Source organism: Diadema antillarum, unplaced genomic scaffold (assembly GCF_040938485.1).
Source record: "Diadema antillarum isolate AM-2024a unplaced genomic scaffold, OU_Dant_1.0 seq00001250_RagTag, whole genome shotgun sequence".
Lineage (NCBI taxonomy): Eukaryota > Metazoa > Echinodermata > Echinoidea > Diadematoida > Diadematidae > Diadema > Diadema antillarum.
The window spans coordinates 367,282-439,370 of record NW_027272036.1 but is presented as its reverse complement, the minus strand read 5'-3'; the positions used below and the strand labels follow the sequence as shown (position 1 = coordinate 439,370).

General features: G+C 37.9%; 2 protein-coding genes across 2 annotated transcripts; both read right to left on the bottom strand.

Moving 5' to 3' along the window:
• Positions 1–32,157: 32,157 nt before the first annotated feature.
• Positions 32,158–33,243, bottom strand: LOC139745297 (somatostatin receptor type 5-like). The gene has a single exon (XM_071655695.1). The coding sequence runs from the start codon at positions 33,241–33,243 to the stop codon at positions 32,158–32,160; it is 1,086 nt and encodes a 361-aa protein (XP_071511796.1).
• A 3,304-nt stretch (positions 33,244–36,547) lies between these two features.
• LOC139745296 (alpha-1A adrenergic receptor-like) lies at positions 36,548–37,633 on the bottom strand. The gene has a single exon (XM_071655694.1). It carries the CDS (start codon positions 37,631–37,633, stop codon positions 36,548–36,550), a length of 1,086 nt encoding a protein of 361 aa, XP_071511795.1.
• Between the last annotated feature and the right edge of the window lie 34,456 nt (positions 37,634–72,089).

Here is a 72,089-nt window from a genome sequence, read left to right as displayed (position 1 = left end):
TCACAAAGGAGCCCACTCGAAAAGTCCATGATCATAGCATCCTCCGTCACTGGTGAGCCAGTAGACAACATTGGAATAGTGGTAGCATCAGTATATTTAGGGAACAAGGCAACTCAACACCAATTCTTTGTTGCGAGGAACATCGCGCATCCAGTCATCCTCGGATGGGATTTCATCACCAAACAGAATGCATCCATTTCTTCTGCATCATTCAACATGCCTGGTTCCACCATCCCTTTATCGCCCGGCAGCAGTACCAAGCCCCACTGAAGTGTAACGTTTCTCTTGTGGGACAATCTCATATTCCGCCTATGTGTGAAATCCATGTCCAGGGAAAATTGGCTTCTCCGAAGTTTGACATCATACCTAGAGACTATGAGGGCTACTTTGAACCGGCTACACAAGATCACATTCCTGTCATTGGTGCCAGATCTTTGTTTAAGCCTCAGGATGGTCTTATTCTGGTACGTCTTATTAACCCCTCTAATGAAGCAGTGGATTTGCCTGCGGATACATGCCTTGGACAGTTTTTCTCCGTGACAGGTAACACAGAAGAAGAGTATGAGATCATGAATGTAGCTGCTGATGGAGAAACACAACCGAGTGACAAATCACTAGCACCCAGTGTTCTCCCTTTTGCTGCACTCTCTAAGTCAGAGTACAAGAAAGCAGAGCACCTACTCCAAGCCTATAGTGACATTTTTAGTGCAACTCCCCATGACATAGGCCAGACTGATCTCCTTCATCACCAAATTAACACGTCCACCGAAATTCCAATACGACAGAGAGCCTACAGAACTTCCACAGCCATAAGAGTAGAAATTCAGAAGCAAGTCGACGATCTCCTTCAAAGAGGCATCATTGAAGAAAGCTACAGCCCGTGGGCTAGCCCGATAGTAATGGCGAGAAAGAAAGACAATACTTACCGATTTTGCATTGATTATCGGAAGCTTAATGCAGTGACGGTCAGGGATTCACATCCTATCCCACGGCAAGATGACACGATTGACTCTCTTTCATCATCAACATACTTCAGTGTCATGGACCTGTCAAGTGGATATTGGCAGGTTAAAGGGATCGCACAGTTCTGGTTGAGACATAATTTCAGGTTTCTAACATTTTTTGGTGAGATAATGAGAAACCTCTTATAAAATATGAAAGAGCATGTAATTCTATGAGGAATTCAACGTTTATTTGATGACAATTGGTTTTGGAATGGCTGAGATATCCAAAAAAGAGCGATTCTAATAAAGTGTGGGACCCACACTTTATTACGATCGCTTTTTTTACTTTGTTTTTGGATGTTTCAGTTATTCCAAACCCGATTTTCATCAAATAAACTTTGAATTCTTCTTAAACTGGTATGCTCTGTTATTAATAAGTGTTTTCTTGGTATCTTGCAAAAAGTTAAAAGCCCAATTCTCATCTCCACCGATACTGTACTCTCCCTTTAAGCTCCACCCAGAAGACAAGGAAAAGACTGCTTTCACCACAGGCACAGGACTCTATCAATTCACGGTAATGCCATTCGGATTGGTCTATGCACCGATGACGTTCCAGCGTCTTATGGAAGTTGTCTTCCACGGCCTGCACTGGTCCAGATGTCTGGTATATCTCGACGACTGTATAGTAGCCTAATGGGCAAGAACTTTCAAACCATCAAAGTGCAGCCTGTTCAGGAAAGAGGTCACATACCTTGGTTATTTAATCACCTCCAATGGAGTTAGACCAGATCCAAACAACATTGACAAAGTCAAGTCCTGGCCCCAGCCAAGAACTCCAACACAGGTACTCTCTTTCCTTGGTCTAGCGTCATTCTACCAACGATTCATTCCAGGTTTTTCCAAGGTTGCATCCCCCCTGACGACCCTAACACACAAACGTCAACGGTTTGTCTGGACAGCAGAGTGTGAAACAGCCTTTCTTCATCTGAAAGAGGCACTAACCAATCCACCACTACTCGCTTACCCAGATTTTGACAAGGATACACATACACGTTGAACGATGTAATCGCATCATCAAAGATCAATTGGCGAAGTATATTTCCGACCAGGGAGGAGAATGGGACACCCACATCAACCAGCTCCAGTTATCATACAATACAATCCCCCATTCTTCAACAGGTCTGACCCCCTACTTCATAATGCACGGAAGGGAAGCCCGCATTCCAGCTAGCATCACCTGCTCAGCTCCCCCTCCACTGATGGGAAGCTCCATGCTGGAATACACGGCCAACCTGACCGATAGACTCAGGGAAGCATGGGAGTTCACAAGAGAGAAAACCAAACAGCAGCAACAACAACAAGAACAGCATTATGACAAAAGAACTCGCACATCTAGGTATGACATCGGTGACCTTGTCTGGTTAGACGACCCGACCAACAGCAGAAAAAAAGCTGGAACCAAACTGGAAAGGTCCTTTCATGGTAATTTCCTCATCTGAAGATGGATTGAATTATACATGTACCATCGTCAACAACCAGGATGAAAAGACCAAGCGAACAGTACATCATAATCGCCTGAAAATGTATCGACTTCGAGCCTCACATGAGACTTCACCATCCCACCGCTGCCACCTGTTGTAAGATAGCTACAGGGTTAGGGACACAGACTGTAAACATGAGGCATGCACGCTTCAAGTCCTGAGGAGCACACTGCTTTATTATCAGGCTGACCTGCCATCAGCAAAACTCAACATCATGAACATGATCTGCATAAACTGTATTTACATATTTACATATTTAAATGAACTAAGAGGACCAATAGGAATAACAGGAATGGTAGGGACCAACTTAAATGAAAGAACCCTATTCATGAAGACAACCAATGAAAACACACCGGATGACGGTGGCTACAAGCTGGGGTGAGAACTGCAGACATGGAATGATAAACAAAAGGATCAGATGTGACAACAAGCAAGGGTAATAACTGTAAACATGAATGGGGAAGGAATAACATGGATGGGAAAGGAATGAGAATGGTGGGACAGAAATAGAATACAGGTTAATGAGATGTGGGACTGTCTAAAAACCTAGCCAAACTGAGATACATGTACATAACAAACTTATACTGGAAAGAAGAAGATAGGCTTTGCTGTCTCACACTATGTTTTGATTTTCGTTGATTGGAAAGAAACTATGATTGAATTGAATTGAAATTGAATTGATCTGTTATTTCAAGGTAAAACTACCGAAATTGTATTCCAAATAGTGATGATAAAATTGCATTCATCACATACCACTCTTAACGTGATTTCTTTAAAGTTTTGATAATGTGCTTGATGGGTGGGATTACGTAGAAGTATATAGTAAGGTACGATATTAGGGTAATGGTGTGTGAATTTTGAAGGTGAAGCAGGAATATGGTTTGCTTTGACAATACCATGTGGTTATTCTGTTTTGTACAGGGAGGTGGGAAGAGAACGGCTCACTGATTTTGTATTACAAAATCAGAAATGGGGGGAGGGGCGGGGTAGGGTGATAAAAAATGATGAATTTCATTAGGTTCATTTCAGTAAGAGTTTTTGTTTACTGCAGATTTTTGAGAAATTTTGTATTTTCAAGGGAGCGGTTATGTAATGAAGTAGATATTCATTAATTTGATTAAGTTAGTCAATATAATTATATATATATATATATATATATATTATATATAATTTTTATATATGTATGTATATATATATATTTATGTATATATACATATTATATACATATATATATATATATATATATATATATATATATACAGTACTCTCCGCATAATCGGGTAGGCTCAGGCAGAGTGTTTCTTACCCGATTAAGCGGAGTACCCGATTAACAGAAGAACACGTCTCATTCACAATTATTGACACACACAACGCGTATGTACATGCATTTTACACTGCACCAAACACCTACACTGTATGCTTAGCAAGCGTGCTTGCACGGCAAATATACCTTCCAATATAACACTTGCTCAGTCACGAGCAATGATTTAGAGTCTTTTATGAACAAATACGTCTTCAGAAAACTTTGTCATTTGACTATAGACTCCTCGATAACACGCAGGCGTTTCCCGAAATGAACACATCTTTTTGCGTGCAATTACAGTCACATAGAACGTCGGGTTACTTTTCGAGAAGTGACTGCATGGGGAATAGCAAAATTATGAAGCTGGTGCATGGCCTGATTTTCGTTGCAAACTTCAAGGGAGAAGCGCAAGTGTGTTCAACTTCTGTCTGTCTATGCAGTTGTGAGTGCCAGCCACATGTGTAATGTTCGTTTATACGTGTGGCAAGTCGGTACACTGTCCTGGTACATCTGTTTTCATGTTAAATCACTCCCCAACTGATCGGTCTTGTTTGCAAATTAAGTAGAGAATGCGATTAGCCGAAGAAATTTGACATTTATGATATCTTAAAGTGTTTATCTGCGATAGAATATGGGTAAAAATTAGATAAGAAGACAATTATTTACCCATTTATGCGGAGAGGCAACCCGATTATCAGGTAATTTTAATGTGCATTGGAACTGATTTTGAAATTACTACCCATTTAAACGGAGTACCCGTTTAAGCGATACCCGATTACGCGGAGAGTACTGTATTATATTTGAGCTGAACTTTATATAATTTTTGTATAGTACGTTATGCTCCGCAAAAAACAAAAAGGTTTGAAAACACACACACACATGGTTAACCAGTAAAAGTGTCTGGGTAAATAAAGCGGATATTGACTAGCTTGTTTAAGTTAATTAAGTTTCTCCGATTCATGTATAATTTCATATCATTTTTTGTAAAAATGGTGCGATTTGCAAAAAAAAAAGAGGGAAAAATATCTATATTGTAATATAAGTTCCAGATATGTTATTTACCAGCACTAGAGAGAAGAGTTCAGCTTCTTATAAACGTTCATTTTAATTTCATTGGGAACATGAGCCTGATATCAAATGATATAAAAAAAAAATAGTACAAAAAAGGGTGTGTGTTTGTGTTAGTCCATGTAAATGGTTAATATCCCCATCCGCCGAAATGTCGAAGTTATCCGCAAAATGAGTGAAATTTCCAGTATCCTTCTGAGCCCCATCCGGTCCACAGCCCGATGTCGTTGACCGGGAGAGGGTCCGGGTCTGTCCAGTCAATGATGGGGACTTGGTTACCATGGTAACCGATCCTGAGATGACCCTCAGCAAAGGTCAACCAAAAATGATCGTACGTCGGAATACCTGATAGCAGGTTGCCGGGAATGTACTTGTTTACGACATTGTTGCAATCGACCGTAGCGTAACTTGTCGGACATTCCCGCTGAACCAGCACTCTCGTGTTCCCGTGTGATCCTAGAACTGGTTACATGCAGGTGAAAGTACAAGTAGACAATTTTTTATATAACCAGGCGTCAGTACAATATCGCAAAACTTATGTATGGTCCTTGATATGTGACTATTAGTGCACTGACTGCTAATACTGGCAATGTTATGCATGTATTGTCATTTGAAGTCTGTTGAAGAAAACGAAACGACAAAATTTACATTTTCAGACCAAAAAAAAAATGGTGTTTAACGTGTCATACTGAACAAAAAGAAACTAAAGTGAAATAAAAATGAAATAAAAGGAAATGAAAGTGGCCGTGGAAGTAAAGACTTCACTTACTGTATGATTTGACCAACCTACAAATAAAAAGAAAAACGTACTTTAGAAAGAAGAACAAGGAGATTCAGTTTTACCAATGCGGTACATCTTGGTCAGAGATGTATTTTTAGGGGACAAAGCAATCTGAGCGTCTCCATCTGCGCTGACCTCAAAGCTGACGACTAGCGTACTTTCGATCACTCCGAAATCGGGAAAGAGGAACCGCCTCGTTGCTCCTCCCCCGTCCACAGTGTGAATCACCCGACATGCTAAAATGTTCAAACAATTGAGATATATTAGATAGATAAATTGAGTATATGAAGATAAGAACGACCCAAATCCATGGAAGACCATTTCGAGTTAACTAAAAAAACTTCATATCTTTTTTATTTGTCCAGTAATATTCTATTTAACTGTGATTGGAAGGCAACATTTTATATACAAATTAGAAATATGTGACCCTGCACCTCAAAACAAACAAAAAATCGCCAGACAGGAATTTTTAGTTAAGATCATATTCTGAAAGAGCAGACTTAAAGCTTTAAAATGATGTATAACTCAAATCGAATGGACTCTCCTAACCTATCTAAATATCGGAAAGAAAGCACAAACTCAGGAAAAGTGTAAACTGAGAAAAGAGGCTCTGAAGTATCACAGCGTCTATTCAAGCGCTTATTCTTTACCAAACCGTGCTGGCTGTGCGATGAATGGGACAAAAACAGGAAGTAAACCACCAGAGTAACAACAATGAAGGGATTATCAGATTAAACAGAAATTAAGCATGCCTCATTAACATATTCTGTCCATAATTTATGCCAACTTTCAAAGCAGTAGCAATTTTTTTTTCAAACGTTATTAGAGTTGAAAGTGCAAAGAGTGTGGACAAGGTTTTTCAGAAATTAAAAAGGGATTCTGAAGACACACCTTATCACACTATTCTATCAAAAATGTTCGAGATAAACTGCTACAAAAACACACTTTTCTGCCCGTTTTATGATACCAAATTTTAGCATAATGTAAAAGAAGATCCGCTCTTTCAGAAAATATGAAAAAGTCAAGTTCGGCTAGCTTGACCCATTTTACTTATTTTCAGTCCACACGCAAATTCAGTGTGTGCGACTTTATGTTCGTTTTGAGGTGCACGGTCACGTATATTATTGTGATAATTAACATTTACATTAATTGTAGAGAGGCCATTTTATGTGGTGGACTTGGGTCGTTCTTTGATTCATATGGACTTGGGTCGTTCTTTGATTCATATACATGATAGTCTGCTATAGAGATGAGAGGAGGATGAGAGAGGGCGCTATTATATGAATGTAAGAATGACCCAAGTCCTTCATTCTTACATTATAAGATTTAACTCATTCATTTCCCGCACTTCCGGGGGTAATTAGGATTTATCATTTATACACAAGATGAGTCCATGCATAAGCTACAACTTCCCATTTCAAACTGAATTTGGCCAAAAATTGGACTTGGGTCGTTCTTATTTATATTCAGGTCTTCAATTGTATTTCATTGAGATATTCACGTCTCTCAGTCGTAGGACTGCATTGCACGTAGAATTACATTGTAAAAGAGACAACAAGGAACATACAGAAGAAACAAGTAAAAATACAGGCATTATAAAACGAGAGAAAACGAGGCCTTTCGACAGGACATGACAGCTTGTAGACATATGAAGAGCCTGCAATCAAAGGCGCTAAATCCATTGAAAAATCATAGATTTAGCGCCTTTTGGAAGCAAGCTCTTCATATACAGACTGCGAAAGCCGTAAACATAACATCATAATATAAGCACAACTGACCAGGGTTTGGTATTCATACTCTCTAAATACGTCTCTCGCACTCCCTTTCGCTCTTTGTCACTTTATCACTCGCTCCTTTAATGTTAGGATATTGTTAGGAGCATGCAGCACTGTATAATTATTCAGGTAATGTTATAACTGAACCAAAATAGACAGAATAGATAGATAAATAGATAGATAGATAGATAGATAGATAGATAGATAGATAGAGGTTTATTTCATCAAAGCCATATTGGTATTTAGCAGCCAAGAGGCTGAAAAGTGTTCCGTTAAATGTACAAACGAAACAAGACAAAATAAGTAAATAAAGAAATGCTATATTAGTGAGATCTACACAAATCATTTATATTCATATACACGTATACATGTATCTGTTTTACTTTTGTTGATGGTATAATTCATCACTCTTCATACGCTTTCGAATGTTAAAGATGCGATAGCATATTATTTCTTATGCATGCATTTCATGACCATCTGCTTGATGGTGTTCCCCATAGGAAGTCACCAACATAGCCCGGTTTAAGGAAAGGAAGAATATGGCTGCTCAGAAATGAGTTTAATTGGGAGAGACTTGTGTGAATTTACATACCGCATTGTAGTCCAAAGTAATCATCCGTACACGAACACCCGTATCCTGTTTGAGTTTCGTAACACGTTCCGCCGTTTTGACACGGAACAGAGGCACAAGCTAAACGGATGAAGCCGTAAAACAAGAAAGAAAAATAAGCAAACCTGAAAAAAAGCATCAGAATTACATGCGCATAAAGCTCAATCTCCTATCGATCAGTCGTTTTGTCTTACACCCTGAAAGTCTTCCATCGTGTCAAAGTCATCGACAGCTTCGCTCAGAGAGCACCGACCATAAACACGTTGCCCTTAGTGGGGTTTATGCAGTTATTTGAACAAACAACATAAATAAACTTCAATGATTTACAACCAAATAAAGGGATTATGAGATAGCAGCTGAAATTGTTAACGCTGTGAAAGCGCATTCCTTTCATGACTACTTATACCAACTTTCAACAGAGTAGGAACAATAATTTAAAATATTACTAGACAATGGACAGTGAAGAGATCTTAAAGAAATTACATAGGCCTTTCTAAAACTCAGGTTGTCACGATGCTCTGCAAAAAAAAGAAAGATAAATACACACTATCCGGTTGGTTTTACTGCCCCAAACTAAGGAAAAATGCAGAAGAATCGTTCTTTTCAGAGTATGTTATAAACTCATGATTGTTTAGTTTTATGGCCCAAAACCCAAGAATAATGCAGAAGAATCGTTATTTTCAGAATATCAAACTCATGATAGTTTGGCTTTATGACCCCAAAGTCAAGAATAATGCAGAAGAGTCGTTATTTTCAGAATATGTTATACTGCAAAAAGTCCGGTGTTAAATAGTGAACACCGAGCTGGCGTTAAATTTTCGGTGCTCATTTATGGTGTTAAATTAACACCTCTGGGTGTCATTTCCAAATTTTGAACTGTTTTTTGAAGAGTTTCTTAGTAACTGCACTTCTTGTTGATTTTTAATTTAAACAAGACGATCAAGAATTTTACATTAAAATACTAGATTTTTGAAAAAAATGTGATAAGAAATTTACACCAAAGTAACACCAGCTGGTGCGGTCTCTTATTGAAGCTGGACGGGTGTTAAACCATTGATATTAACACCAACAAATATCAAATCAACACCATGTGGTGTCATTTTTTAATTAACACCAGTACGGTGTCAAAATAACACCAGGTACAGTGTCAAATTAACACCACGAAGTGTCAGGTGAACACTTTTCAACACCATCACAGTGCATTTTTAACACCTGTGGGTGTGGTCCTTTATTGAAGTTTGATCGGTGTTAGATTTAACACCCATGGTGTTAAATCTAACAGCGATGTTTTTACAGTGTATAAAGTCATGATAGCCTTCCTTGACCCATATCGCCTAATTCTAGACCCCCCCCCCAAAAAAAAAACCAAAACAAAACAAAACAAAACAAAACAAAAACAGTCAGGGCATGCGAACTTTTCGTTGGCTTTGTGATGCACGAGGTCAATGACAATCAATTTGATAACCCTATCAACTTTGACGGTTAAAATTTTCGCTGATTTATAATCCTACGCTGACAAAGCTGTTTGAAATAATTATAACTTCAAGTTTAGGGAGAATTGTGATGCTGAGCGGAACTCGTCTTACGTGGGATACGACATATGTAGCGCTTTCTTCCATTCAGCATGGGATGGTTCCTCGTCATGGCTATCTCTTCATCACTCATCAATCTGGGAACCATGGTTACCGTCTCCCCGCTAGGGAGAGTATGCGTTCCACAGCTGATGACAGTCACCGGGCAAAATTCACTTTGTTCATTACTCGACAGGACTCCAGGAGCTTTCAATGACAATTTAAGAAAGAAAAACAGGACTGAGGCTTATAAAAGGGTCGTAACGGGGAAAACAGAAAACAATGTAAATCAATATGATCAGAAAAAAACAATGCCAAACAAACATTAACCAAACGGTTAAAGTCTGAATGCAATCAGCCGGGATGGTCTTTTCAGAATATCGGATTCGGATTTTTGTTTTGTTTTATTCTTCTTTATTTTGTTTTGTTTGGAAGATTGAAGCTCCATACAATGTATATTTCGTCCTTGTTACTAGGCAGCTTTCTGATTACTATGTGACAGTGCATCACAAAACCAAGAGTACATTTGTTCTGGGACTCAATGTGCTTAAATGCATGTTGCGAAGAACTGTGATTTTTTTTTTCGCCAAACATTAGAAGGTGGCAAGCCGGAATAAGTTACTGTATCTACGATGACAGAGGAAAAGTAGGTCAAGAGAGAGAGAGAGAGAGAGAGAGAGAGAGAATGTGTGTGTGTGTGTGTGTGTGTATGTGTGTATGTGTGTGTGTGTGTGCGTTTTTATTTTATTTTATTTAATGTTATTTCTTTGCAATTATGAGACAAAAAAAAAATCACTTAAGGCACCATCGTTTTATTTAGAAATGTTAGCTGCCTGGGAAGATTTATATAACTGCAGAAGTTTTGAAGAAGGGAAAATTAATCCAATTATATTTAATAATAAAGATTTTTTATTGGGAGGGAAAATGACATTTAATGCAGATTTATCCGAGCGGAATGTTTATCATTTAGAACAATTATTTGATAAACAATCCATAAGACCAATTAGTTATTTTCAAAGTTTAGGTTTACAAAGTGAAAATATTGCTTATGTATGGAGTCTTTGTGAGTCCATTTTGAAAAGTGGGAAATATGATGGAATTTTATGCAATTGGTATGAAGTAGATGTCAGTGATTTTAATATACCTTTAAAGTTTTTTGGACAAATTACAGATTTTAAAAAAAGATACAATCCAGGAAGATTTATTCACATTTCGTGTCTCTTTTAACGGTTTAGAAATTAGAGATGGACACCAAAAATTTGTTTTCGCTGATAAAAGTATGAGAGATATTTTTATAAGGCCCAGAAGTTCAACTCTAATTGGAGATTTAAGAGAATTTCAATATAAGTTATTACACGGGGCGATTTATACTAAGGAACAGCTCCTAAAATTTGGTTTTGTGGCTGATTATTTATGTTCCTTTTGTGGAAAAAGCTCTGAAACTTACTCGCATGTATTTTGGAACTGTGAAAAAGTTAAATCTTTATGGCATGATTTCATTGAGTACTTTCAGTTAGAAGAGTTTCGTAATTTAGCTTGGCGGGATATACATATTGGTTTAGAAGGAACTTCTCACAGAATCAAATTGTACAACACTCTTATTTTTATAGTTAAACATATGTTATATAAAGCGAGGTCACAGTTAATAACACCGACATTGGCAGAATTAAAAAAGGCATTAATGATATGTCGAAAGGAAGAGAATGATATTGCCATTAGAAGAAATAAACCGGGTTTGCATTTGCTGAAATGGGAATGTTTAGATAATTTGTAAAGGATTAGTTTATTTATGCACCCGTACTTCTCACCTTTTGTGTGTGTTTGATTACTGACTTTTTTTTTTCTTTAGATATTTTTGAGTTCAGAGATAAGTATTGTGTATATAAAATATATATGCAGGTATGTGGATATGAACATTGTGTGTATAATATGTGTATGTGCATGCATGTATTGTGTGTTTGCAGCATATATCCTAAGCATAATTAGCATAATTATTTATGTTCTGAATGCGAGCAGAAATAATTGTGTGTTGTGTTGAGTGAATGTGTGTGAAGGGCGTGTGCAGGGGGTGTGGATGTGTGTTTAAGTGGATGTGTGTCTGTGTGTGTGTGTGTGTGTGTGTGTTAAGTGGATGTGTGTGCAGGGTGGGTGTGTGAATGGTTGGGTGGATGAAAGGTGGATGAGATGAGAGGTGGATGACAGGGAGTGTGTCTGTCTCGGGTAAGGAGGTGGATGTGGTGTAGAGGGTGGGGAGGTGGTTTAGATATGAGAAGGACGGTTTTTTTTTTTTTGGGGGGGGGGGGTTAAAGTTTAAAGTTATGAGTAGTTGAGGGTTGGGTATGGTGGAAAGGTGGAAATGAGGGTGGTTTGTGTTGTTGTTGTTGTCATTGTTCTTTTGATATAATAGAAATTTCATTTCCTGTTTTTTTAGTGTTTGGCTAAATTGCCTTCAATTGCATATGAATTTTTCTTGTTTGTTTTGTAGTTAAAAAGGAATGATCGAATAATTCATTCTATTTTCTTTCTTCTGTTTGATTTCTGCCTTAAAATGAATTGAATGATTATTCTTGTTTTATGGATTATGGATTATGTCTCATAACTGTAGGAATATTTACATGATTTATGACAGATGTTATGTAGAATGTGTGTATTTTTTTTTGAATAGTTGTATTCTCAAAGGAAATGGAATTAATAAAAAGATCACTGAAAAAAAAAGTGCGTGTATGTGTGTGTGTGTGTGTGTGTGTGTAAAACAATTTTTGTTCACTCTGTTTCCAATACATTATCTCGCATCTAATCATAGGTCTAATTCTTATCCGTGATGTCGAGCATGAAAACTTAATGCTGCATATACACTAGTATGGTCCCGGCGCCTCAGGCCATGGTGGACAATACGGGATGTACCTGTGACAACGTGGTGAGGCGGGATAGGCAAAAGTGGTAGGCGGTGTCTGATTACGAAACTGTCCACAAAAAAAAAAAATAAAAATGCCTCGACAGTCCAAGTGGTAATGAGGAGGCTGTCCTGGTGGGACACGACGTACAATCTTGAAGGCAAGCTTGGTCAGTGTCTGATTGCCACATGTCCACCGAGGCCAAGGACTGGAACAAATAAAGCGACAATACGAAAACGGAAAACAAAGGAGTGACTCATGTACATTACAAGGCAGTTTCGGGCGTACGGCCGGGGGCTACCGTGGCCTCCGACAACAATGTGTTAACGCAGCATAAACTATTTTTTGTTTCCTTTTTTCATGGACATGCCGGAATTTGAATGATCATGCCGGATGATTGCAAGGTGTCAACATGCCGGAAACAGTACGGATGATGCGGAACGACGATCCGTGATGATCCGTGATCCAATGAAAGTGTAAAAGGGGCTTTACAGACGTCCGGAACAATTATGAAAACGACCTAATGAGAATGAACATAACGTATTTGCGTGTTACGCGGATTTTTCATATTATGCCCTCTTCAGGTACGGTTTTGACTTGAAGACACCAGGAAGTGGTGCATTTTTTGGCTCTGTATAGTTCGGTACAGCACATTTTCATTTCTCTGAAGTGGGTACGGTAAGGCTCGGTACAATTCAAAACAGCACTCGAAAGCACCCTTTCGCGCCTTTTCTAGCATGGGCGCCAAGTGTGCATGGGGTCTTTCGTTTCGAAATGACTGCGTTTTGTTACGAAAATGTTCATTTCGTTATACAAATTTCGCAACGAAATGAATATTTTGTTTGACAAAACGAAACATTTTTTTTTTTTTTTTACGAAATCCCTAACTGCAACTAATTTAGTATCTGATCTAACAAAGCGCGATACTAATCGCGATGTATCGGGTGAGCTTTCGTTTGTACACAAAGCATACAAGGCAAGATCGCTGCATCCGCAGCACGTCTAAGTGGTCCTCGACCAAGGGACAGTCCGACCCCAGACAGCTCGCTCAGAATCCTGGACAGCTTGACCATGCGTGTTGTCCAGGATCGGTTACGAGAATGTGATTGGACAATTCGACCGATCCAATGTAATTTGTTACAGATTTGTGTTGAATGAAACAAATTGTTGTCATATATAAACGGCGTAAACTAGTTAAGTGATGTAAGAAAAAAAAAGTTTCGACAAATTTCAAAAGTAATTCCTTTCTATTCTTGATATTATCACGGTACTTCCCTGGTGTGCATGCGTTTGTGTGTGCGTGAGTTGTACGACAGCCTGTAAAACGATGAAATTTGTTTGGTCACTTCTGTGAAATGAAAAAAAAAAACGAACAGCAAAGGATTATTATTTAGACAGTTAAATATATTGCCTTTCGTTTTACGCTTCGTGAGTAAGTCCTAGATGGGATCTAGGGCAATTACCCCGTGCCCTGGGCAAATACCCCGGACCCTTCCCCTGGGCAAATACCCCGGACCCTTCCCCTGGCCCTATTCCCAATTCTGAACCTAATCCTAACCCTAACCCAAACTCCTAACCCCTAAAAATAATCATAACCCTGATCTTTACTCTAACCTTACCACTAAACAGTATTTAGCCGCTGGCGGGGGGGGGGGGGGGGGGGGGAGGGGGTAATTGCCCTCTGTGGGTAATTGTCTGGATACTCCTAGATGTCAAGAGTTTGTTTGCAAAAACCGATAAGTCCATATTTGCCAAATAGAGATATTTGCGATTAAAGGTCAACAAAAATAAAGAGAATAATAAGAAAATCTTTGCTTCTTTTGACCATAACTTCAAAAATATACCCTTATACGTAGTGACCAATATATCATTTAAAAGATATTATTTTGTACTTTATGACAAAGACCGTATTTCAAAATCTTCAAAAATGGACTTATCGGGTTTTGCGAACAAACTCTTCATGTGAGGAATTCGTGGGACTTGCCCAAATCGCGGGAATTTGTTTGCGGTGTTACGGAACCGATGCATGGCGACGGCGCACTGTTACCGCGATGTCTCAGCGACGCGAGGCGGAGTTAAATAGAGCAGTTAAACTTGCGCCGAATGTAATAATCGAACAGTCGCACTAATGATAAAGTATTGAATATTTGTTTTATACAACACACGATAAGGCCTGGTCTAGACCAAAGTAGATCTAACGTTTAGCCTATGTAGGAGGAAGACTTACAGCTTAACGATACACAAGTTCGGTGTGTCCTTCAGTCCTAGGCTATATTGCGCTGCTGGCTCGCTTGACTTACCGTTCAATAAACGTCTATTGGGCTGCCATTAATAAAGAGTGAACGTGGAATAGCTGATTTTTAACAATGTCATGTTTTCCGCATTCATCCAATCAGGTGATATATCTATACGTGTGTTGTATAATGTCTGGTATTCAGATTCATAATATGACTTCTTTTGTAATATGAGAATGTTTTCATGTGGATTCAGTTCCTCTTAATGATTCCATCTGCTGAGATAGTTCAATCAAAATGGCTCTATCAGTCCATAAAAGATAATTACTTGTGAAAATTTGTAGCCGAATTCATTTTTTTTTCAAAGTGCCATGGCCTAAGGTCACTGCTGTTGCCGAGCCATGCAATCACACACCCACACACACACATACACGCATATATATATATATATATATATATGAAGAGTTTGTTCGCAAGAACCGATAAGTCCATATTTGCCAAATGAAGATATTTGCGATTAAAGGTCGAGAAAAATAAAGGGAATAATGGGATTTGTTTTTGCTTCTTTTGATCATAACTTCAAAAATGTACCTTTATATGTATTGACCTACATATAATTTAAAAGGTATCATTTCGTCGGCGACCATCCGAACCGTCGTATCTGTCAGCGGTGTGCGAGAACACGTTTTCGAGAAAAACGCGTTTGAAGTTTGGGGGTCCTTTGAAGTCTAGTGTAAAGAAATTTCTTGCTTTTATTCCCGATCTTTTTATATGAAAAGAAAGGCAAATTCCAGACGATTCGTATAATATATGTATTTAAAATCATGTATGAATAAAACTAATGCTACGTTCACAAAAAGAAAGGCCTCCGCACAGGAAGAGTCGAAAAACAGGTATACGACGGTTCGGAGATCGCACTCTCAGTACGCGCGGTCATCCGAACTGACGTATCGGGGTGATACGTCAGTTTGCTGAACGCGCGTACCGAAAGTGCGATCTCCGAACCGACGTATCCTATTCTTATAACACGCGCGTCTATGCGATATGCATGATTACTTGGTATTTATCTGTAAAACGAGTGATTTCGTGCATATTTTTGTGTGAATGCAACTATTTTGTGTCGTAATTTCATAAGATGTAGCCTAGTACAAATACGTCCAAGGTCTAGTTTTGGCATGCATGATGAAACACTGGTATAGGGGAGGGGGAGGTTCCTCTGCAGATTTTTTGTTTGTTTGTTTTGTTTTGTCTTGTTTTGGTTTTTTTGACATGAATTACGCTTCAGGCATCAGACCAGAGTTCCTTTGATGTAAAAAAACAAACAAACAAACAGACAGACAAACAAGCAAACAATCAAAAAACCCACTTCATGTTAAGGACACATGTAGGTATCTTTGATCAGTTTGTATCTAATTTGTATCACGCAAAAAGTGGTTATACATGTACATGTATTGTTAAAGAGGTGGGGCCTATGAAATCATTGCTTTTTCATTGCAGCCTGCCTCTTCTTTTTCCTCTCATTTCCCTCTCATTTCATATTCTCATTGCTCTTCTCCACCTCTTCTCTTTCCCTTGCAAAGTTTTAACCCTCTCTCCCACTAAACAAAAACCAAAATCACAAATCCAAGCCTTGCTATTCTTTGTGATAATTCATGCCGCAATCATGACTGTAATGACCTATAACTTTCATTCTTTCAAAGCTGCCATGATGAATACTGTACATTTTAACCCATGAATAAAGATTTTCTTTTACAGCTCACATGCATGGCAGACATAGTTCATGATCATTCAGTTCGGTAAAACTCAATTATCAGCTTGCTCATCAGAAATAACAAGCAAAAAAATTTACTTAGCCACACGTCTGTCTCACATTATTGTTTTTTTTATACATGTATATATATACGTTCAGGACTCTGAAACAGATGCAAATTAATTTTCTACGCAGAAACATCCACACACACAAACATGGATTGTACTTGTTCACACAAATAATAAAAGGTGTATTGTCCTACAGACCCCTACAGACTTAAATGTTATTCAAGTAGTACTATGAATATCATTTAACTTCCAATTATATATGCTGACATTTTAGTATGCATAATATTATGATTTCCTCACGATATGAGATCACAGTACATAGAAGAGAAAAACAAAACAAAACAAAGAAAGTGAGTCTTGAGACAAGGCTGCATTAAAATGCAGCAATATTTATTTCAAAATCAATCCATATCTCACATCCAAAAAGAAAAGAAAAGGAATGAACATGTCCTTTATACAATGGTAAAATTTCATTAAAATTTTTTGAATTTACAGAATGATCAAGATGTCTGTGGTAAAATAAATATTAATTTAAATTCATTGATAATGAACATGTCCTTTAATACAATGGTTACATTTCCTTGAACATTTTTAAATGTACAAATCAAAATGTCTTTGGTTAAATAGATATTGATCTAAATTAATTGTTAAACCGATTTTAACATGAGAAAATTGTACACAATACAGTTTATATTGAAAAACATTCTGAAACATTCATCAGATGGAAATGGCTTAAAGCAGAAGGCCAACTTGCTCCTAATACAACTGTATTAGTGAATCTCTAATAACTCAGGTCTTACGGCTAAAAAAAAGAAGTATGATTTGAGTTGTTATTATGTGCATGTTTGTGATTGTACTTTCATTTCGATATAACAGTAATATCTACGCAATGGTCCTACAGAAATCAAATCACATTTGGAAGGAGGAATAAAGCTGTTACATGTACATTTTTCACATGAAAACATATGACAATTATTGTTAAAGAAATATCAAAGCTTATTATGATATCATAGAATATTTAATAGCTATAGACAAAAAGAAAAATCATAACATGGCGAATTGTGGTGGGGAGATAGTGCGAAGTGATAAATCATCAAAAATTTGAATACATAGACTAAATTGCTTTTGCATGCACAAACAACTGTAGGCACCATAGGCAAGCAATAATTAGTGAGAAGTTGGTCAGAGCTGACATTTTGCTGGGATGGATGTCATGGTGCTTCATTGTTCAATTCTGGTACAAAGTGTGTATTGGTATCTCTTGAATGCGGTCCATGTTCCTGGTGATGCCAACTGGAAATGAAGAAAACAAAAAGGAAAACAAGATACACATGATGCATAAATATTACATTTGTTTTATCATATTTATTAAAAGACTGAATTTATCATTTCTTTGAAAGGACAAGATGTCATCCAGCTTACAACTCATGGTGGATCCATGCGTGGACATATGGGGTGTAAGATGCCCTTATTGTTTTTGTTTTTTTGAACAAAAAATCAACAGAAAAAAAACTGGAGGAAGTGCGTGTGGTCCCCCCTCCCACACACACACACACACTTTACAGAATTCCTGGACCCACCACTGACAACTGCCAAAAAAAAAAAAAAAAAACATTAGTACATATTAGCCAGGATGCTACATTCTATGCTTGTGTATAGCTGATATCATCCTTTTTATTTGTCATTATATGACAGCAATAGCATCATTTATTCCGGATTACTAATGGTTATTCCAATAAGATTGAGTCAGCAATATCTTGTTGGGTTTCCCGATTAGATTAAGTGCTTTACAAACACTCACCAGTGAGAAGTTGGTCAGAGATGACATTCTGCGGGATGGATCTGACGGTGCTTCATTGTTCAATACTAGCATCGGTATCTCTTAAATGCAGTCCATGTCCTTGGTGATGCCAACTGGAAATGAAGAAACAAAAAGAAAAACAAATACACATGGTGCACAAACATTTCATTTGTTTCCATCATATTTATTGAAAGATTGACTTTATAATTTCTTTTACTAAGATTAAACTTAGCACAATTTTCAGGTAGCCCTTTGTAAATGTCCACAAACAAGAGTTTTTTTTTTTTTTGCCCAGCAGAGATCGGACAGATTGGTGATCTGCATCAATGCAAAAGCAGTCAAACGGTACATGCATCCTCATTTGAAAATTGCTCAATGATTATCACTCTGCTTGGAAGGTCCAGGTACAATTGGCAGACAAGCTACATTCTCCAGTTGTGTGTTAGCCATTTGCTACAATATGACAAGAAGGATAACATGTCATCCAGATTGCAACCAGTGGTTGATTCATGTGGGGCACATCAGGTGTAAGATACCCTTTATTTTTTTTTAACAAAAGAAATGAACAGAAAAACTGGAGGACATGCATGTGGTTCCCCCCCCCCCAACTTCACAGAATTCCTGGACCCACCCCTGACAACTGCAAAAAACACACTGGTACATCGTAGCCAGGATAATACATTCTTTGCTTGTGTGTAGTTTATGTCATCCTTTCTAATTGCTATTAAAGTGTATAAGACAGCAAAAGCATCATTTCATCTTAGTTACTAATGGATTTTCTAACAAGATTAATGCAGCAATATCTGGTTGGGTTTCCCAACAAGATTAAGGCTTTACAAATACTCACTAGTGAGAAGTTGGTCAGACACATTTTGCTGGGATGGATCTGATGGTGCTTCGTTGTTCAATTCTGGTATTGCTATCTTGTGAATGCAGTCCATGTCCTTGGTGATGCCAACTGGAAATGAAGAAAACAAAAAGAAAAAGAAAATACACATGGTGCATAAATATTACATTTTTTTTAAAATCACATTTATTGAAAGATTGACTATATCATTTCTTTGTCATCCAGATTACAACCCATGGTGGATCCGCACAGGGACACATGGGGTTTAAGATGCCCTTTTTTAAAACAAAAACTGAACAGAGAAAAACTGGAGGATGTGCATGTGGTCACCCCCCCCCCGTTCCCCCCCCCCCCAAATCTAAAGAATTCCTTGACCCACCCCTGACAACTGCAAGAAATACTGGTACGTGGTAGCTAGGATGCTACATTCTATGCTTGTGTATAGTTGATATCATTCTTTTTATTTGCTATTAAATGAGAGCAATAGCATAATTTAATCCGGATTACTAATTGATATTCCAACAAGATTGATTCAACCATATCTGGTTGGGTTTCTGAACAAGATTAAGGCTTTACAAACACTCACCATTGAGAAGTTGGTCAGAGCTGACATTCTGCTGGGATGGAATTAACGGTGCTCCTTCACTGTTCAATACTAGCATTGGTATCTCTGGAATGCAGCTGATGTCCTTTTCTTTGCCAACTGTAAATGAGGAAAACAAAATATACATAGTGCATATATTTTTCACTGTTACTATATTTTTTTTAAAGTTGAATTTTTTTTTATTATTAAGATTAACCTTTTAATACCACATTTTTCAGACAGCCCTATGTAAATGTCCACAAACAAGAGTTTTTATTTTTGCCCATCAGCAGAGATCGAACAGACTGGTGATCTGCATTAAATGCAAAAGCAGTCAAGCGGTACATGCATCCTCTTTCCACAGTCAATTGCATGTGCTTATGAAGAATACAAAAACATCATTGGAAGTGAGGTACAAAAATAGCATTTGCTGATAGGCTTACAAACTCTTTTGTTACGTATAGGGCATCCGAATGGGGTCAGCAAGTCAAATTTTTTTAAACTCAGCCTTGCTGGCTACACACATAGATCTTCAGTTTTGAGCAAAACAAGGGCATTATGAAATTGGAAAAAGTAACTAACACAAAATACAAGCAGATGTGACACAGAAAAAGAAAAGATACTGATAGAAGGTCTGATCTGTTCATCAATTTTTTTTTGTAGGCATAACACAAATAAACATGAATTAAGGCTACACAAGTACACGCTCATGTCTTTATTTTGAAAACATGGTATACCAGGTTGTGCTGTATATGAGTTGACACCATGAAAACCTAATATAGCAGGCACTACTTAAATGCATTCATACAGTATGGAGTAAGCTACTTCTAACATTGCAGCACAGTTATGAAGTTATTAGAGGCATTGAATAAACACACACACTGTATACTGTCCATACTTTTTACTACAAGTATGTATTCATTTGTGTGCGCACAATCTTACCTAATTTCGCCAGGTAAATGTTGTCATCATCGTCATAATCAGAAGTATCATCTTCGTCACTGCTGTCTGCGGTGCTTGTGTTTCCATCATCGCTACTGCTTTCAGAATTCTCTCCCCCATACACAGCAGTAACTGTGCCTTTCCACAGTTTCCTGTGCCATCGCATTGACACACGAACTCCAAGTCGTGGGAAGCATGCCCTTCCTGAATTTCAGCTGGTCAACAGCTACGGTATTCCTTGTACCATCTTTGTCCCAAAGGACTTCAACATCTGTTGGTTTCCCTGAGGACAAAGACCTGTAACAAACAAAAACAAAAACATTCACTACAAGTGAAGTGTATCAAAAAAAATATTTTTGATTTTAGCAGAAATGTTTTACCTCAAGCCTATCTAGTGGTCTATTTTTACATTGATCATAAAAATGCAAAAGCACAATTCAACTCAAATTATAAACGGATAGAGGGCAAAGATTCCCTGTGCTTATGGTACTGCAAAACTACTCTCTAGAATGTGTGGGCACCTATAGCCTAGCTAGGCTAGATCTGACAATTGGAACATTGCATTTAGACCTCAATTTATATATTTTAATTGTAGTGGAACATCAGCGTATTACTATTAGATACAATACAATACAATACAATATTAGTATTTCTATAGCGCTCTTACAAATAGTACAAATGTATCACAGCGCTTCACAAATCCATCTTTCACTCGGGAGGTAGGAGAAAAGAAAGATAGGAAAAAAAATACAACAAACAAGGAGAGAAAGAAAATAAAGTACATAATGAATCAATCAGTTATTGAAAAGGAAAGTCTTCAACGACTTCTGGAAAACTGACAGAGATGGTGATTCCCTGATACTTTGAGGGAGCTGATTCCATAGGCGTGGGGCAGCTGCTGAGAAGGATCTGTCTCCTGTCCGAGTAAGAGTCATAGGGATAGACAGCCGGGTTGGGTCTTGGCCTGACCGCATTCCTTGTCTTTTAGATTGGTGACGTGAAAGTAGACTCATGAGGTAAGATGGAGCACAATTCTGAAGACATTTGTACGTGATTGACAGGATTTTGTAGATGATTCGCTTTTGCACAGGGAGCCAGTGTAATTGCTGAAGAAGAGGAGAGGCATGGTCACGCTTCTTGGCTAGAAAAACCAGCTTTGCAGCACGGTTTTGAGCACGTTGAAGGCGCTGGACATTACTTGAAGAAGTACCTGACAGCATGGAGTTTGCATAGTCTATTCTTGAGGTAACGAGAGCTCTCACAGCATGCTCACAAGCTTTCTTATCGAGGAAAGGCCTGATACGTGCAATATTTGAGAGATGAAAATGAAGCGAACTGCTAAGAGAAGAAACGTGGTGATTCAGCTTCATGGAGGAGTCAATTTCGACACCCAGGCTTCTGACTGAACTTGATGGATGAATGACGACATTACCAACAGTCAGGGTGACATCAGATATCAAGGGATGGAACCGCGGATTAGCGACAGCAAGGAATTCAGTTTTGTCACAGTTCAGTTTCAACAGATTACCCTCCATCCACAGCTGTAGGTCCCTGACACATGCAGATAATGTGGTGAGAGCAAGTTCAATTGCCTGACTGTCCTTCGGGTCTGCAGAGGTGTAGAGTTGCACGTCGTCAGCATAGCTATGATGCTGTATGCCCTCATGGTGATTGATGATGTCAGCCATGGGTTGAGTATATAGACTGAAAAGTTGCGGGCCTAGTACGGAACCTTGAGGAACTCCGAAAGCAAGAGACATTGGTTCCGAAAGCTCACCTGTAACCTTCAACCTGAAGCTGCGGTCGGAGAGGTAAGAGGTGAACCAAGCTTTCACACTCCCGGAGATGCCAAAGTGGCTCGTTAAGCGAGCCAGCATAATATCATGGTCAACACAGTCAAATGCGGCAGACAGGTCTAAGAAGACGATGAAGGTAACGAGCTTGTTGTCCAGTGCTCTGAGGATGTCGTCTTGTACCTTCAAGAGAGCAGTCTCAGTACTATGCCAACGTCGGTAAGCTGACTGATTCTCAACATAGAGATCATTCGTATCCAGGTAGTTGGAGACTTGAGACAAAGCAGCTTTCTCAATTATCTTTGAAAGAAATGAGAGATTGGAGACTGGTCTGTAGTTTTTCAAGTTATCACGATTTAGGTTTGGTTTCTTGATCAGAGGAGTCACCACAGCTTCCTTCAACGACGATGGGAAGACACCAGTACTGAGTGATGTGTCAACAATTGACGCAATGTAGGGGAGAAAAGTGTTGATGGTCTCCTTCAGCAGCCACGTAGGCAGTGGGTCTAGCAAACATGACTTATTAGGCGCAGAGTGAATTAATTTGTACACCTCCTGGGCCGTGATGGCATCAAAATCTGCCAGCTCGGCTCCAGATGTATCCACAATCGATCCACTTGAACAGACGTCAGTATGCGATTCCTCGTTCCTAAGTTGGAGATTTTCTCTGATCTTTTCCACTTTCTTTACAAAGAATGTGGCAAATCTGTCAGGCAATGATGTACATGTAGATGGCATGTCTGCAGGTAGGATTGCTGGTGACCTATTCAAGAGTGTGTTCAGGACACGAAACACGTTCTTCACATCTGCACTTTTCAACTTTTCTCTGTAATACTTTGATTTCTCCTTGTGAATGAGACGACAGACGGCATGAATCTGAGTTAGGTACTGATGGCGGCTCTCTGGTGTTTGTGACTTTCTCCAGCGCCTTTCGAGTTTTCGCCGTGAGCGTCTCGCTTGGTGAATTGCATTCGTATACCAAGGTGGATGACGGCAAAAACGATGAACACGCTTGGTGGACGGACAATGTTTGTTGAGCACATCCAGAATGGTACTGTGGTAGAATGCAATCTGATCATCAACATCACCGTCGAAAGGAAAGTCATGAAACGCTTCATTGATGTCCGTGATGAAGGAACCCTTGTCTAAGTTTCGAAAGTTTCTGCAATGCGATGTTGCATCACGTTGCTTAGGTTTAGCTGCATCAACAGTACAGCTAATGATGAAATGATCCGAGTACAGTTTATCACAAGCTCGACAGTCGACCACAGGTGACTCATCCAGCCTGGAGATTACGAGATCAAGAGTGTGGCCTAATTTGTGTGTTGCAGTAGTAACATGCTGCTGCAGACCTGGGGCCGTATTCTGAGAGCTTATTAAGTGTCTGATTAGCACTTAATTACCGAATTGTATTCTGAGAGCATGATTAAGTAGGGGTTATATTAACTACCATAGCAACAAGCGTTTTGGCGGGAAGGACCTACGCGTTTGCGCGTATCAATGCGCGCGCACCTCTGAGAGGACTTAATCACAGAGTTAATTACGAATCGGTATTCTGAGGGTATAATTAAGTATGAAAGTTAATGAAAAACTTAATGATACCAAAGAGTGTCATTAACTACTCCGATATCAAGCATTACATCGCGTTTTCTCGGCCACAACGATGCTTACCGTCTTCGGTAACCGAGGAGCGGTTGAATCTTGTTATCATGGTATCCATAGAATTCAGAGAAAAAAAGAAATAAAGCCGATCTTCGAGGAATTTTGTCATTTTATGTGAGCAAAGAGGTTGAGATCTTCGCGTGCGTAGGTGAGGGGTTGTAATCAAATACCGGAGTGTGCGCACGGAGCTCTTGGGTTGTAATTACAGGGGGCGTGGAGGAGCGCGCATTGAGGGCATATTTGCGCGTATAGTCATCATTTTGGCTTCTAACAACGCGTCTGATTGGATGGAATAACAATTAGATGGGAGGGACCTAAGATAATTACAGGGGACTTAATTATACCTTAATTACGTCCTCAGAATACCGATTTTGCCCATGATTAAGGGCCTATTAACTTCACGACTTAATCACGAAGTTAATTACAGACTTAATTACGACCTCAGAATACCACCCCTGCTTCCTCAATGATTCCCAAGAAACATGCTACATCCGGCTTACGAGGGGTATCTACGTGCACGTTGAAATCACCCAAGATAAGAAGCTTCCAGGAATACGTAGTCAGCTCACAAACAAGTTCCTCAAACTCCTGAAGAAACTCCTGTGTCTTAAAACCATTCCTCATGGAGGGTGGGGGTCTGTAGATGACAACATAACATATTGACCGTGAGGGGTTGGTAACAGCAGCTAGTTCAAAGGTGTCGTGGGAAGACAGGATGTTGATGTTTGCAGTGGACAAGTTCAATGCAGATAGCACAGGAGGGGCTAACTCAAGTACTGCCCTCTGGCCTGTTAACACACTAAAGCCTTCATTGCAGTGATTTCAATATTATGGAGACTTGGCACTCACAGCGACATAAAAATGCATGCAATAAAAATTCATACTCAGTACCGGTACCGTACAAAGCATTTGCAGTTGGCTAGATCTCTGAACAACACACATGTATTTATGGGCCAGCATAATTTAATCCTACTCCTAGAGTCCTAGGAATCCTAGTATCAGATAAATTTACAGACGTTGGTAAAATCATTCATTTTTACTATAGCCAGTATAGGCCCTACCACTAGTACTACTAGATCCTTGGCTTACATTGGCAAATTCACATGAGATACATTACACTCAGATTTGGGTGTTTTTCTTTGTGTGTGTTTGCAAGCTTAGGGCTCAATCGGCCATAGATATATAAGTAAGTAGAACCTATCATCAGAACTCTAGGGCGCTACACTCAATGATGAACCAGCGATTAGCGGCTCTAAATTGTTGGCTGTGACTACGTAACTTGTTATGTTAGACTCGTCTTAGTAATCTCGTACTTTTTGTGGTAATTCCCAAACAACTCACCCTGAAGTGTTAACAGTTTGGCATTGCCCACACCCACTATGTATGAGGTCCATATATGGACCATAACCACATAAAGCCAACTCAACGAGATCATTGTGAACGTTGTTTTCTAGACTATCAAAAGGGTCTATGATTTAAACCCTAGGCCTACTACTACTAGATTATCCCTTTGTACCCACATATTTATCTATACACAGGACTACACCTAACAACACGACGAAATATTTTGGAAAACCCACGACAATCTGCGTATCTATCTTGACAAGTGACAATTTTACGGATACAACTTGCTTGGGTCTGTTCATTTTATTTGAAATTACATGATTTCAGAGCTACTCATTATAAAACTCACCGGTCCTGGGGAGGGTCCGGTTGACGCTCCATCGTCTGCTTCTGCCAGTTCTGGCTGACCCCGGCGATACGACACCTTCTCTGAACGCGACTCGAAGTTTCGCGGCCACCCGAACCGACGTATAGCGATACGTCGGTTCGGATGAACGCCTTCAGCCAATTTGCGTTCAGGCAAAATGACGTATATCAAATTTCTCTGTTAAAAACACAAAATCCGGTTTCAAAATTTTGTGAGTAGAAAGAGTGTGTGCTGGGCTTTCTTAAAACGGCAAAATCTGAAATTCGAAAAATTTACCGAATTTTGACATATACGACGGTTCGGATGGTCGTCGACGATTTAGTACTTTATGACAGAGACCGTACTTCAAAATCTTCTTATCGGTTTTTGCAAACAAACTCTTCATATATACTAGGTGTTTCAAAAAATATTTCCCACTTTTGATCCTTAATAATTCAAAAACTATCAGATAACACTGTTATTGATATGAGAGATAGCTGAATAGTGTACAATTTTGTTGAAGGTGGTTGAAATATGAAAGTATAAATCAGTTTCATGAAATCCATGATTAATTTCAGTTAGGTTCCAGATTTTGCTCTATTTTCAACCCTCTTTACGAAACTTTTACTTTGCACAGGGGTCAATGGGTGTGTATGGGAGTGTGTGGTTAACACCCTGACAATGGTCCTGAACAATGGCCAGTGTTTGAAGGCTTCATTATTCATTCATGAGAAATTCCACTATAACAACTAGTCTTCATTCAGCCTCTGGCAGTATCTTTGTAAAGTCAAACGCCTGCCGATACTGTCGTTGAGTCGCGACAGTGCTCTCCCTTCTTCTGAAAAACGAAATTGCAATGAATACCTTCTGCTCTGTTGTAAACATGGTGACAGGAAGCAAAGAAAATCAAATAGAGTATACACTTGTGTATATGGGGCCTTAAAGAAATTCACTGTGAAACAAATCGGCCCAATGAAAAATGCTGCTGACCTCTTTACCAAAAATCATCCTTTTTTTTTTTTTGGGTTCCGTTCATCGCACAGCTTGCACGGTTTGGTAAAGATTTAGCGCTTCAATAGATTCTGTACTTCAGAACCCTTTTCCTCAGTTCACACTGTTCAGAGTGTGTGCTTTCTTCCGATATTAGGATAGGTTAGAAGAGTTGTAATAACTTATGTTGTAATTGATATGATCATCATGGTCAGGAAGAGGAACATCAAAACATTATTATCAAATTCTCGATATTCCACTGCAGGGTTGTGGAATTATTGAATGACTGTTTGATTTTGATTGATTGCGTGACATGAAATTATCTGAAAGCTGAATTGCTCATGACAGTGAGAGCGCAGAGTTATATTTGCGGATGCTAATTGTACCCCCGCCAAACGAAGTTTGAAGGGGTTATTATAGGAATCAGCGGACGGTCGGGCGGTCGGTCGGGCGGTCGGTCCGTTGCAAATCTTGCGTCGCGAACTACTTCCTCAGTTTTCAACCGATTCCCATAAAACTTGGCACAGATGTGTGCCTTGGGTTGTAGATGTGCAAGACGTATTTTTTTGACAGTACCCAAAAGTACGTTGCCATGGTAACGGCATATTATGGGCAAAAATGGGTATAAATCTTGCGTCGCGAACTCCTCCCTCAGTTTTTGATCAATTTTTATGAAATTAGGTACAGATGTTCATCTGAATATGTTAATGTGCAAGACCCATATTTCCGCAGTGGCAAAAAGTGCATTGCCATGGTAACGGCATTGTATTGGTAAAATATAGGGCAAAATGCTTCATGGCAAAACTGCTTCATCAGTGTTCTTCCAATTCTCATGGAATTCATATTGAATGTTTGTCTTAAGATATAGGTCAGCATGACACATTTCTTGACAGTGACAAAAAGTATGTTGCCATGGTAACAGCTCACATATTATGAGCCAAAATGATGGAAAATTTTGTGTTGCAAACTACTTCCTCAGTTGTTGCCCAATTTCCATGAAACTTGGCACAGATGTGTGCCTTTGGTTGTAGATGTGCAAGACGCAATTTTCGACAGTACCCGAAAGTACGTTGCCATGGTAACGGCATATTAATGGCAGAAGATCAAGGAAAGATCTTGCGGATTTAACTACTTCCTGAGTTTTTTGACCAAAGCTTATGAAATGTTGTTTTGACCAAAGCTTATGAAATGTTGTTTGGCGGGGGTATAACCAGTCGCTGCAGCGACATTTCTAGTTTCATCTGTAATATTTAGAACAGTTGGTGATGTTCCTGTGCGTTTCTGTGCGTTTTGTATCAATGATTTGTATTCAAACGTGTAAAATTGCAGAAGTTGTAAATTATAACACGCAATAAAATTGAAAATTAGTACATAAATGAGATGGAGTAAAACAAACGAAAATAAATAATAATCTGAATATATAAATGTGTCACTCGCCAAAATGTGTTCCTGCCAAAGCAACTAGTAAAACCAAGTGTAATTCCCTTTCCATTTAATCTGTTTGTAGGATTTAGTCAAACCGTGAAAACACTGACCATTAAAAATGCCCCAATCAATTCAAAAACAGTCATCCATCAGGAGCCAATTGCAAATGTACAGGGTATCAGTACTCACTCCTCAATCGTCGGGTGCGAAATGTTTATATCGGCACGAACTGCTTGCGAGTTTCTATTTTCATCTTGAGCAACCTTGAAAGAGAATGTAATCATGTTGATACTAACAAGTGACTGACGCTTCTATGTATCTCAGGGTCTACATGCCACTTAATTATCTAGAGGAGAGTGATGATGGAAATTTATCATTGAAACGATTCCCTTTGTGTGTGTGCGCGTGTGTGCGCGAATGTGGTGTGTTTGTGTGCGTGTGTATGTATACGTATGGATAAATGTATATGATGTATGCATATCGTCCCGACTCTTGTGACATGCAAGCATTGTCTCAGGAGTTCTTGTGTGAATTTACCCAGTTGAAAGTGCTGAGCAAGTGCTAATAGTCAAAGAGCTTGGGAATCATTTCCCCTTCTCAGCTTTAATCAATATGAGTAGGCTTGTGTAATCTACCCAGAAGCGGATGTAGCTACCTTTGATGATCAAATGCCAGAGATATGCCAGGTTTCGTGGCTCTGGTGGTCAGAAAACTGACTTGCGTGTACCATTGTATTGTATCATTATACTCCAAACACACACACACACACACACACACACACACACAATACGGAAACTCATACACAAGTCACTTATTGTACGCACCTACAAAAATCATAGACAGCACATACCATGCAGCTCACAACAAATACACACAAACACACACACACACACACACACACACACACACACGCACACGCATAACTTACCAGTCATACCCATCCCACCAAAGTTTAACACCGGAGGAACCACCCCGAGCCAGGGGCGACAATCCTTGACGGGGCGACCATCCGTGTCGCAACACATCTTATCCGTTCATGGATTTGAAATTTGTGCGCATGTCCGTGTCGGCATGCGCTGGCCGTAGTATTCAGTGTAGCTCTCTCAAGGTCCTCTCGATCGAGTCACATTCAGTCATCAATTCGAATAGAAATGGACTATTGGCAGAACCAGACGTATGCCCGAAGCCTGTTTTCAATACTGCAACTTAATTAGTAAGTCTTCAAATTGAAGACATTTTTTGATTTTAAGTTGATATTTACCCGCGATACTAAATCTGTCATGATCCCGAATGCTACAATGCGAAGCCCCATTACGCTATGCGAAAGGAGCTGCTGGTCGTAGTTAATTGCATGATTACTAAGACATGAGAGCACTTTGGGGCGAGTAAGTCTCACAATGTTTGTTATATGAAAGGTACTTTAACCTGAAACACAAACTACGACAAGAAAATTCAGGGAAACTTTTGAGGTACCAAAACTTTATAATATTATCTTTAAATTAGTAATACAGCTATTACAATCTCTATCAAAAGTTTAAACATAACAACAATGAGATCAAAGGAATCGACGATTTTATTATACTTGTTTATAGCTAAAGAGGAAGAAAAGAAAATGCAGCATCCTGAGCAAGGGCTTCATGGTGATGGCCGCTTCAAGGAGTCTTAAGGAGGCAATAAGAAATGTGATAATACCTTTATAAACAGAGTGGACAATTTCCCGTTGAAATGTTTTGTGCTAGATTTGTGGCGTTCATCAGATGACGCTAGTAGGGAAAAAAGAAAAGCAACGAAAAAAAAAAAAACGTGCTTTAGCCCATATAATAAAGACGGCCTGACTTCGCTAAAACAAAACACTTCCCCGAGCACAGCTCGGGACTCGTCCTCAACGGGTTAATGACAAAGAACAATTATACTCTCTAATTCTTTTAAACAAAATTACAGATTGTAATCTATTATAATGTGGTATGCACATCCTCAAACATTAAGACAATAAGTTATGAACGATACTATGAGAGCGTTATATAATAGTAATTATTTGCAAATTTCGTTTAAACAAAAGTTTATAGTGCCTAATATACTTCCAACAGTTTATTTTTGTTCTTTTTTTTGTTCCATATTCCACATTTCTACGAATAAACCATACACCCATCAAAACAAATAAATTAATGAATTGTCAAATACAATTGTACAGCATTTATGGCAATTAAACATGTGAAATATGATGAATCTACATAGAATAATTGTTTTTAGGGTGTAGACAGGTGTATTTCTGAATTTTACCATGATAAGTTTTATACTAATTCCAGGAAAAAAAAATAGTGCTCCTATTTTATCATATCTGATCCTGTTAAAGCTATTTGTGAAACAAACAAACAACAACCGTATTTCCCATCTGGTTTTGATTGACTTTTTTTTTCCTCAGAAAATATTTAGTACTTGGTAAGAAATGAACGGAAACATTTCAGCGGCGTTCCATTTACGTCTGGAGTACCGTGATCAGCTTGCGAGCTCAGTTGCAAAGGAAGGGACGGTGTATGAAAACTCCGGAGAGCTCCATTGTATATTAAACGCTTCGCCCTCGGGATGGTTGCAGTTTTGCAATAAACATTTCAAACATCTAAAAATTGAAAAAAAATCATTGAAGCCCTTCTCCAATCCCACAATTTTCTCGGACAGCCATATCATTTCTTATCTCCTAAAACAATAGAAGAGGGATTGACAAGGCGAAATTATGTATTGTCAATGATTATTTCTTCCCTTTATTGTCAGCAATGAGTCAAATCAACGCCTAACCTTACTTTTGTTGGTAACACCTTGACATTAGACTAGGCATGCCATGGTATTAGTGGATTAATATACTTGCAAAACCTATGATACAATTGTTTTCACTTGAATTGCTAGTAAGATATTGAAGTAAATTGTTAAAAGCAATTAAACTGATTTTCAGGGTTATTGCCATGAGAAGTCTGAAATTAATTTCCGTGCCTACGCGGTCCAGCGATTTGCATGGCCTCGGTCTTCCCGCCAGTACTGTTTGGAGGTCAGCCTTTCAGTTTTTTCTGCATGGATACGGTAGGCTATATTCAGTGACAATTCTACTAAAAAGCCAGGCATATTATAGAAGAAAAAATGTTTTGCACGCACGTCTGGTAAAGTACGAATTTCATTTTTCATTTATTGCAGTTATTATGTCCACAAAATAGCACTAAAAATCAAGTGGAAGATTAAATCAATAACACGACTTCAGATTACTATAAATCAAGTTTGTCATAAGGTTTTCATCCAATATGCACAAACACAAGCAGTGTAATAATGTTGCGACTTATAGATAAAAGATGCCCCACAGCATTTCACATATCTAATCAAATGCAAACGATACATGAGATATGAGAAAATATCCTACACGATTTATTAATGAGCTAATAAACTTCATCTCATCACAGCTTCCCATCCATCCTATAACCAAAATGACTGAAGAAAATTCGTATCTTGTGCTACAAACTTGTAAAAGAAAATGTTGATATCAAAATATTTTCACTAAGATACATGTAGGACTCGAGTCTGCGGCCTAAAAGCCACAAACAACGCGACTACCAGACACATAAGTTGTGGAAATGTTTGTTGGTTATTTTCTTTCAAGTATTGAATATGGAATTAAGGAGTTTATGGTGAGTGAAGTTCTCTCAAGTCTATCGCACACAACATTTCTGACAAATGAAGAGCTTGCTTCCAAAAGGCGCTAAACCATAATTTTCAATGGATTTAGCGCCTTTTGGAAGCAAGCTCTTCAAATACTGAGAACTCTTATTTACAATGTAGATTGCGGTAGTTTCGATAGTGGTGGTATCTGCGTACTTGTGCTGAGGCGACAAGACGTATCCAAGCCTAAGGTTTCTTGAATCTGAAGCAAAGGCGTCTGCTGGATTCCGGATTATCGGACAGACGACAATGTATAATCTTGCCGAAGACGTCACGAAAGTTTGGATGTTTCAAGCCGTATATGATAGGATTCAGGGCACTGTTGGCCATCATCATCATCGACCCGTAGAGGGTCAGGACGCTTGCTCCAGGAATCGCAAAATTGACTCCACTCGGCAGGAAGCAGAAGACGAACACGCAGACGATGGTGAACAAGTTTTTGGTGATCTTCATTTCCCTGTCCTGCAGTGCTGCATTGAAATTAAAGTGCCCCTTGGTGGCTCCACATCCTCCAGTCCCTATTTCCCGGTCAACGACTGGGAATTTAGAGCGAAAACTGCGACCGTGATTGACAACGAAGACGAGAATGCGGGCGTAGAATACCGCTGTGACGATCAGGGTCAGGATGATGACACTTCCCTGAATAAGAACGAAGTAGTGAACCAGGGGATTTGAATCCGTCACGGAACACAGCGAGTAGAACCTGGAATAGCCAAGTTCACCGACTCCGAAGAGAACAGGAACGACCACGTACATAATCGACGTTGCCCACGTAAATATTGAACAAGCAATCGCTTTCTTTGGTTCATTGAAACCTCTTCGACCACGAACACCTTTCGTGATTACGTACCATCGGAGGATGGATATAGCAGCAAGTGTCTGGATGGCTGCCCCGGAACACGAAAAGAGTAACCCAGTTGTCACGATACAGACGACGTCGGGCAGCGGGTACTCGCCGGATCGGTTGACGAGACCGATCACGAGGAAAGGCAGACACGCGCAGGTCAAGAAGTCGGCGATGGCCAGGTTGACGATGAGGACGTTTGTGGCCGTGTGGAGCTTCTTACAAAGCGCTACAGAAGCGAACACCAGGGAGTTGCCCACAAAACCGACGGCGGTGACGAGGCACAGACAAATAGCCACAACGACGCGATGACAAAACGGAATTCCGCTCCGACTACGGGATGTATGAGTGATGGAAGAAGTTGTAGCCCATTCAGCTTCTGAAATACGAATGAATGTTGCTACACTGGTATTCAAGAGCTCTTCCATACCGGGAGCCATCAGCTGCTTCGAATTTCTTTCCGTGGATTTACTGGAAGTTTCTTACGACTGTGACCAAAAAGTGACTACCTTTTCTCCTGACTTCTTTAATTTTGATGTCTAGATCACTTTTGAGGTCGTTAATAGTTGCTATGTTGAGTTTCTTAAAGCGGCAGAATGTTTAGGGTGTACTCTACAAAAGCTTGAAATGGAAAATCAGAGAAGTTCTTGCCGAAATAATGTCGCACTGTATCAAACCGTGAGTGAGGTATCGTTCACGAATGCAAAAGGAACTTTAGAATTAAACCAAGCACTGGAGACGACGTGATTTTATTTATTATTTTTATTTTATTATTCTATTATTATTTTTTTTTTTACACGAGGTTGAACAGCTCCGAATTTCACGCGCAGAGCACATGATCCTGACCTTCGGATGCCATTTCGTTAATGCCTTCTCATTATAATAATTTTCGAGTCCGCAATTCGTGAACAGTATTCGGCTCTCTCCAGGGCAAATCTAATGTCTGCTTCCAAGTCCCAGCATTTTACCCTGTCGCTATGGATATTTTGTAATGAAGCAGGGAAGTGTAGCCTATATAAAAAATACACACGCACGCGCACACACACACACACACACACACACACGCAAGAAGATAAGAACTAGTTGAAGGCGCGGTTAATCAGGGCGAATTAATTCACTGAATGGCCAACATGGTAGCGTGTAATGCACTTACGCACTTTAAACGAAATGTCCCTGGCAGTACTCAGTGTCGAAATTTAACATTGCTTACAAGTAAAAAAAAAAAAAAAAAACGAAAAAGAAAAAGACCCTTCATAACCGGGAAAGAGTGGAAAAACATTCCAAACAAAATAATAAGAAAATAAAAATGTGATTACACTCAGGAGGCTTTAGGTTATGTGTAGGTGAATGCAGAAGAACATAATAGATGATAGATATTCCTACTCATATTGGTGTCATCATTAATCATTGCCATTAGATTTAATGACTGGAACTAGTGATGAATCTTGATGATAGCATGTAAAATCGTTTTAATTAAAGAGCTGTATCAAACCTCAAGAGATTGCGCAGGGTTTGATACTATGACCTACTTGTTCTTACCTATGATTTGTCAAGAGCGGAAAAAAAAATAATGAACATATACTTGCCATTAACGATGGCGAACATAATGAGGCGACTGCCAAGTTTGTGCCTCACATAACGATCTAGTAATAATTGTATCAGCAGCGAAGGGACATTGAGACAGATGAATTCGTTTATGCACTCTACACTCTTGTGGTAGAATGGTGTGATATTCAGTGCCAGTAAATTTACCTCTTTATGAGCCACGTTCCAACGCCACACAAATAAGTCGACGGAGTGTCATATTTTACTAAAAAACGCACAGATCTTCTCAAACCTATTGATAAATCCCAACGTATCAGGTATATTGAAAGCTTTACTCTTGATTCCATTTCTTTTAGAGATGATTACTTTGCATGGCGGTTAATAGGAAACGGTGTTATGTAAAAAAAACAAAAACAAAAACAAAACAAACAAAAACAAAAATCCACACAACACACAAAAAACAACTAACCAAAAAAAAAAACACACACACACACACACACACAAATCGAGCAAGTCTAATTCTTTATAAATTTTTCCTGGTCATGGACAATAATGTAGATACAACTACTGGTCATTTTCGAATGAAATATTAATAGAATGTCACACAAATTCAAATCACAGCAAATAAACCTGGGTTATTTTTTGTACAACTCTACCCATTGCATGTCCAGCATAAATATATATCACGTGTAATATTACATGGATTTTTTCCTCAGAAAATATTTAGTAAATGGTGAGAAAAGAACGGAAACATTTCAGCGGCGTTCCATTTACGTCTGGACTACCGTGATCAGCTTGCGAGCTCAGTTGCAAAGGAAGGGACGGTGTATGAAAACTCCGGAGAGCTCCATTGTATAGTAAGCGCTTCGCCCTCGGGATGGTCGCAGTTTTGCAAGAAACATTTCAAACATCTCAAAATTGAAAAAAAAATCATTGAAGCCCTTCTCCAATCTCACAATTCTTTCGGACAGCCATATCATTTCTTATCTCCTAAAACAATAGAAAAGGGATTGACAAGGCGAAATTATCTATTGTCAATGATTATTTCTTCCCTTTATTGTCAGCGTTGAGTCAAATCAACGCCTAACCTTACTTTTGTTGGTAACACCATTACATTAAACTAGGCATGCCATGGTATTACTGGATTGATATACTTGCAAAACTTATAATACAATTGTTTTCACTTGAATTGCTAGTAAGATATTGAAGTAAATTTTAAAAGCAATTAAACTGATTTTCAGGGTTATTGCCATGAGAAGTCTGAAATTAATTTCCGTGCCTACGCGGTCCAGCGATTTGCACGGCCTCGGTCTTCCCACCAGTACTGTTTGGAGGTCAGCCTTTCAGTTTTTCCTGCATGGATACGGTAGGCTATATTCCGTGACAATTCTTCTAAAAAGCCAGGCATATTATAGAAGAAAAAAATGTTTTGCACGCACGTCTGGTAAAGTACGAATTTCATTTTTCATTTATTGCAGTTCTTATGTCCACAAAATATCACTAAAAATCAAGAGGAAGATTAAATCAATAACACGACTTCAGATTACTATAAATCAAGTTTCTCATAAGGTTTTCATCCAATATGCACAAACACAAGCAGTGTAATAATAAGCGACGTCATGTACAGATCAAAGATGCCCCACAGCATTTCACATATCTAATCAAATGCAAACGATACATGAGATATGAGAAAATATCCTACACGATTTATTAATGAGCTAATAAACTTCATCTCATCACAGCTTCCCATCCATCCTATAACCAAAATGAATGAAGACAATTTGTATCTTATGCTACAAACTTGTAAAAGAAAATGTTGATGATATCAAAACATTTTCACTCAGATACATATAGGACTCGAGTCTGCGGCCTAAACGCCACAAACAACGCGACTACCAGACATATAAGTTGTCCAAATGTTTGTCGGTTATTTTCTTTCAAGTATTGAATATAGAATTAAGGAATTTATGGTGAGTGAAGTTCTCTCAAGTCTATCGCACACAACATTTCTGACAAATGAAGAGCTTGCTTCCAAAAGGCGCTAAACCATAAATTTCATTGGATTTAGCGCCTTTTGGAAGCAAGCTCTTCAAATACTGAGAACTCTTATTCACAATGTAGATTGCGGTAGTTTCGGTAGTGATGGTATCTGCGTTCTTGTGCTGAGGCGACAAGACGTATCAAAGCCTAAGGTTTTTTGAATCTGAAGCAAAGGCATCTGCTGCGTCCCGGAATATCGGACAGACGACAATGTACGATCTTGCCGAAGACGTCACGAAAGTTTGGATGTTTGAAGCCATATATGATAGGATTCAGGGCACTGTTGGCCATCATCATCATCGACCCGTAGAGGGTCAGGACGCTTGCTCCAGGAATCGCAAAATTAACTCCACTCGGCAGGAAGCAGAAGACGAACACGCAGACGATGGTGAACAAGTTTTTGGTGATCTTCATTTCCCTCTCCTGCAGTGCTGCATTGAAATTAAAGTGCCCCTTGGTGGCTCCACATCCTCCAGTCCCTATTTCCCGGTCAACGACAGGGAATTTAGAGCGGAAACTGCGACCGTGATTGACAACGAAGACGAGAATGCGGGCGTAGAATACCGCTGTGACGATCAGGGTCAAGATGATGACACTTCCCTGAATAAGAACGAAGTAGTGAACCAGGGGATTTGAATCCGTCACGGAACACAGCGAGTAGAACGTGGAATAGCCAAGTTCACCGATTCCGAAGAGAACAGGGACGACCACGTACATAATCGACGTTGCCCACGTAAATATCGAGCAAGCAATCGCTTTCTTTGGTTCATTGAAGCCTCGTCGACCACGAACACCTTTCGTGATTACGTACCATCGAAGAATGGATATAGCAGCAAGTGTCTGGATGGCTGCCCCGGAACACGAAAAGAGTAACCCAGTTGTTACAATGCAGACGACGTCGGGCAGCGGGTACTCGCCGGATCGGTTGACGAGACCGATCACGAGGAAAGGCAGACACACGCAGGTCAAGAAGTCGGCAATGGCTAGGTTGACGATGAGGACGTTCGTGGCCGTGTGGAGCTTCTTACAAAGCGCGACAGATGCAAACACCAGGGAGTTGCCCACAAAACCGACGGCGGTGACGAGGCACAGAGAAATAGCCACAACAACGCGGTGATAAAACGGAATTCCACTTCGACTATGGGACGTATGAGAGCTGGAAGAAGTTGTAGTCCACTCAGCTTCTGAAATATGATTGAATGTTCCTATACTGGTGTTCAAGAGCTCCTCCATACCGGGAGATATCAGGTCTGAATTTCTTGGCGTGAACTTCCTGAATTTTCAATCTGTGGTGGCCAAAAAGTGATTATTTTTTCTCCCGCCTTCTTTACTTTTTTATTTCCTGATTCCTTTTCAAGTGCTGAATAGTTGCTATGTTGAGACTGCGAAAGTGGAAGAAAATTAAGGTACTCTACAAAAGCTTGAACTGGAAAATCAGAGAAGTCCATGCAGAAATAACTTCGCAGAGTGTGTGCGGTATCATTCACGAATGCAAATTGATTCGTGGACCCGTATTAACTGAATTTTAGAACGAAACCAAGCATTGGGATCGGCGTGATTTTGTATCTTTTATTGAACTGACTGAAGAGCGCCAGGTTTTACACTCAGAGAACATGATCCTTTTCGTTAATGCGTTTGTGACAGCAATGCGTAAACAGTATTCCACTATCTCAAGGGCAAATCTAATGTCCGCCTCCGAGTCCGAGCATTTTGCTCTACCTATGGTGCTGTATAATAAAGCGAGGAAGTGTCGTTTTGCATTAAAAAGAAAATAGCTTGATAAGAACTAGTTGAAACCGCGGTAATAATTAGGGCGAATTAATTCCCCAAATGGCAAGCATGGTAGCGTGTAATGCACTCACGCACTTTAAACAAAATGTCCCTGGCAGTACTCACTGTCGAAATTTAGTATTGCTTAAAACTGCCCGAAAAAAAAAAGAAACAAAACAGCCCCTCATAACAGGAATGGAGGAGAAACACATTTCAAATCAACTGAGAAACAAAGGGAAAACTGTTATCACCCTCCACAGACTTTATGTTATGTCTAAGTGAATGCAGAAAACAAATAGATGAGGTCCTTACTCATATTGGTGTAATCATTAATCAATGCCAATGGGTTTAATGTCTGCAATGCAAGATCTTCTTAATTATAGAGCTATATCAAGACAGGAGAAATTGCGCAGGTTTTAATAACATGATAACTATTTTTCCCCATAATTCATCAGGCACGAAAAAAAAATAAACTTAATAATAATCGCAGGGCTTTCTGATGGAACAGTGGCAAACATTTAAATGCCTTACATTTAAATGAAATAAACTTACAATTAATGTTATTTATATGCTCTTTACCAAGAGAAAATGTAATATTGAAAATTTTTCTGTCAATATCTGTGCCTCTCAGGTAAAACGTGTGTCAGCATTGAAGTTTTTAGGATTGATATTTGATAAAAATGTTACCTGGAATGCTCATGTAAATAACCTTTGTAATGTGTTGGCAAAGAATATTGGTGTTATGTATAAATTAAAGTCAATGCCTAAAGTGTTTTAAAAAATGATTCATAATTCAATTGTTTTACCACATTTGTCATACGGGATCATAATTTGGAGCAATGCATCAAAACCCCAGTTGAACAGAGTTTGTGTCTTACAAAAACGAGCAATACGTATTGCACACCATGCTTCATATCTTGCCCATTCATAACCAAGCTTTCAGTTGTACAAGATGCTACAATTTTATGATATATATCTTTTACAGTTGGGTATTTTTATGTATTTATGTTACAAAAAGTTCCTTCCAGAATCCCTTTTAGATTATTTTTCGCTGAACAGCACTATCCATAATTACGGAACAAGAAATTCTGCAAACTATCATCTATATCACATGCGCACCTCATTTTTCAAAAAAAAAAATCAGTTATATATCAGGACCCTCATAATGGTATTCTATCACTAGGGAAATTCAAGCATCAAAATCTATTAACAATTTCAAAATTAAATATAAACACTTTTTTGGAAGATTACAAATATAGTTAATTCAAGGCGTATTTTTGGTGTTGCTGTTTTCTGTGTTGTTATCGTCCATACCTCCGTAGATTCCTTTTGTAATGATTACATTGGTTTGACTTGTTCTGTTTTGTCAACTTAACTGACATTTTTTTTTCTTAAATCTGTCAAAGGTATGTATATTATAGTACATGAGTCAGCTACTCACAAGGGCTTTTCCTTTCTTGCTACTTCTCCCTCCAATGGCATTGTCTCTGTATGTATTCATACCGCTACATTATTTCTACTCTAATGTCGTATGTCCTATGATTTTTTCTCTTTTTGTATCTTATTTTGTACATTCATGTTTTATTGTATGCTCTGTATATTTTAATGCTTGATGCAAAATAAACTAAACTGACTGATTTTAGAAATGAAATGACAAGAAAAACTACTTGAACAAAATATTAATAACAAACCAGCAAATATAACTATAATGTTCTTAGATATTTTTATTTTTCATTTCATTTCATTTAATTAAAAAAATAAAGGACATCTCCCTTCTGGCTACTACCTACTTATAGCATAACTGTTAACCTAAGAGTGTGATTTTTATGTTCCTTGTCGGTGATGTATCGTGATACATTCATACACTCACAACTCTTACAACGAAACTCGCGACGAAAAAGCAAGCACATACTTTGATATGCAGTTTAGACAGGTGCACATATATTGGTAATGTGTCCAGCGTAGAATAGCAACAAATGTATATGTGACCCGTTACAACAAAAGGATCCGAAAGTCGGGGGAGGACAGTTTTCTAAAAATGGCATGATGTTATTCCCGTGCTCCTCTACTTTAATTTCAAAATATATAGCACAACTCATAAAGGTACTCGGCTGCGGAGATATCGATGATTTCATCAGCGCATGTCAAGTGGTTGAGGAAATCAGAGTTTCGAGAAAAACGCCTTCAAAGTTGTCCTTTCCACGTTATAATGGTCATGGGGAGGCGAGACAGTTTTCACCGCTTGACAATAGAAGGCACGCTCCTAGCGACCTCCGCCATGTTCAGTCAAGCTTAGCGCCAGCGGTCTACGCACAACCAATCAGTAATCAGGATGCCATGCACTGACCGATAAGATCACTCCCTCATTGCTAGGGCGGAATCTAGCTGCGGCGCTAAATCAAAATCTTCGAACACGTTTCTCTTTGATACATTGAAAGTCGGAAAATCATGGCCTAGAAGAACGCTAATTTCTTGCCTTTCTTTTGCTCATTTAGCTTCGAAATTTCGGCAGATGATGGACAAAACATTAGACTACAAAATTTTGCCAAAAACAGAAATCCGATTGTTTTAACCAATTTTGATGATGTGACCTCAAAACTCGATTTTCTTGGCTCGGCCATCAGCGACTTTAGGATCCTTTTGTTGTAGCGGGTCACATAATGCACGCAGGCTCCCTAATCTCTCTTGGTAGCCATATACAATGGTCATGGGTATGGCTAGGGAGTAGCCCTTGGGGAGTTGTCCCCAAGAGGGGAGAGTCCAGAATGAACCCATCTGACAATGTGAGGATTACATATAAGAGATGAGTCTTTGATGTAAGAATTAGTTTGTTTACATGTAGCAGAACTGGACTAAGAACTGACTGTGGAACTGTAAATGCAGGAGTCTGGATTACTTGCAGAACAAAAGAAAAGATTAAGTATCAAGTTCATTGAGGATTACTAGAGGCAGGAGTATATTGTGATGGTGGGCTTTAACATGGGAAGTTTTCTTGGGAGTGAGACGACATTGTTGATTGAAGGATGTAAGAACTATTAAACTGTGGGAATTATAAACAGGGGTTGGAGTGGGCTGTATCTCTAAATGCATTAATGGTTAAGGTCCTATTTTCCACCTTACACTATGTACGTATAATTGTCAATCTATTTTTGCATTTTTTCCCTTTTCACTGTATTGCTGATGTGTGTGTCATTGTATCCGAATATTGATGTATGTATTGATTTTAATATGTTCCTTACTTTGGTGAAATAAAGAAACTTGAAACTTAAAACTTGACTTTGTTAAACTGTGTGCTGTAGATGTTACTGTTTTATAAGGAAAAGAATTATTCCATTATCATTCCATATATTCTTTCTTTCAATATCATTTCTGTGTGTTTGTTCCCTCCAGTGTTTTTATCACTCTTTTGACCTTCTACCAACACAACCCTTTTTTTAACAGTCGAGCCCTACCCACATATTGCAAAATGTAATTTCATGGCTGTGGTATTTTTCTGTCTGTATTACTCCGCTTTTGCGTTTTACTTCATTTTTGTTTTCAATTTGCTTCTATGGAGATTATTTTAGCTTGGAGATCTCATGCCCACTTTAACTCTTTTTAGCTCAACTGGCTCGATATCAATAGATACACAATTTCCCACATTTTTTTTTTAATAACATTTGTCCTTTAGTCCACGTATAGTAAACTAAGATCCCATACATCTTCATTCATTCAAAGTAGGTCCTACACTGCTTCTGATATTCAAGCCTCAACCCGTTTTGGAACATTGAATATATAAAAAAATAAAATATAAAAAACTCAGCATTGGTCGAGACAAGTGTAGACCTACTTTCCACACGAAGTCCCTAAATCACTATGTTTCCAAAGTTGACAAGATTTATTTGACGAAAAAGATACAATCGACTAATGTTTACATCACATAACAAGTAGGCTTACAGCCAGTCTAGACAGACACGCATCCAAGCTCAAGCAGATAAAAGTTCATTATAAACCGGCTGAGGGTAGAGTAATGAACTAAATAGGCAAACTGACAAAAATGATATCAAATTCATGACATAGGGCGCCATCGTTTCGTCTGTCCATGATTAAATGACATGCCGACCCTGGGAGACAGAGTAGGAGTGCCATCAGTTGTCAATGACAAAATGAGCCAGTTTCAACCCTGTCGGAGATGATTTAAAGAACAAATTTACCATCATAGGCCTGTGCAATTGAAATACAGCAACATAAGTAGAAGAAATCAAGGACAGATTGAGGAAAATGGGACAATCAGTTTAAATGTTATGAATTCTTACAGTTTTTGTTCAGTCACTGCTGGTGTGGAGCGACATACAGGTGATGATGATGTGTCAGGCGTAGAACAATGTAAGAAAAATATTAAGATAATTCGAGAAAATTTCATTATTCTTCTTTTTTAAAGAACACATTCCTTCAACTAAACTTAGCTGAAATGTGTAAAGGGTAGAACTACTCCCCTGCCTTCTTAATGAGGCAAGTCATGTGCTCTTTTATCATGTGATAAACATGACAGTTAAAGTATGCTGGATTTTCTTAATGTTTCCTTTATATCGTTCTTTACATATCACACCAAAAGCTGCAGTGATATTCACATTCAGCGATCGCGGAACTGAAAGTTCAAAAATTCATAATTTTTGAACGGATTGTCCGATTTAACTCAAATTGCCTCTATTGCCTAGACATTGCTTAAATCTCTCAATCTATGTGTTTATATAGGTAAACTTGTCCTTTAAGACAATCTTGATTGCAGCTCGCGCACACGTTTCCGATTCTCGCTAAAAGAACATATAAGAGGGTCGAGAAACGGACGAGCATACCACAATTTCAACTGCAGCTTTACCAAAAGTTACAGTTGGCGGCTTGCAGAGGAGTTTACGGGAATTGATTTGGTATTTTGTATGGGCAGGAGTTACTTTTCCCGAGGGATTCAATCTCATCCTACACGCAATTCAAATGGAGCGGAAAGTACAAGTGGTTTTATTTGCTACCTTCGTAGGAATACTCTTTGGTATGTATTTATTTTCAAATATAATTCTTGTTTCATTTATTTTCGTTATATTTCTTTCATGCTTAATATTATTTTTTATTCTTGATTTTTGGCATGCATATATTTGTTTGTATATATTGTTATATATACATGTATGTGACGTGCATTACCAAACGAACAAAAAGTTGCACACAGTGATTTTATGTGAGGACAAAAAATAGGTGAAATGGGTCAACATAACCAATTCTGAGTTTTTCATATTTTCTGAAAGAGCAAGTCTTTTTTCTATACTATATTAAAGTTTGGGATCACAAAACAAACAGGAACTTGTGTTTTGAGCAGTTTTTCTCGAACACTTTTTGGTAGAATAGTGTGATTAGTTGTTTCTCGTAGAACCCTCTTCCCATTTCTCAAAAACCCTGTCCATACACTTCACTTTCAACTCCAATAACTTAAAAAAAATGATGATGCTGCATCGATAATTGGCATTAATCATGTACAGGAATGTGCTAATGAGGCATGCTCAATTTCAGCTTAATTTGATAATCTCTTCACTGTTGTTGCTCCACTGGTCAACATCCTGTTTGTTTTGTTTTGTTTTGTTTTTTTTTTGTTCTATTCATCCCACAGCTAGCATAGCTTGGTAAAGATTAAGTGCTTAAATACACCCTGTACTTCAGAGCCTGTTTTCTTAGTTCACACTTTCCAGAGTATATCCTTTCTTTCTAAAATTTAAATATGTTAGGAGAGTCCATTTCAATTAAGTTATTCATCATTTTAAAGCTTAGAATCTGTTCTTTCAGAATCTATCATTAACTAAAAATCCATGTCTGGAGACGTTTTGCTTGTTTTGTGGTGCAGGGTCAAATATTTACACATATAATACTGTCCCCAACAATTACACCGTCTTTTATGGGTACTCTTACATCGGTATAATAACAACTGTTATTCTGTCTGCAGTTTGTGACTCATTTGTTGTCTTAGTCTGCATTTGAGAAGAATTTGTCGTTTCTGTTGTTTCTGTATGTTTTTATATTTTGGTCCTAGGATGTATTCGTTATCTTGAACTGTACACTCGGATTTAATTCTTGGATGTACGCTGAAAGCTCGCTTTGAAGTAGGTTCCATCGTATCTCTATAAAATTGTACCTATACAGGCCTTTATTCGAACTTTCATAGATTGACCACTATGTCCTCTGTTACCATGCATCACAAAACCAACAAAAAGCTACGAAATCATGTTAAATGGAGACAATCCAGTGATGCTGTTTGTCCAAAATGTCATATCTTAAAGGAACTAATAATCATACATTTGAATGCAAGCTCAATCAGCTTTTGAAACTATTATGCAGTTTGTTTTATTATAAGTTTTTGATCCTCCATAAGTTGAGAGTAGATCGCAATATTACAATTGTATATAAAAAGAAAAAGAATTAGTGCAGATAAACATATATTTCTAAGAGAAAAGGTGAAAGAAAAATGGAAAATCCTCCCAATGTTATTTAAAAATAGATATACCTGCACACAAACGAGCTGTTTATGATACACGTGTGTATTCTTATTAAATGACTATTACTGTAATAGAGTAGTACAGTTGAGTTCTTTATACTTTCAGGTTGTTCTGCAATGCAAGTTACAACATAGATAAAATTAATGGTAGGTTCGTGCATGTATAAACTGTGGACAGATGAGAATCTTTCTAAAGTACAGATATGTAAGCAGTGCACTTCTTGTGCGTGTGTGTGTGTGTGTGTGTGTGTGTTTGTGTGTGTGTGTGTGTGTGTGTGTGTGTTTTTTTTTCTTGCAGTTATCTTACCATCTTGTTGTCTTCTGTATACCCTTGATAGTGGAGGCTTTCACAAAAGCCATACTCCACAACCTTTTTATTCTTTGGCTTTTCATGACGTGACCATGGTGACTGTGCTGACGCACGCATATCAAAATCAATGTGACAGACGCCAGATGTATAATGATGGCGGGACGCCTAGGACGACAAAATAACAATGCCTAATGGTTTTGATTAAAAAAAATCCAAGAACGAAAAAAAAAAAACCGAATCAACATCAAAACGTATAAAAAAACTCATAAAAGAGCTAAGACATTACAAAAAAAAAACAACTAAAGCACATCGACATAATCGTTCTCAAAATAGCATATTTAGTATTGCGGATAAAAATCACACGAAAATCTCCAGAAGCTATGCAAATGGTCATAGGGGTCTCTGCTTTGTATATTGTATATAACACTCACTTACAATCATGGTGTGTTTGACTGAATTACATGTAATAGAATGAAGGCAGAATACTGCAATCATGGTGAAGTTAAAATAGGACCACCCTACGACACCAATACCCACACGTCCCACAGCCCACGATACCGACATTGAACAATAATTATAGGTCCATGAAAATATATTTTCATTCGATTCTAACACTTTTAGATTACCGACAAATAGAAAACAATGGATACGAATACAAAGAAATGCAAAAAGATGTATACGGTAGAGACTCATGCAGTGTATTTTTTAGATCATAAGAGCTTGTTTATCCTTCTATCATTTTATCATTCCAGCTTGCTTTGAGTCATTCCATGACGACATGCATTTGCATTAAAATGTGCCAAACCATTACATTTCCTACATAACTTGTATTTACGTAGTAATACACATAAATACCTTTCATCTGTGCATCGCATTATTCAAACATTGAATAACGCAATCTGACAATGAGAACCTTTTCGGGACTATAATAACCTTGAGCATAGATATCTAGACTATTCCATATGTAACGGGCACGTAAATATGAAACCCACACAAATTTGGGGGAAAAACAAGAAGAGTAGATTTCCATTATTAATTTAGAACAATTATCTATATTAAAAAAAAAGAAAAAGAATGCTATCACTTTGACTATGCTGTCATGTGCATAATAACAGCATAATAATAAAACATAACCATAACGGACAACGAATACTGTACTAAATTTGATTGAAGTCCTTCAATCAATAACCGAGATCTAGGTGGGGTTATTTTAGGCCCCCCTCCCCTGTTTGTTTGTTTTTTCCAGCTTCCACAATAGCCCAGTCTTTGTAGAGCTAGGTGTCACTCTTTTGTATTCCCCCCCCCCCCCCTCTCTCTCTTTTTCTCTGAAATTTACACTGAAAGTGTCTGGAGTGCTGTTGAGCGAGGAAGAAAATGGATTTTGCCCGGTGACTGTCGCCAGCTGTGGAACACACACACTCCCCAGCGGGGAGACGGTTGCTATGGTTCCCAGGTTGGTGGGGGATGAAGAGATAGCCATGATGAAGAAGTATCCCATGCTGAAAGGAAAAAAGAGGTACATCTGTAGTATTCCACGTGAGTCATGAGCCGATCTCGTTATGTTCCTTTCATATATCGACAGCACAGGATGGCAATTCATCTGAAGTTTTGACCATTAGGAATGATACTGTATGTTTGTTTGATGTTGCTGTTGGTTTTTACTTCACCATTTCTGTAGATATGACTCTACTGCCTTCAACCTTGCTCCATTTCCTCTCAGCAACCCTGCCGATTACGTTGATAATGAAATGGGAAAAATGTTTCTGTATACAACCACAAAAATATGAAGAGTTTGTTCGCAAAAACCGATAAGTCCATATTTGCCAAATGGAGATATTTGCGATTAAAGGTCAAGAAAAATAAAGAAAATAATAAGAAAATACATCCTTCTTTTGACCATAACTTTAAAAATGTACTTTTATATGCAGTGACCAATTTGTCATTTCAAAGGTATCATTTTGTACTTTATGACAGAGACCGTACTTAAAAATTTTCAAAAATGGACTTATCGGTTTTTGAGAACAGACTCTTCATAATACCACGAAAATATGAATGGATGAGAATGAGTTTCAATGCGACTCGTTAGTTTTACCTGTGAATAATTCTGTTAAGTTGAATTATTTTTGTATTTTTTTCATTCATGTTCCATAATAGTATTCCACATTTCATACAAGTTTTATATTCCATTTGATTTTAGAAAGATATGTGTTTAACACCACAGACAGTTTGAAATAAAATTGCACAAACGTATAAGGACATATAATTGACGTTTAATATGAGGAACCCACTAAAAAGCAAAGTTTGTAGGATGTAGGTTCCAAAATAAAATACATACTTTTAGTACAGTATATCAATGTCAGTTGTTACAATCGATGACAATGTAAATATCTATTTAAGATCATATATATATATATATATATATATATATATATATGTCCATATTAACTCAGCCTGTGCCTCGGATCCTTGCCAGAACAATGGAACGTGTAGAGAGGCTGAAACCGGGAACGATTGTGCTTGTACTGAGGATTATTTTGGACCACAGTGTGGTATGTATGATTTATGTGACCCTGCATCACAAAACCATCAAATACTCTCCAGACATGGATTTTAAGTTAATGACAAATACTGAAAGAGTAGAATCTAATCATTACACTGATAAATAACTAAATACAAGTACGAACTTTCCTAAAAAATACAAAGACAGTACAAACATTTCCAAAAAAGTGTTATACTCAGCAAGGACATTTCGAAGTTCAGGGTATATATTCTCACCTACTCACCTTCTCTGCTCTATGCAATGAATGGGGAAAAATATGTAATAACGGGATGCAAAACAAAATGCAACCGCAAGTAGAGGTAGGCTTATTTATAAGAAATATAGTCAGGCTTTCTTGTGCTTTAATACCCCGCTCCACTGCTTCAGGGATAAACTTAGAAAAAGGAACAAACAGTGTAAAAATGTTAATCATTATAATCAATGTTAAGTAGTGTTATATACCCAAACTGGGAACAATAGTTCGAATAAGATTGTTTCTATAGACCAAACTGTCTACAGTAATGGTTTAGTAGGAAATTGTGATATCTCCTTATATTTTAGGATTTATTGCGGTTTTTTTTCTGTGGTATAGATTTGTGATACAGGTAACGGTTTCCTGTATCACAAATTTATACCATAGAAAAAAAAAAACCTACACAGCTGCATCAAACGTGTTAACTCAAAGATTGTTCAAATCATTACTCCCAGTGGTAATCAATAAGTTTAATCAAAATAATTCTAATCATGGCTGATTCTATCTTTCAAAGCAGTACCTTTGTTGTTGTTTCTAAGGCATACCTAATATCACCATCAAAAAAAAAAAAAAAAAGAAGAAAAAAAGACAAGTTTTTCTCCTTGTTTCAAATCATAGCCTGCCCGGTGATTTACACTGAAGACGCTGGCGGACCACAGAAGAGGTTCGCTTTTCTCGATGTCAAACTGTCTGGAAGTGCATTTGTCGTCGATTTTGAGGTCAGCGCTTATCATGATGCGCATATCGCCTTATCCCGTGAGAACACATATCTACGCGACATGTACCTCATCGGTAAAGCTGAATTTAGTATCGTTTCTTGAACACAATGTTTATGTGTATTTTGCTGAGATCAAAAAATAAAACAAAATGTAAATAGTTCTGTATACAATGGAATAAAAGAAAGAATTTGCGGTAATCCCAGTTTGAAACGATTTCACGTATCTTGCTGTATAAAGTGTAAGTGACGTCTTGTCTGATAAGAAACGCTACAGGAATGAACTCTTAACCAAACTCAATGGAGTTTTCTTCACAATAAAGGTATGGCGATATATTTTAAGACCCGAAATAACATTCAGACAATTCAATCAAATTGAAAGTTATCAACTCGGAAGTCCCAGAGGATTTTTTTTTTTTTTTTTTTGGGGGGGGGGGGGGGAGTCGGACATTGCTTGCGACTGTTGCTTGGGGTTTATGATTGTTTGTTTATTAGTTTTTTTCTTTCTTTCAAGGTTTTGGTTTGTTACATCTCTTTTGAGGAGGTTTTCTTTGGTTTTGTTTAGTTCGTTTTTTATCCATCTATCTATCTATATGTCTGTATTATATATATATATATATATATATATATATATATATGTATATGTATAACGTATATATACATTTTTTTTTTTGGGGGGGGGAGGGGGTGTCTTTCTTAATTTCTGAATTCTCCATACTTTTCTCTTCTCTGTTTTATAAATTCTAAGTAGGATTCACAGTGTAGATGTGACGACATCAAAATAGCTTTACAATCCGTTGTATATCAAAAACCATATAATCCCTTGTAAAGAGTACATTATTTGTGCGTTATGTCTATAGTCCTCTTCTGTTATTTGCATATTGCATCGGACCAGTGATCGGTGAGCACAAGACGAAGGTGATGTTCTTGCGTGGATGCGCGACCAAGTACTCCACTAATTGCAATGAGACTACCGAGACATCTTATCCCAGCGCCGTGCTATCAGGCATTCCCACGTATGATCGCTTCTGGTTGACCTTTAATGAGGGTCGTCTCAGGATCGGCCACCATGGCAACCAAACCCCCATCATCGACTGGACGGACCCCGACCCTCTTCCGGTCAACCACATCGGGGTTTGGACTGGGTGGGGCTCAGAAGGATACTGGAAATTTCACTCCTTTTGTTGAAATTAAAAAAAAAAAAGTTTCGAGGTTGCAGCCCCCATGCACAAGTACAATGTATTTTTGGTGCATGTATCTATTATATTTAGGCCTCACAATGCGTCATAGATGTCAATTTTCAAACATTGCCTGCGCAAACAAATGAAAAAAAATCTAGCAACAACAACAACAACAAAAACCCAAATCGCCAACGTTTTTTTTTAATAACAGATAAAGTATAGGCTTATTTGACTCAATGTTGTTCAAAGGTGTTGACAATGACAATCTTTTGTTTGTTTGTATTTTATACCGTCATTGTCCAATGCATAATCATACAACTGCTTATTAAGCTAAGTTTTTCTTCGTTCAAAGCTTGTTGGTTTACAAAATCATGTTCAATTGTCCACTATGACTTTACAAAGTTTTCTTTAATTTTACCTTTTTAACAGTACCCATTTGCACATAAACATCATAGAGTACGTCCGCTGAATCTTGCTACTTGCTTCCTTTCATCTTTGATCGTTGCTCTGGTAAAGAACATGGCAAAAACCTTTTTCAATTTTAAGGCTGAATATAATATCAATGAATAGAAGAAAAAAAATCATCTATTAATCTTTCACGACACTGATTTCTAAACATTTGAAATCAATGTTCAAACTGATTCCAGGAAATGATTTTTGAATGAATGTTGTAAAATGTAAAGGGAAGAAATGTACAATATATATATATATATATATATATATATATATATATATATTTTACATATATATATATCTGTCAAGTGAAAATTCATTGACTACCCTTGTGAAAAGACTAATGTAGTGAGTGAATGTTCTGACAGCTGCTCTGTGTTTCTGTTCCCATAATGTCATTATCATGATAATGATTGTTCATTCCACGATACGTGGATTGAGTGAATGCATCAAGACCAGTAGAGTACATCAGAGAAAGTTTAACAATCCGTTCAGACGTTACTAACTCTTAATTCTCCGCGCATCCACTACTAGATGAGACGACTACTAAAGCTTATGACGTCACATGCGTATAACGATATACGGAAAATACGAATATTTGAAATTTTTTTCCTCCTTTTTTTTTGAAAAAAAAAAGAAAAGAATGTACATAATAATACCATGACCTGTAATTGACTTGCATTCTTCAAACTGCAGGAATACATTATCAAGGTGAACAGTGAACTTGTCCGTTATGATATTTTTATGTCTTCTTATTCCTAATAATGTCTGTCTTGCCTATAACTGTAAAGCACATTATGAATTCATGCAGATCGTATTAAATTCCAATGAAGCGCTAACTTCTGTTGATAAGAATTTACGAGATGAGACATTTAATTAACACGCATTCACGTCTTCTAAAGCCGCATTCGTACTGTTGAAATACGCAATGCAAATTCATGATGGTTTTTTGTTACAGTACGGAAGCATGTACAAGCAGAAAGACAATTGGTGTTTTAGCCATTTTAATGATCCTGCGTCGAAAAAAAAAATAAATCCTAGGCAAAGAATTTTAGTTTAGAGTAGATTATGATTGAGCATGCTGTTCAACACTAATGGATTTTCCTAATCTAATCTTAAGAAATGAAAGAAATTGGACACTGTAGAAAAGTGTTTACTGAGAAAAAAAAATGCTAGTTCAGGGTGTTTTTTTCAAACATTTAAACAACAAGTTCACCTTAACGTGTATATGGATTGAGTTAATACAACAATATCAATGAAAAACAGAAGGGAAAGTTTTAGGAAAATCTGAAATTCCGTCCAAAGGTTATTTGTTTTTAAGTTTCTGCGCCGTCACTGCTAGATTTGAAGACTACTCTCCACGTTATGATGTTATATGCGTAAAGAAAATTACATAATGTATATGAGAATTTCCCCCCAAAAAAGTATTTACATTAAAAAGGACACATTCTCTCGACTTGTTACTGATATAATGGCAATATCGCTACCACCGATTTCTGAAACCCGGCAAGTCAAGTTATCATTGAATATGAGGGAAAATAAACACATGTTGAATTTTCTTAATACAACAACTGGCATCGCAACCTGCAGTAATCTTCTTATCCAGCAATGGCGGCATTGAAACTTCAAATATGCAGACATTAACAAAGGGTTTTCACAATTTCCTTGTTTTCTTTTTTTTAACTGATGTGTTCTATTAGTATTGCTGCATTCTCTCAATCCACGTGTATATTAGGGTAAACACGTCATTTAATTTCACCAAGAAATGAAACAAGAAAAAGTATTGAAATCTCCGTGGCAGCAGAAATGAAGGGATTATCAAGTTAAGCCGTAATTTACTTCACTCATTAAACAAATTATAGTCATGACTTTCATAAAATATCCTGGCAGTGACACAATCCTGATCATGATTTTTTTTTTTCTCCGGGCATCCCCGCGACTCAACCGGGAAAAGCTTTGGTCATGCCCAAACTTGGTTGCCGTTAAATCGGATTGGCGTGCGTACCTCCGGGCAACTACAGACGAGATACGCGCTAGGTACTGTCAGGTGCGGACCAACTGCGGAGAGCTCCGGGTAGCAAATTTGTTTCCCCGCAAGTCAAGCCGCAACATTTCCCGCGATACGGTATGACAAGGCCTTGAGCATGCTCAATACTTGTTCCGAGTGAGTCTTGGGGGTTCGCTCACAGAGGTATACGCAGAACACCAGTAGGAGACCCTTACTGGCAGCACCTCGCAGGCAATTCCAACGCATGTACTTCTCAGTATCCATAATTCGCTCGAAACAGAAAACGGATCGGTTTCAAAGCTCTCGCCCAGGTCACACAGAGTACACGCAAGTAGAAGGTAAGTAGCACGCGTATAGCAGGTAAGAAACAAGTGCGAAACCCCCAAACATTCTTGTCCACCCGCGGAAAATTCTCCTGCGCACTGGAAAATCCCTCCTCGCAACAAGCCCGCGTAGCTTGCCCGGAAAGGACTGGTGTGGCACGGACTTATCAACCTCCTACTGGTGTTCCGTGTGACATAAGTTGCCAGTGGATCTATGTTTATGCGCCGGAAGCGCGTGTCATCTCAAATCCTTGCCTGGCTGCAAACTTTGTCCTGCGGGTAAGTAGGACTTGGGTATGCAACTCCGGGTAACTACGGGTGAGATACGTGCTACTTACTGTCATGTGCGGGTCATATACGGGGACCTCTGGGTATCAAAATTTGTTCTTTGCAAGGCGCACGCAAGGTTTGCTCGGAAAGGTGTGACAGGTCCTTAGTAAACGACACAACCATGCATTGACATAAACTGATAATTTTCGTTATAATGATATCATGTAATGTAGATAGATTCTAGATGGAATTACACTGGCTGTGTAGATATTAAAAGGAATTCACCATAACGGATAGGTCAATAAGCAGTTTGTTCTGATCCTATTTTGTGTGTTTTTTGAAAGAATTTGAATGTTATAAGACCGCCTGCATGGGCATCAGTAATTATCTCTCTGGTAACTGTTTTATAATCTAATCATAGTGATATACATGCATATAACATACACAATATAATTTGCATAACAATCTTTTCAGGAATTTTTTGGTTGAGACAATGTAATACTAACGAAAAGCTATAAGTGGATAGACGCGCAAAGGAAATGGAATTTTATCGGGATTCGAACCCGTGACCTCCGGATTGCTAGCCCAGTGCTCTACCGACTGAGCAATAGAAAGCCCTGGTTCAGTGTTCGTCCCAGAAACCCTAATGTTTAATGCTCTCGTGGTCAGAAGCTATATAGCAGTATGTGTATGTGTGACACACACAAACACACACACACACTACACACTAACATCTGACATAAACCCGAAGGATAATTCAACTTGGGGATAAATGCGAGGGATCGTAAAAGTGGTGCAGCTGTTTTGAGTATTTCACAAACGCAAACAGAAGGAAACTGACCAGAAATAAATATAATGTATCCTCGCACTACTAGTATACGTAGGCTTCTGATCAGTCAGAAATGTCCCGCTGTCTGGTCACATCAAAGAGTCCTAGTTGAACGTGTTGGACAAGAGCATTGATTTCCCATGTAGGCAGCACTTATTCATTTATTTATTTATTATTTTTTTTTTTTTTGGGGGGGGGGGGGGGGGGGGGGGAAAGGATTTTCGTACATTTTCGACCTACACCTCAAGTTTGACAACTGCGTGTGAGCGTTCCATTATCAACATTTCCTGCAAGTTTCATTCAAAGTCGTTCTCAATTTTTTGAGTTTTGGAAACAGACAAAACAACGTCGATGAACGCTTAACCTCCCTCAGCGAAATGAAAAAAAAAAAAAGGTTTTATAGGTTTGAAAAAGAATAAGAGAGGATTCGTGTAGCATCTAATACTTATGTCACTCGTGTCTCACCGATAAATACAGCATGTTCGCTCATCAGAAATTATTTGCTGTAGAAAGTATTTCGCCGTGCAAGGGTAAACTCGAGTGGCCCGCAAAATCTAAAACAAACAACCCTTTTTAATAGAACTTCCAGTTTCAATGAAGTCTTCACGTAGTCCCTTTGCAGCAATTTTGATGAAACTTAGGTTGCATGATGGCACTGAAGTGTAAATGTGACCGTGCACCTCAAAACGAACATAAAATCGCACACACTGATTTTGCGTGAGGACTGAAAATAAAGTGAAATGAGTCAACCTAGCCGAACTTTTTCATATTTTCTGAAAGAACTGGTCTTCTTGTACATTATGCCAAAATTTGGTATCATAAAACGGGCAGGAAAGTGTGTTTTTTAGCAGTTTATCTCGAACATTTTTGGTATAATAGTGTGATTAGGTGTGTCTTTAGAATCCCTTTTTCATTTCTGAAAAACTCTGTCCACACTTTTCATTTTCAACTCTAATAACTTTTGAAAGGATAGGGCTACTGCTTTGAAAGTTGGCGTCAATTATGGACAGAATGTGTTAATGAGGCATGCTCAATTTCAGTTTAATCTAATAATTCCTTCACTGTTGTTACTCTGGTGGTTTACTTCCTGTTTTTTGTCCCATTCATCGCACAGCCAGCACGGTTTGGTAAAGATTAAGCGCTTGAATAGACACTGTACTTCAGAGCCTCTTTTCTCAGTTCACACTTTTCCTGAGTTTATGCTTTCTTTCCAATATTTAGATAGGTTAGGAGAGTCCATTTGATTTGAGTTATACATCGTTTTAAAGCTTAAAGTCTGTTCTTTCAGAATTTGGTCTTATCTAATAATTCATGTCTGGCGACTTTTTGTTTGTTTTGAGGTGCAGGGTCACAAATATGCGAGACATATTTTTGTGAATTGTCGAAAAAAGCGTTGCCGTGGTAACCACAATTTTCTCGAAACCTATTGAAACGAACTACTTCCACAGTATTGTAAAAGATTTACTCCAAATTCGTTATGTAAAATTATCTATACGTGCTTTCTGCAAGATACTCTATATGTCTGTACCCGACAATGCATTACTATGGTAACCACATATTTCTGGAAAAAATCTTGGGGGTTTCTACAACTGCCTGTGACTTGCTGCTGCTACGGGCCATTTGAGGTAAAAAATGGAAACTATGACATCCGTGGTCGACGTGTTATGACATTTGTGGTTAATCAGGTTTTGATCTTGCGCTTAACGTGTTATGAAATTTGTGGTAATTCTGTCATTTGTAGTTGAGGTCTTATGATATTTTTGGAAATGTTGGCATTATAAAGCGATTTTGACATGTAGGGTTTGACGTCTTATGATATTTATGGTGACTTTGACATTTGCTGTTGTCGTATTATGACATTTGTGATAATTTTGAGATTTGTGGTTGCCGCGTTATTAGATTTCGGGTAATTTTGACATAAGTAAGTGATTTTGAAATTAGTGGTTTGACGTGTTATGGCATTTGTAGTAATTTTGACACTTCTGGTTACGTGTTATGACTTTTTTGGTAATTTTGGCATTATTAGGATTTTGAATTTGTGATTTAACGTGCTGTGATATTTATCGTAATTTTGACATTTGTGGTTGTCGTGTTAACAGATTTGGGATAATTTTAACATTAGTAAGTGATTTTGACATTAGTGGTTTGACGTGTTATGACATTTATGGTAATTTTGACATTTGTGGTTAATGTGTTGTGACATTTTCTGTGTAATTTTGACATTAGTAAGCGATTTTGACATTTGTGGGCTTTACACCCCCCCCGCACGATAAAAGGGTTGGTTTTTTATGTTCCTTTAATTTGTTTCTTATTTTTCTCACGTATATGTTCTCTAACATATGTTATGCTAATCTCGCTTACACGTATATTAGAATTATCACACAAGAATGTAAAGAAATTATCAGGGCTTATAGGAAATAAATGAAAGCAGAACTTTCTACTACCTTTGATATTTCAGACGTTCATTTGTACCCATACTGTAAGCGTGACCTTGCCGTGATTGTCTTGCTGCATGCTTTGCAAATGCGAAACAAACGAGCAAATGAGCTTAACAGGATGGTATAGTTCCGTTTGAGATCTGGTTTCAGACATCTAATTGTTTTTTTTTTATTCATTTCATTTCTTTTATGAGATAATTAGAAACGTTATTACCAAAAATTATTGCAAACGTCATGTCAAAAGGAATTCAACGTTTATTTGACGAAAATTAATTTTGGTTTGAAATGACCGACATATATCCAAAACAAAGCGATCCAAATAAGAGGTGGGACTGATATTTCTTTCGGATCGCATTTTTAACTTTGTTTTTAGATACCTCAGTCATTTCATAAGCTTTTTTCATCCAATATATTTTTTAATTCCACTCAGAATCGTATGCTTTATAACATTCCATAAGTGGTCTCATAATATATTTCAAAAGTTAAAAGCCTAATCGTCATTTACACAAATACTATACCATTCCTGTAATGGTATTGAGACTGAACAAGGAAAGGGGAAAAAATAATAGGAAGAATGAAGACAATGTACAAATAGACAAACTAAGCGTTAGACAAAACAAATTCCAGACGAACAACGAAACACGCACCGACAAATGCTGTTACTGATAATTCAAATGGTTATGATAAATTATGTGATTATATTTTCTAAAGAAGAAGAGAATATGAAAATTCGGCCTAAATTTGGGAGCCCCCTCCCCCCTTTCCGGTCCTCATAGCATTATCATTTATTTCTTTTCCTAGAAAATAAGTTCTGTGCAAAACTATAAGAGAAGACAATTTAACTAACATGAAATGTGGGGGACCTACTTAGCAGAGCTTGTAATGTATAGGTTTCTTGATAAAAAAGAGGGAAAACATATTGATCTTGGTAAACAAACAACCTAGTAACGAAAAACTAGGAAAGAGGAAAGGGAGGAATTTGAGGTGAAGGAAAAGAGAGCAGAAAGAGCAAAGAGAAAGAGAAAAAATTGAATTACATTAGAAAATCACTTGTAATATGCTTACAAGATTCCTCGTCACCCGAGCAACATAGTTACGTAACTGTAACAATTTGCAAAATGCAAATGCTACATAATGGGTCATGGATTTAGTAATGTCCTTGACATGGACGACTCTGAAAAAAGAACGAAAAACAAACCGTAATACCTGATAAACAACGAATGTAATAAAGAAATGGAAGTTGGAATAAAGTTGCATGCTAAAAGCCAGCGTGAGGGAATTTTGTAAGAGTGAAGGCTATTTCTGAATGTCGGACCTGTGTGTACTATTCTTTTAAGTGCAAAAGCAGTTTTGTACTGGGGAAAAGTGGAATGAGTTTTTGTACCTTGTATGGTAGGAATTTTTAATTATATATATATATATATATATATATATATATATATATATATATCCCGTTCCTTCCGCAATTCTCTGAGTGCCTTTAATGCCCCCAAACGAGATTCTTTTGGTAATCCAGCTGTGTGAAGGCAGTCAAGCGGTTCATTGTGTCCCCTTTTCTAGAAGAGAAAAATCACCTGGTGAGATATCGTGACCCCTCCCCATCTATAACCGTTCACGCATAATGGATCCCCCCCCCCATGCTTATGACCAATGACAGTAATTCATTCAAAATGTTAGTCAGCAAGGGAGAAGTGGGGCATTAGTTATGCACATTGGTTTGTTATTCTTGATGCCAAATAGGGCAGGGCATTGTCAATTATCTAGGGCCCCTTGACCTCGTATCCCATCCCCATCAACACCATTGCTGAGAAAAATAAATCCGCGACACATGTCATAACATCACACTAAATATATCTATGGCATGTGAAATTTCGGTTTCAAAAGGTACTACATCCTCTTTCGGTTGCAAAAGGTACTACATTCACAAAAATATAAAAATGTTTAATTCATAAAAAAATAAATGAATGGAACTGGTTTTAGTGTTGTATCATCTAGCAGTATAATAGGGGGAAATATCATTCCAGTCTGAGCTTCCTAAATATGATAATTTAAAAAATCACGTTTTTCTCAGAACTTGAAATTATGGATGTAGTACCTTTTTAGACCGAGCTCATCATATAGACACTATATATATATATATATATATATATATATATATATACACATATATATAGGCGTACCTGTGTTTTGGTGCCTTGTCTGCTACCGGCGGTGTCATGCTGTCGCGATCCTCAGGACTGCCTAATATGCTCTGCTTTACAGCATTGAGCACTTTTCAATCCTCAACAAACTACATATTCCCGACGGATATATACCAAACGGATATATATATATATATATATATGACCCGCTACAACAAAAGGATCCTAAAGTCGCAGACAGGTGAGCCGAGGAAATTGCGTTTGAAGTCAGATCATCAAAATAGGTCAAAACGTTCGGATTTCTGTTTTTGAGATAACTTTGTAGTCTAATGTATCTTCTATCATCGGCCGATATCTCGAAGCTAAATGACAAAAGGAAAGGCAAGAAAATAGCATTTTTCTGGGCCATGATTTTCCGACTATTAACGGAACAGAAACGTATCCCAAGATTTGGATTAAGCGCCACAGCTAGACTCCGCCCCTAGCCACGAGGGAGTGATCTCATTGGTCAGTGCGTTGCATCCTTGCTACTGATTGGTCGTGCGTAGACCGCAGGCGCTAAGCTTGAATAAACATCGCAGAGGTTGCAAGGTTCGTACCTTCTATGGTCAAACAGTGAAAACTGCCTTGCTTCCCGTTGATCATGATAGCGTCGGAAGGGAGACTTTGAAGGTGGTTGTCTCGAAATGCTGATATCCTAAACCACTCAACATGCGCTAATAAAATCATTGATATCTCTGCAACCGAGTATTTTTATGAGGCAGGCATATATATGACATTAACGTGTAAGAGTAAGGGAATACTGTCAGGTTATTTTCAGAAAATAGTCCTCCCCCGACTTTCGGATTCTTTTATTGCGGCGGGTCACACACACACACACACACACACACACACACATATATATATATATATATATATATATATGTGACCGTGCACCTCAAAACGAACATAAAGTCGCACACACTGATTTTGCGTGAGGACTGAAAATAAGTGAAATGGGTCAACCTAGCCGAACTTGACTTTTTCATATTTTCTAAAAGAGCGGGTCTTTTTTTACATTATGCTAAAATTTGGTATCATAAAACGGGCGGGAAAGTGTGTTTTTTTTAGCAGTTAATCTCGAACATTTTTGGTAGAATAGTGTGATTAGGTGTGTCTTTAGAATCCCTTTTTCATTTCTGAAAAACCTTGTCCACACTCTCACTTTCAACTCTAATAACTTTTGAAAGGATAGGGCTACTGCTTTGAAAGTTGGCATTGGTTATGGACAGAATGTGTTAATGAGGCATGCTCAATTTCAGTTTAATCTAATAATCCCTTCATTGTTGTTACTCTGGTGGTTTACTTCCTGTTTTTTGTCCCATTCATTGCACAGCCAGCACGGTTTGGTAAAGATTAAGCGCTTGAATAGACACTGTACTTCAGAGCCTCTTTTCTCAGTTCACACTTTTCCTGAGTTTGTGCTTTCTTTCCAATATTTAGATAGGTTAGGAGAGTCCATTTGATTTGAGTTATACATCATTTTAAAGCTTAAAGTCTGCTCTTTCAGAATATGGTGTTAACTAAAAATTCATGTCTGGCGACTTTTTGTTTGTTTTGAGGTGCAGAGTCACATAGATATATACATAAATAAATAAATATATATATATATATATATATATATATATATATATATATAGTATATATATATATATAATCAAAGTAACATCACGTTATGCATCACCAGCGATGCCTGCTACATTAGGACGAAATGCCCTGAGTAGATTACCAATGTAACGAGAACTGCCTGTGGTTTGCTTGGTTGGCTTCACAGGAGTTAAACTTGGTGAGTCGAATCTCCACTTCGTAATTTCACGATATTAATTCATGAATGTTTGGAGTACTAATGGCAGTACTGGTACTGAAGAAATAACATTAACAAACAAGCAGAATCCTGCTGTGGTTGTATATTCATATAATTATGTTGTTCCACTTCAAGCTACAAGTGACTATAATACTCTCGACGATGTAATACCATATCATAATTTCGCAAAGAAAATCTCTAAGCTAACTATCATGTGCTAGCATGCTTATCCTTACCAAGTTAGTCTGATATAAACCTAATAAAAAACGGAAACAAAAAAGAGAGAAAAAAAGACCGCCAATGTGTTTTCATTTGAATGAAGAAACTAACAGTAAAAGCATATTTTTTCATTACCTTTAGCCTCAGATATTTGCACTGGCTAACATTGCGTGCAAGTTTTGTCACTGTTTTGTGTGCAAAAGCAATGCCTTCACATTAATTTAGCTTCTTGTAATTTGAAAGAAAAACAATCACAGATTTGTCATACGATTTCAATAAAATCAAAAAAAAATTGTATTTTCTCTACAATTTCACTCATTATATGTCTACCTTTATAGAAATATATAGAAGCAACAAAGATTTGAAAAACATTATTTTTCTCAGAGCATGACAACTTTACTGTGTCTCAGAATAATGTGGCATACAGGGGGTTTTCACCATGGCACATAAAGAGCTCGAGGTGGATCTTGCTTTTTGTCTTCAAATTATCTTTGCCGCTTCTCTCGCAAAGTGACAAGGAAAAAAAAAAGAGGAAATTCTTCCCTGCCCATTCCACGATATCCAGAAAAGCCGAAAAAAGAGAGCAAAAGATCAAGGCCCTCACCTTGGTGTTAAAAGAACCAAACATCATCAAAAACACAAGCGAGCGCAATGGGGCGAGTGTTTGACTCCCCCCCCTTACATCAGCCAGTGTAAGCTTTGTTTAGAAAAAAAAAAATATTTTCCATATTTTCAGAAAGGGCTATCTTTCTTTTACATTATTCTTTAGTTCGGGATCGTAACACGGATAGGAAAGAGTGTTTTCAACAGTTTTCTACAACCCCTATTCGGGGGAGAGTATAGAATGACTAGGAATGTATTACAGGCACCTTTTAATTTATTGAAATCATTTGTACACTCTCTGTAAGTCGGAATCAATCATGGACAGAAAATGTTGATGGAACGTGGTCAATTTCAGCTTAATCTGATAATCCCTCCATTGTTTTCGCTCCGATGGTTGACATCCTGTGTTTTGCCCATTTCATCACACAGCCAGCGCGGCTTGGTGAAAGATAAGCGCTTGGATAGACCTTGTACTTCAGAGCCTCTTTTCTCAGTTCACACTTTTCCAGAATGTGTGCATTCTTCCAGTATTTAGGTAAGTTGGGGAGTCCGTTTGAATTGAGCTATACATCATTTTAAAGCTTAGAGTCGGCCCTTTCAGAATGTGCCCTTATTCGAAAATGCACGCCTGGCGACTTTTTCAAGTTCAAAGTTCAATTTCAAATTTATTAGTTTCAATTTTGTTGGTTTTATGATAGAGGGGCACATTTAATGTTTGGTCATATTTCCCGGTTCCTGCAATCAGTTAGTATTGGGTGAAAGTATCTATTGCTTTCCTGGCTGTACGTGTTGTTGAGTCGCACATGTATTATATTTAAGTAATGACATTTCTTATTGAACATTTTATTATAATCTATTTGATAGTAAGAGAGGAATCTTTGATTAAAACGGTTAAAGAATATTGTAGAATTTAGGCAAATTCATCCCAATCTTGATGTGATGAAATGAATAGAAACGTTCTTATCGCCTCTTTGGACCTGATTTGCATTGACTATAGATACAAGACAGTGTATAATGAGGGGCGGGGCATATACTCCGCCACTGAAGTATAGGTTTTTTTATTTTTAGAGTTGAGATTCAGCAATCAGGTGCACCCTTCGTTGGAATATTTGTAAAATTTTATAATCTTATCAGATAATTTGGGACAATTGTGAATAAAGAAAGAATGATACCCGTCACTTCTTGCTGAAAATCGACGGAGAATGAAATGGGAGGCCATTGATATTCCCTACTCCCAAAATTATGGACTTTTTTAAATGTTTTAATCGAAATAGCACAATCAAATGTGACCGCCGACAACAGTTTCACGCAAAAGTCGGGAATTTTCAAAATCGTTTTTTTTCCATTGGATGACATTGCCTATTTCATAAGCTTTGCTTTGATATAAAACACTTGTATTCTACGGCATGTGTGCATGTGCATCAGGTGAACATAAACATAATGTATCTTAAATTAATGTTCAGTCAGTCCGCAGCGTGAGCGAAAACGCACGTATTTATTCAAGTCGTATGCACGGCTGAGCGGTGCTTATACGTAATGAGCAGATACATGGTCATGAATAAATCCGTGTAGAACGAGTATTTCTTGTCAGTTTTCGACACTTTTAATATCGACTGAAAGAGAAAACATTAGCAAATATGCTCATGATCAAAATAAAACGGAAAAGAAGAATATAGAATATCAAAATCTCTCTCGAATTCGGTATTGTATTCAAAAATGTTCCTTCACGTTTGACGCCAAAAAAATAACCTGAAATCTTTCATGCCCCTCTAAAGTATGGTGAAGACTATGTCCGCTAAAGTATATAGTATCACAATAAGGGCAAGTTTTCTCATCTTAATTTCAATACAGGTCAGGAACTAGCAAAATTCAGAGACATGTCTAGCGTCGAGTTTAAAAAGATTATCCTTGCATTCGCACCGGAATTCCGGGTCTGTGATTGGTCGAAATCTGTCGCAAGACGCGGCGTGTCGCATTGCGTAGTATCCATTGGCTGCTGACTCAATGCTGTGAGTTCAAAAACTATGTATCAGATAAAAGTGCATTTGATAGGAGTAATAGCTGAATAGTGTACAATTGAGTGAGAGGTAATTTGAAAATGAAAGCCTATATTAGTTTCATGAAATCCATGATTTTTTTTAAAATGTTAGGTTCCAGATTGTGATCGAATTTTCACTCTCTATACAAAACTTGAACTTTACACAGGAACCAATGATGTGTATGTGAGTGTGCACTTACAATGACCCTGAACAATAGACCTGGCTACCACCTGTCCCGAGCTCTGCTGCAAGGCACATGAATGCTTTATCAATTATTCATGTGGATTGCCCTGAGCACAGCTAGTCTGAATTCTTGACACAGGGCGAAATGTATGCACATGAAAGAAGTAAGCACATGTGTCCATGTGCTTGCACACACCACATTTCAGAATGAAAAAAGACTAGCTGCGATAGTGGAATTCCTCATGAAGCATTCCAATCCTGGTCATTGTCCACGACGATTGTCTGGGTATCAACAACACACTCCACGCGCGTTCATTCACTATCCCACTTCCGGTAAGAAAATATAATTTGCCTTGTTTTCAACAGGAAAATTCAAACCTTAAAAATGGTGCCCCTCTTCGTTTTTTAATTGATCATACTCGCTCAAGTTTCACGATTGTGAAATCGAAGAAATTACGGAGATCTATTTTCAATACCAGTCAGGAACTAGCAAAACATCAAACTATGATCTAAAAGCTTCTTGAACACTGGCAAAATAATCGTTTACTTTGATGCTAAAATGGATTACTATATTGAGATCAAAAATTGGGATATTAGGTATCAAATTAATGAGCATAATCAGCTCTATAACATATCCAACCATCCTGGGTCAAACAATGCACTGCAAAAGCTATGAAAGCTGTTGTTGCGACCTCTGCAAAAACTCTCGCAAAGTATCGCGAAGTCTCGTCAGTCTCAAGGGCTCAAACTGCGCCAACGTGATTCTGAATAAAATTGTCGTTCGTGCCTCATTATCGCACGCGCTGCGGACTGACTGTGTTAGCATGACAAAATTGAGAGAAAAACGGGCGTTGATATTTTACCTATTTCTCAAAGACAATATACGGGCGGCGATGCGAGGTTAGAATCACCCATCCTTATGGTGGCGAGTATGGTGGACGCAACGTATTAGAATTTGGCGCCCCCATATGACCGGGTGCATCCAGTAGTTCTGTGCATGGTAAATTGAGTGGACGTAAAAAGAAAAAAAAAAAATGGCCAGAACGAGAAGTCAAAAACTCAGACGACGCAAGCAATTAAGTAGATCAACTTGATGAGCGTTTTCTGTGCATGCGCAAAACATGTTTTTTTTTTTTCCTCTGAAGGTCCGCGTCATAAAAAATCTAAAGCTCCCTATTATTACCTGAAATCGTTCTCGCGGGTCACAATTGCACTTTTCGTTGGTGCGTTAGGAAATTTACGAAGCATCTGAAAAATATTTGTACATAAATGGCTTGCAGATTGCAATTCATAATTTTGAGTTTAGTTGGATCTCTTTTTTTTTTCACACATACAATAAGTTTCAAGGGGGAGGGGGATGTAATTATATAAACCCTTAAAAGCCCAAGGGGGAAGGTATGTTGAACCCTTGCCATATTTTCAATATTTTCATTTGTAATTCCTTCGCCTTTCCACCAATCTAAACCAAACTTGGTGACTTTTAGGTAAGTTTGGTATTGCTGGTTGCCATGACAACTATGAAGTAACAACAATGTCAGTCATTATTTTCTGTTCCAACTGCAATTAACAATAACTACAATGATTCGGTAAAATGTGAGTTTCTTGGCTGCAATTTGCCGAAGAAGCCAAATGTAAAATATTATGGTTGTAAATGTCCCCGAAATGGTTGTCTCATCCTTTCCTCTCTTTTCTGTATGACATAGGCTTCAAGCATAGAGATAATTGAAAAAAAAAACATATTATTTTTTCCCACAGATTTTCTTTTTACTTTATGACATACTAATCTATAACGCAAGTTATGCCCGAAACATTACTGTTTTTCATTTTATCTCCAGACTCAATATCCCATTATCATTCAAATATAAGATAGAATAACTACACATATTCCTATCTCAAACGATAGGAGCCTACAAATTGTACATCACAAGTTTCGTGATGTATTTCTTTCATTGCCATGAATAGGACCCCATGTGATGACCTTGAAACATTTCATCAAAACAAATAATGAACTTTGACTTGCTAATCATTTGTTGCAAATTTAAAAAATAAATGATTGGTCTATAATAACAAGAATGATTATACAAGTGAATAAGAAATCAAACAGAAAAAAAAAATCACGTTTTTAGAATTTTTCATGTTGATTTCTATTTATTTTGCATACTAGCGGCCTCCATGGGTAACTTTGAGAATTTGAGTTGCTCTTCTCTATACTTTCCCGTCTCTTCTGAAGACACGAAATGTATGATCCACATTTGTTATTGCTGCCAAAATGATAACGGCTCATCCGCTTACAACATGTGGCTTATCCCACCTCAAGACCTGCATGAGAGAAGAATTGGCAATATCCCTGTACATTTGTATTTTTTTCTCTCTATGTTTCGGTCATCTGTTGTACCGTTGCTCGTCATGTCAGTCTGTAGCTAGAATTTAACTCTTCATGTGCCATGGTGGAAACCCTTGTGTGCCACATTATTCTCAGACACCACTGTTGTCATGCTTTTAGAATATATATATATATATATATATATATATATATATATATATATATTTTTTTTTTTTTTTTTAATGTATGGAACTTCTATAGATTTCTGTTAAGCTGAACATGTGATGAGCGAAGTTGTAGAGAAAATGCCAAGCTTTGCATTGGTGAAGATTGTAAGACAAATCGATGCTTGTTTTTTTTTTCTTTGAAATGACCAGTAACTACATTCACCGTAATGGAATGACTCTTTGCACACAAAATTAGAACTTACACGAAAATGTATTAGGGAACACCGCTTGAAAGTCAATCATCATAAAAAAGGCAAGCTATTTGGGACGAACGGTAAACGCGACAAAAGCTTAAATTGTACTACTGCATTTGGCGATTTATCGATCGGTTTTGGCGGGTTTGTGGGTTTGAGCAGAATATTGGAAGTTTGCACGCCGTCGACTGGGTCGGACGTGCGAACGTGGCACATAAAGAATTAGTTAGGACTTGCGCTCCACAAGCTTGCTTTTTTGTAGCTTCCTTCATGTTTCTTTAGCATTCATTCCGATATTCCAACTTTTATCGATCGACCACTATGTGTTATGTTTGCAGTATTCCATATATGTCTCCTAGCTGGTCATAATTAAATGTATTATTCAATGTTGTTACATTAGTTGATGTATATTTTTTTATTCATTGAGAAATATGAAAATAAATGAAATAAAATGAAATGAAATGAAATGAAATGTGCCAAATAAAGAGGTGATACATCATATAATAACGAAGATATATTGAATGAGGTACAATGTGCCCCCCCCTTGGCCTTGCAAGGGTCAAAATAGTTTGGACTCTAAAGGGATAATCACACATTGAGGGGCACTGTACCCCTTCATCCCCCTACCCCTCTGTTTATCAACATTATACCATTCATATGGCGTTGTTTATCTTGCAGTACATATTTTACGGGTAATTGACAAAGAAACATCAGTATTGAATCTTCTTTTTATGTCTTTGAAAGACAGGTGGTCGTGTTCAGTCTCCGATTCAAAAGAAACTGTTCATTTTATAATTTAATCTTTCTGCAATAGACGACCATTTAGACAGAAGATAGACAACTTATGGATAACTTACTTTTTTTTCTTTTACTTTTCACTTTTTTTTATTACATTTCAATTCCTTAACGGTCTCAACCTGATTACAGAGGTGGTATTTTGAATTTCGAATGCTTGTTTTACACGTTTATTTGAGGAACTCATGACCTCGCACGCTGAAAAAATAAAATTGAAGGAACTAGTGTTGCCTTTGTTGGTTTTGTTTGTTCTCTATTTTCAGTACAAGTATTTCCATCATTGATCCTAGCACTAATGAAAGAATCTCGTGCAATCAAGAAGTAGTGATACGACTCACCAAGGTTATTGCCTGTGAAGTCAACCAAGCAAACCACAGACAATTTTCGTTAAAGTGGTGATTTACTAAGGGCATTTCATTAAAAAAAAATAATAAAATAAAATGTTGGTGCATGACTTTAGTAAAGGCCCTGACACACCTTCCAGGGCAAGCTACGTGGGATTGTTGCTTGTATGGATTATCCAGCAAGCAGGTAATCTTCTATTGGCGGACAACGATTTAGAGGAGATTCACATGCGTCTTTACCTGTTGGACGTGTGCTACTTTTGTTCTACTCACGTTTTAGTTACGGGCAAGTTAAATGGGCGTTGCCTGGAAGGTGCTACTGTTACGGATCTTCTACTGGTGTTCTTGTTGCTAATTGTTACTTATCACAGTTAGAAATAACCTAAGCGTTACACTAAATATATCTAGGCATTTTTAACCCCTAAGATTAATTTTCCTTTAATGGTGCTATTTAATAATTAATTCAAGCGGATGAGGTATTATATCTGTTTTTTTTCCAAACTAATCAAATAATGTGATGGTGTGATACATACTTTGTATTCTGTTGTGCTTTATATTGGATGTCAGATGGGAAATAAACAAAACTGAACTGAACTTTGCTGAACTGGTCGATACCATTTGCTGACTATTGCTAACGACCTTAGCGATGAAGGGCGGTGGTGTGGCTCAGCCTATAGGCCTCCAAGTTGTCTTATGTAATGGAATTATGTATCTACATAATTGGAATATGAGTCTTTTATATCACCATCGCTGCTGCTGAGTGTAATGTTTCTTATTTCTTCCTTTTTTCTTCTTCTTCTTCAGAGAATTGGCTTCATACCTGCTCACGGAGAACAGTCAAATCCACAAAGCTATCATAATGGCACTATCCATTCTTGTAAGACCCATATTTTCGAATAACAAAAAGCAATGGAACACATAACAATTTCGCATGATAATGCAACCCTTATGGAACAAACACACCGTCGAACATTGTGGTTTGTGTGGTAATGTCCCAATTTCACATAGTAACTATGTGAAATTTGGACATTACCACATAAACCACAATGTGTGACCATGTGTTTGCTCCATAAGGGAAATAACAGCAAAAATGTAAGAAAGTACAAGAGTATGTGTGTGTGTGTGTGTGTGTTTGTGTGTGTTTGTGTGTTTTTCACTTCTTTTCCAAAGTCGGCATACGCGCGCGCGAGGTAAAAAAAAAAGAAATCATACTGTTTTATTTTTGGTTATTCTTATTCATTTCTTTTTTGCAACTTTTCTCGTAATCTCGCCGGACGAAAAATGAAAAAAAAAAAGTATTCACATTTCCATTGCCCCCTTCTTCACTATACAGACGAAAACAAAGGAACAAACAAACACACAAACCAACAAACAAAAAACAGGAAAAGTTTAAGGCCCACACCTAAACAAAAGACCAAACAGCACCAAACAAGAATCAGCTCAAGGGGGCGAGTGTTTCACCCCATTCCCTCTTCTTAGATCAGCATTGCAAGCTTTATTTGATTTGAAAAAAAAAAAAAATCTCTGATTACTGCCTGGACATTGACAACCAAGCTAACATCTCCCAGGAGTTGCTAAAAGCTCCATTGAAGGTAAGGGGAGTTAGATTGACAGATAGACAGGCAGACTTTAGAAGGACAGACAGACACATTATACAGACAGAAAGTATAGTGCATTAGCCAATGCTTTTATAACATCTTTATATAATTGAATTAGATGCCGACCCTGGGACACACTAAAAACGCCTGTTGGTAGCTGTCAATGACAAACTAATTCAATTTCACGGCTGTCTGAGATGGCTTAAAAGGCAATCTGAAGCAGACTACACCAACACAATCACAATTTGCCCACGAAATCTAAGAGTTCGAGGGATCAAACATTGTACCCTACAGGGTGTCGGTTTTTGCTACCGCTTGACTTTTATTGAATCAATTGGTCATTTTGTATGGTCAGATATCACGGTTGGATTGAATTTCATTCTACACAAAGTTTATATGGAGCGAAAACTCTTCCTGTCTTTCTTGGCTGCCTTCGTAGGAAGACATTTTGGTGAGTCACAATTATTTATGTTCCGTAATAATATTTGTTATCGCACATCTCCTCATAATTCATTCCATTAACATATTCCATTCCAGTTAATTCCAAGCGTATTTCAAGCATCCCATAAGCGTACGTGAAATGTACATAAAAATCATATAAACAAAACGTACAGACATACAGAGGTCTATACCATCGACTTCTCTTTAATGTAACAAATAAAAATTAAGCATATAAGAAATGACAGCTTTTGCTCAAGCGATTAAGGAACAATTCGGCTTTTAGACAACTTCAAGCCAATCTTGATGTAATCAATAAAAATATTCTAATACTGTTTTTGAGGGTGTCTCAGACATTCTAAAACATACGTTTACTGATTTTCATCAAACAAACTTTGACTTTGACCTAGTACTGTTACTATTTCATTAGTGGTTTACTAGTATCTCACAAAAAAAGTTAAAAATCAATTCCTGGCATCCGCCAATACCGTGCCATCTTTTTTAAACAGGAGGCGCTTGGCAAGAGTAGAGATTTAGGCTGGTCTCCATACCAACATAAGTTAGGCAAAACAAGTACAGTATAGTGACAGTACATGAATATCATAGTTTTCACCTCTTATACTAATTGACAAACCGACACTAACTTCATCCCTGAGAAATTTAATATTCAATTCAATTTCCCTGCGCATCATAACTTTTCCCCACCAAATTTCAACAGATTTTCGTTCGATTTAAAAGTGAGAGTGGTCATGTGAATTTCCATGATTATAGAGATCAACACCCCCAATTTGTGACCGTGCATCACAAAACGAACAAAAAGTCGCACCCTTTGATTTTACGTGAGGACTCAAAAAAGGTGAAATGGGGCAATTAAGTCAATATTGAGTTTTGCATATTACCCCTCCTCTACATTTGTAAGTTTGGGATCATAAAATGAATGGAAATGTGCATTTTCTGCAGTTTTTCTTCATATCTTTTTTGTAGAGTAATGAGATCAAGTATGTCTTAGAGGCCCCTTTTCATTTCTTGATGAGCCTTTGCACACTCTCTTAACTTAAGAGTCTGACAACTTTTGAAGGGATAAGGCTATCGCTTTGACAGTTGCCAGAATGAGTTGATAGAGCATGTTTAATTTCATGTTGTTATTTCCTTTCTGTGTAGTTGACTTTGCGTTTGTTGAAACACCTTTTTTTTTGTGAACATGATATCTTATGTGTATTGTTCTTTTAGTTTGTATATTCCAATTGATGTTCATTATATCACATTTTATGTATCATTTGTATTCCTTTAATGAATATGTGGAAATAAAGTTGAATTGAAGTTGAAGTTATCTGATAATTCATCGATCGTTGTTGCCCCAGTGGTTAACATCCTTTTTTTTTTGTCCCTTTCATCGCACAACTAGCACGGTTTAGTAAAGATCAAGCGCTTAAAACAGATCGACCCTATACTTCAGCATGTGTTCAGAGCCCCTTTTCTCGGTTCACACTTTTCCAGTGTGCGTGTTTTCTTTACAATATTTAGATTAAGTTAGGAGAGTTTATTTCAATTGAGCTTTACATCACTTTCAAGCTTAGAGGTTACTCTTTCAGAAACTGCCCTTAACTGAAAATCCATGCCTGGCCACTTTTTATTTGTTTTGCCATGCAGGGTCACATTTCATCAGCATGCGATGTCATAAGGTTTCCAAATGGACGTGTAAAAAAGGCGTTCAAATTAAACATGTGCTTGCAACGTAATCAAATTCACAGCACTTTTCTGACATGTTATGGCCATTCCCTATATAGATAAGTGTCACATCCTGATAGGGGATAAATTGAAGAAGAAAAGTCAAAAGGAAAGGAAAAGCTAGGGTCCAAACATACTATTAATCAAATTAACTGATATTAAAGGTAACTTTGACAAACAAAGTGAACTATATAACCCAATATATCAAGGGAGAAAAGGGATACACAGAAAAGTGTGGAAACTCATTTCTGTTGACTGAGCTTGAACGTCCAAGGCGCTAAGTTTTGTTCCCATTAAGTGAAACTAAACATGCCGTCAAACCCCCGTTTGAGGCGAGACCCAATCACCAAACGAAGCTGATGGGGTGCTATACCCCCCTAACGATTCCTTGTTTGAGAGTTGGGAGTAGGGGGCTTAATAACTTTCTACTCAGGCGTGGCAAACCTGGAGGCCAAGCCAGGGTTTAATGACTGCAACAGCTGTCATATTGCGTAAGAGCATGATAAGGATATCTTCTTGTGGCAGACCATTCAAAGTGCACTCAATTTTCTCTATTCTTTCTCAAGTTTTAGATTTTATTTTCTATCGAGAAATTCTATAGTCACCCGCTTTGAATTTCGAATAAAAAAATTTGACTCATAAATAACGAAAATACAGGAATAAGAAGGAGAGCATTGTAGAAGTTTGTCGACACACACACGCACCATGGAGCTACGTAGCCCATGCCAAAACCAAAAAAATCTCCTCCTCTCGCGGGTGCCCCCCCCCCCCCCTCCCGTGGCGGTGACTGATGCTTATATTAGGCCAGGGTCAAGAAACAGGTGTTTTATATCTTTGGTTTTTAAGTCCTTGATTGCCAAGATATACACTGGCATCGTCTACAGGCCTGGGTGTAGCTTCTTCAAACGAGAGATTTGCCTCATGATAGGATGTCTAACCAGCCGAAACCTTTGGTTTGTTTGTTTTTTTCGTCAAATTTCATTAGATTTGCTTTTGAATAATTACAAAAACGCTCAAATTCAAGCGATTTTGGTCACTGCTCCACTACTCTCACTGTTCATATCAATTCTTTGACCATTCAATATCATTTTCCACGATTCCTTTTAGATTCTTGTTTCATTCAATTTCGAAAGAATTCATTCAATTTAAAAACACAAAGTTAACATTCAATTTCTTGCCAGCTACAAAAACGTTCCCCCATCGTCACAAGTACCGATTTCAATTTCATTTATAGGAACAGAACTTTGCACTTTATAGGTTCAATTTTGCTCTAGCTGGGAAGAATTTCCATAATCGTCCCAAGTACAAATTCCAGTTCTTACCCTACGAGACTAATACATTCCTTTCAACTCTCCTGTACAGACCGTATCTTCCACCCCCCCAAAAAAGAACAACTATTGCACGATTAAAT

Bases quoted from the DNA above. Each gene is read 5' to 3' on its own strand.
- LOC139745297 (XM_071655695.1), bottom strand. From the start codon at position 33,243: ATGGAAGAGCTCTTGAATACCAGTGTAGCAACATTCATTCGTATTTCA.
- LOC139745296 (XM_071655694.1), bottom strand. From the start codon at position 37,633: ATGGAGGAGCTCTTGAACACCAGTATAGGAACATTCAATCATATTTCA.